General features: G+C 45.8%; 7 protein-coding genes across 10 annotated transcripts in view; 4 read left to right on the top strand and 3 right to left on the bottom strand.

Annotated features, from left to right (window-relative positions):
- Window positions 1-1,049, bottom strand: part of tnrc6ba (trinucleotide repeat containing adaptor 6Ba) — a 21,364-nt gene extending 20,315 nt beyond the window's left edge. The window contains exon 1 of the mRNA XM_084456653.1: window positions 788-1,049. The gene's annotated coding sequence lies outside the window, so the exon portion shown is untranslated. The remainder of the gene's footprint in view (window positions 1-787) is intronic.
- On the top strand, window positions 810-3,732 carry LOC311323749 (putative endonuclease 4; the record flags this gene model as incomplete). Its single annotated transcript, XM_084456047.1, is given in 10 exon segments — window positions 810-920; window positions 1,295-1,371; window positions 1,444-1,513; window positions 1,653-1,862; window positions 1,975-2,093; window positions 2,098-2,155; window positions 2,345-2,476; window positions 2,693-2,797; window positions 2,968-3,097; window positions 3,672-3,732. Coding segments are annotated over 9 exon segments (930 nt in total). The 5' UTR covers window positions 810-920; window positions 1,295-1,326.
- Window positions 3,733-7,881: 4,149 nt separating this feature from the next.
- On the bottom strand, window positions 7,882-20,781 carry LOC311323748 (phosphatidylcholine:ceramide cholinephosphotransferase 1-like; the record flags this gene model as incomplete). The annotated part of the gene is made up of 5 exons (XM_084456046.1): window positions 7,882-8,058; window positions 8,301-8,467; window positions 8,742-8,895; window positions 19,396-19,513; window positions 20,123-20,781. 5 exons carry the CDS (start codon window positions 20,779-20,781, stop codon window positions 7,882-7,884), a joined length of 1,275 nt encoding a protein of 424 aa, XP_084312172.1.
- Window positions 20,782-29,759: 8,978 nt separating this feature from the next.
- minpp1b (multiple inositol-polyphosphate phosphatase 1b) lies at window positions 29,760-36,993 on the top strand. 2 transcript variants are annotated; one of them, XM_084455958.1, is made up of 5 exons: window positions 29,760-30,438; window positions 31,212-31,406; window positions 31,598-31,695; window positions 34,803-34,933; window positions 35,386-36,993. In XM_084455958.1, exons 1-5 carry the CDS (start codon window positions 29,847-29,849, stop codon window positions 35,789-35,791), a joined length of 1,422 nt encoding a protein of 473 aa, XP_084312084.1. In that variant the 5' UTR covers window positions 29,760-29,846; the 3' UTR covers window positions 35,792-36,993. The 2 variants fall into 2 exon arrangements, with proteins under 2 accessions (XP_084312084.1, XP_084312083.1); XM_084455957.1 differs by having other exon boundaries at window positions 34,803-35,008.
- A 269-nt stretch (window positions 36,994-37,262) lies between these two features.
- On the top strand, window positions 37,263-47,423 carry papss2b (3'-phosphoadenosine 5'-phosphosulfate synthase 2b). Its single transcript, XM_084455815.1, has 12 exons — window positions 37,263-37,398; window positions 38,605-38,719; window positions 39,755-39,990; window positions 40,266-40,404; window positions 40,592-40,710; window positions 42,869-42,982; window positions 44,242-44,353; window positions 44,540-44,745; window positions 44,874-45,009; window positions 45,331-45,599; window positions 45,944-46,173; window positions 46,301-47,423. Exons 1-12 carry the CDS (start codon window positions 37,372-37,374, stop codon window positions 46,440-46,442), a joined length of 1,845 nt encoding a protein of 614 aa, XP_084311941.1. The 5' UTR covers window positions 37,263-37,371; the 3' UTR covers window positions 46,443-47,423.
- A 62-nt stretch (window positions 47,424-47,485) lies between these two features.
- On the bottom strand, window positions 47,486-53,914 carry atad1b (ATPase family AAA domain containing 1b). Of its 2 annotated transcripts, none has more exons than XM_084455837.1 (10): window positions 53,894-53,914; window positions 52,983-53,168; window positions 52,768-52,866; window positions 52,282-52,402; window positions 51,860-52,060; window positions 51,328-51,434; window positions 51,116-51,205; window positions 50,713-50,763; window positions 50,041-50,177; window positions 47,486-49,475 (listed from the first exon to the last, which is right to left on the bottom strand). In XM_084455837.1, the coding sequence occupies exons 2-10, from the start codon at window positions 53,154-53,156 to the stop codon at window positions 49,355-49,357; spliced, it is 1,101 nt and encodes a 366-aa protein (XP_084311963.1). In that variant the 5' UTR covers window positions 53,157-53,168; window positions 53,894-53,914; the 3' UTR covers window positions 47,486-49,354. The 2 variants fall into 2 exon arrangements, with proteins under 2 accessions (XP_084311963.1, XP_084311962.1); XM_084455836.1 differs by lacking the exon at window positions 53,894-53,914 and adding an exon at window positions 53,860-53,888.
- A 1,295-nt stretch (window positions 53,915-55,209) lies between these two features.
- Window positions 55,210-61,566, top strand: ptenb (phosphatase and tensin homolog B). 2 transcript variants are annotated; one of them, XM_084455934.1, is made up of 10 exons: window positions 55,210-55,895; window positions 56,877-56,961; window positions 57,940-57,984; window positions 58,115-58,158; window positions 58,429-58,667; window positions 58,901-59,042; window positions 59,831-59,899; window positions 60,501-60,667; window positions 60,856-61,077; window positions 61,273-61,566. In XM_084455934.1, the coding sequence occupies exons 1-10, from the start codon at window positions 55,817-55,819 to the stop codon at window positions 61,456-61,458; spliced, it is 1,278 nt and encodes a 425-aa protein (XP_084312060.1). In that variant the 5' UTR covers window positions 55,210-55,816; the 3' UTR covers window positions 61,459-61,566. The 2 variants fall into 2 exon arrangements, with proteins under 2 accessions (XP_084312060.1, XP_084312061.1); XM_084455935.1 differs by lacking the exon at window positions 59,831-59,899.
- Window positions 61,567-69,898: the final 8,332 nt, after the last annotated feature.

The following is a 69,898-nucleotide window of genomic DNA, read 5'->3' as shown; positions in this document are numbered from 1 at the left end:
CTCGCAGTTAGCTAGAAAGTAAGCTAGTTAACATGACCGTTTAATTATCTGTGCCACTGAAATTATCCAACTAGTGGTCAGAATATCGTTCAAAGCTACACTTTATGACGTTAAACTGCTGAGAGCATGGGTGAGAGTCTAATCGATGGTCACACTAAGGTCCGAGAGCTGCTTCTGCAGCTGTGGTGGGCTAAAAATGGACATGACGCTGCCAGCATGCTCATTCAGCAAATACATATTCAGATAAACACGAAGCTAATTGGAATGAATACACGGGAATGACAGCTGCTACATAACTAATTAGTTCCAAACTAGTACTATCGTTATGATGCGATGAATAGCTAGTGCTAACGTAAGGTAGCTAGCTAGGTGGCTAACGTCAGCTAATGAAATGCTTGCTAACTTGCTCAGTTCATGTCATAGTTAGGTGGCTAGCTAGATCGCGTATTTTTCTATATGTAATATGTCCAGCTAGCTGCCAAACTGCTGGTACTTTTCTGGCTAGCAAACTGACGTTCGGCTATCCTAGCCAATGTAGTAAATCTGAGCTAGCTAGCTAGCATGCCAATCTTGGCAACATAGGCTGATGATAGCCAACGTTAACGCTAACGTTACATGCATGTGAAGGCATACCATTAGCACCCTGAATACTTGATAATGAAGTAGCTAGCCACTATCTTACAGTAAGCGTTAGTGTTCAGTGTAACGTTAGCGAGCTCTAGCTAGTTAGCCGCCTTGAAACCCGAAAGCTAGTAGGTACTGTGACAAGGTAACGTTAGCTACTCACCTCAGGAATCACATATGAATTAGAGCTAGCGTATAAGCTAGCTAGCCAGGCTAAAGTGCTTCAGTGTGGATTTTTTTGCTCCTTGAGGCATTCGAGGCTACATCAACACAGCAACGCATCAACGGATAATCGAGTATGTGCTAAGTAAATATACTCGAGTAAGCTACTGGTTCGTAAGTAAGAACTATGGTAATGTAAACCTAATGTGCAGAAGAATTTGAATTTTAAAGCGCTGTAAAGTCAGTTGGTTGACGATCGGCCATTTTGCTGCTCGGATTGAAGTGTCCTGCTGGCTGGCCAACTACTGGATGATAGCTAATGTTAGCTGGCTAGGTCTCTGAGGGTTTGGGGTGTTAGCTGGCTAGCTGCGAGGGACATTTTTCAAAGTTATGATAAACAAGGATGAACTATGGTAAAGTGATTGTGAGTGACCATGATTACACAGGCCTCGTTAGATGCGTTGAGTGTGTATGTTTTTTTTCTCATAAACTGCATTACATTTTTAAGATAGACTCCAGACTGTCATACTTTCAAGCATCATGGGTCCAAAGAGGAGAGGAACTGCCAGGAAAAGGAGAGCAGAGGAAGAGATTGAAGGAGAGAAGGACACAGAAGAGGCTGGGGCAGGTGAACCTGTAGCAGAAGACAAGCTGAAGGAAGAGAGAAGGGAGAGGAATAGCGGACATGGAAGTAAGAAGTACATTGGAGCTCATGTCTCCATAGCAGGTAGGAGATCCATGTCACTCATTCATCTCTAGATTTTAACCTTTTACTTATAAGTGTGTTGATTACCTCAGAATGTTCTGTTTCCCCTAGGAGAGGGGCTATAGCAATCAGTGTCAGTATTGGGCTACATCTCTCTCAGGTGGGGTATGGAAGGCGGTCGAAGCGAGCGTGGAGATGGGAGGTCGTAGTTTCGCCATGTTCCTGGGCTCACAGAGGTCCTGGAAGAGACCCTCTTTGGACCTGGCAGCAGCCGCCAAGTTCCAGGAGCGGTGTGTCCAACAGGGGTTCAAACCGGCCCACATACTGCCACATGGGTCCTACCTGATGAACTGTGGCTCTCCTAAAGATGGTTAATTCACACACACATACATCTTTTCAGAACCATCAGTTCTATCCATTATATTCTAATCTAGGCCTACCGGTGTGTTCCATTCCATTCCCTCCATGTGTTCCGTGTCCAGATGTGTTTGAGAAAAGCCAGGCCCTGCTGGTGGATGAGCTGGGGAGATGCAGTGCTCTGGGGCTGAGCCTGTACAACTTCCACCCTGGCTCCTCTCTGGGAACCATCACCACAGAGCAGTGTAGAGAGGATCGCCCAGGCCATCAACCATGCTCACCAGCAAACACCTGCGGTAGTCACAGGTACTGTAAACTGGGGCTCACCATGGGGCCGGGTTGAGTCGTTGTCACTAGAGCTGTCTTCTTCTTCCTCTCTCTCTCTCTCTCTCTCTCTCTCTCTCTCTCTCTCTCTCTCTCACTGTGTCCTCTCTCTCCATCTCAACTCCCCCCACTCTCCCTCTCTCCCCACTTTCTCTCCCCCTCTCGCCTCAGTGCTGGAGAATATGTGTGGTCAAGGCAGCACGTTGGGTGGGAGGTTCAGTGAGCTTCGCAGCATCATAGACAGGGTGCGTGACCAGACCAGAGTGGGCGTGTGTCTGGACACCTGCCATGCCTTCGCTGCTGGTGAGTGTCAAGAAGAGCAAACTACTTAGGTGCTACCTTTGTACCCCCCCTGTTGTGACTTAAAGGGGAATTCTGCCAAAATGATTGATTGTTTAACGCCTTGACCCATATCATCCAAGATGCTGTGTATTATTGAGGTGCATACTGAGACCCATCTCATGTTGGAGAATGTTCTCCCCCAAACAAGAAAACTAAAATGATCTCCCCCTTCCCCAGGTTATGATCTGTCTGCAGAGGGAGGGGTGAAGTCCATGCTGGACGAGTTTGACCAGACAGTAGGACTCTCCTACCTCAGGGCCGTCCACCTCAACGACTCCAAAGGTGAGAGTCCTGACTGAGGAACCCAGCGCTGCTCGCTCAGTGGTGGACTGAGGACTAACAAGCCAATCCAATCAATCAGACTTGCTTTTGAATGTGCGTATCACCTAAAAATGTGTCAACAACTCTGTTTATGATACAGACTATTTCAGCTGTGACTGATTGATTGACAGGCAAACTGGGCTGTCACCTTGACCGCCATGAGGACATTGGACGAGGCCAGATCGGAATCTCTGCATTCCGTGACATCATGAACGAGCCCCGACTGGACAACATCCCTATGATCTTAGAGACCCCGGGACGGTGAGATCAGGGGGGGCATGGTGGAGATGATTAAGGGGGGGCATGGTTGAGATGAGAAGGGGGGGGGGGCATGGTTGAGATGAGAAGGGGGGGGGCATGGTTGAGATGAGAAGGGGGGGGGGGGCATGGTTGAGAGGAAAAGGTGTGGGGGGCATGGTTGAGATGAGAAGGGGGGGCATGGTTGAGATGAGAAGGGTGGGGCATGGTTGAGAGGAAAAGGTGTGGGGGGCATGGTTGAGATGATAAGGGGGGGGGGCATGGTTGAGATGATAAGGGGGGGGGCATGGTTGAGATGAGAAGGGGGGGGGGCATGGTTGAGATGAGAAGGGGCATGGTTGAGATGAGAAGGGGGAGGGGCATGGTTGAGAGGAAAAGGGGGGGGCATAGTTATGAGGAGAAGGGGGGGGCATGGTTGAGATGAGAAGGGGCATGGTTCCTTTTTACGCTCTTGAATATTCCTGTGAATGTACTCTAAAGGCCAGTTCCAGGACACGTCAGATTATTTTCCTATTCAATTACATCTAGTCCTAATCTATTTCTAGGACACTGGCTCTTGATGTTTTCCTCGTTACAGCCCTGGGCTTGAGTATGCTGAGCAGATTGAGCTGCTGTACTCCCTCTGTGAGAAGAACTAAAGCACAATTACTAGTCACACTGTCCCTACAACCTCCTTCCAACATATAAACAACCTTCCACTACCAATGATCTGGAGATAGCTAGTCGGGGACCAATAAGGATGATGCAACTCTCATCTCAACGTCCTGTTTTTGCTTATGATTTTTGCTTGAATTGTTTTGATACAGTAGCCCTGTTAAATGTTTTCCAGGATATTGTTGTTTTTTGATAAAATTCAGTTGAAAGATAATGTGTCAATTAATTTACTCCACCAACCTCTCCCCATACTCACCTTATCATTGAAATGCATGTGTAGGGACGACTGTAATGCCCTTCATTCCATTACCAAGTCCCCCCACCCTCCATTCATTTGTCACCTCTGCTTTCCTCCCCTATCTCTCCCTCCATTCGTCTGTCACCTCTCCTATCCTTCCATTCCTCCTCATACTCGGAATCAGAGCGTTGTAGGCCAGGTCCAAGGCTGACCAGGTGAGTGCATGGGGCGCGCGGTTCACATAGAGGGTCAGGGACAACACGACGCGTATAGGAACAGGATGTTGGGGAGACAGGTAGACGTGCAGGTGAGCACGGGAGAGCCGTAACGCATAACTTGACAGAAGGCTTCAATGAGCTCTGTCCATTGCATTCTGTTATGTGAGCAACAGCCTATCTATTAAATATTAGAAACGTACTGACCTGTGACCTTTTTGGGGACTCAATCATATTTATCTTCCCTCTGGAGAATTATTGGCAGGATCAGTAGACTACTGTATTCAACCCCCCTCCTCCCTTTATTCCACTTGTCAATGTTCCAATCAAATTCCTTTGATTTCATTTGATTTGAAATAGGTCTCCAGAACTGCTGTGGTTTTTGAGATGTACCGTTACAGCATGAACACAGCAGATTTGTATCCTGTGAAAAAGGCGGTATGTATGGTGACTCACTACTGACTTACATTATGAGGTTGAAGACATTGATTTATATATTGATACATTTATACATTCATTTATATTCCAATATCCATAACTTAGATTGTCATGCATAAAATATATTGATCAAAGCAAACATATTTGTTTTAATACATTAATTCATTAAAGCAATAAGAGGTAGCCTAGTTGCAAACAAAATGATAATGGCACTCCAAAAATATATCAACAAGGAAACATATTTTTAAAAGCCTTTATTGTAGTGGCTAAATCATAAAAAAAAAAAGCCAATATGTTTCAACCGCTGTAGGTCTTCTTCAGGGCTTTTAAGGACACAGAGAACAAGGATTGGACTCGCCTGTAAACAACATCGTGATGTTGATGTTATCTTTGAGGTGGTGGGGGTGAAGAAAATCTGAGGATGGTGTTGCGTGACATACTCTTCCTAAAGAGAATGGTATACAACTGTCCCTCAGCCCCCTTCAAAATTAGTTAAATCCCCCCCAAATAATGCTGTGCTGAGAGTGGTCAATAGAGAGCCTAATATTCTGATTAATGGAGTTCAAATATTTATGAAAATCCAAAAGTTAAGTCTTACTGCCATCAAAAACTATAAACACATCATTATAGTGGACATATCAGGTGATACAACGACAGAAAGTGAACAGGGTTCCGTAGCAATGTAAGACATCGGTGTTGTCCTCAATAACGGATGGAAGTGTTCTCACCAAGGGTTTAATAAAGGAATTAACATATATTTAGAAGCCAGTTCTATAAGAGTGCCATTACTGTACCTGATATAATAGGGCGACCAGGAGGGTTATCCTGCGACCAGGAGGGTTATCCTTGGCCTCTTGTGCACCTTAGGGAGTAGATAGAAAGCTGCCATAACAGGGTGTACAATCATTAAGAAACCAGATTCATTAACATTGATAAAACCCTCATCCAGCGCCTCTTACATAGAGCATACAATTGTTTTCTTCATGTCCTGCTAGGATTGCTGTAAGGCTTTCATAATGCTTGGTGTCAAGTTGGCCTGCCTCCTGGTCTGGTATGCCTCTTGTATAGTACGGCAAATACTTGCTACTAGTTACTACTACTCAGTTGCACTCCTGAGTCATATGATGGCTCTAGCCGGTGTGATGGATGCTTAGGTTTAATTCTCCCATGCAGTAAATCAATCCGGGAAAAAAATCACATGTTTATTCTATGTGCTTAATATTATTTATTTTCAACAGGAATCATTTCTGTCATGGTAACGAACAGTTCTCTGATTGGGTGGTTAACAGGACAGTTCTGAGGTATACATGAGAGGTGGTGATTGGATCACAGCCTTCTAACCAGGAAGCTGATTCATCTTCAAAATCTCTTATATACATTTAGGTCCTGTCCAGAATCAACCCCTAATTCTATTTACGAGCAAACTTTATAGATATGAAAGGATATGGTTAAGTATAAGCAAGATGGTAAAAACTCACACCAGCCTATCAGGGAACAAACTGGAGGTGCTCTTTTCTTGTTTATGCCTATCCTATTCTCTCAGATCTACTCTAGTGTCAAGGGAAGGTACAGTACTGGGGCTTGTTTCTGGACAAGGACTAGCTGTTTATTACTGATGCAGCAGACTTCCGTCTACCTACCACTGGCCTATTAGGCTGCTACCTCAGGGACAACCCAGAATATGCAGTTATTTGGCCTAGGAAAGAGAACACAAAAGGTTTGGCTTTACTGGGGAAAAGTGTCAGAGAGAATAACATAATAAATAAAACAGAGATAACGGATGAAAATGATTCAGGACAATATTATTGTAGCATAACATGATTGCCTTGGAAAGACAGTTTGAAACATGAAATTATCCTTTCATTCAAACTCAGAGGCACAGGCATGAAGTGAGGCTACTGTAGTTGAAATGTATTATGTGCAGCCCTGGGTCAAATACTACTTGCAAATACTGCCAAATATAAGGGGTGCACTTGATTTGTCTTACCTAGTGCAATGAAACAAACAGAACAGTCCCATAAGTACCAACTATGAAGGAAATGCAACACACCTCAGTTATTTTCAAATACTTTAAAGTAATTGATCAATGTAATTGACCCAGGTCTGGTTATGTGCTGTAGGCATATCAGCATTGGATCATTCTGTCACCCTGTGGTGTGAATACTAATGCACCTCTCTGACATTGTCATACACATCCATATATAAATACAGGACTCAAAACTATCAGAAACATTCCAGAACATCACCAGCATAATTGTGAACATACCACAAGATTGTACAGACAGGAGAGTAAAAAGGCACTGAGAAACTTCACCTCCTCCAGCTCTCGATTTTATCCCAACCGTAAAAATCATGTAGCATTATAGTTTGAAAAATAAACCTGTTATATGCTTTAGAAAATGTTCTGCGCTGCGACCTAGTTCTGTGAAAATGATTACAAAAATGTACGTCCTTACAAAAACCTCATTGTTCCTAGATCTACACAATCCTTGTTGGACATTGCTTTTTTCCGCAGTACATTTCAGAGCCGAACATTTGAATTATTGGACCAGACCAGACTATAAGCAGTGTGACCACTGGACCAGACTGGCCTTTTGAACAGTGTTATCATCGAGTAAAACATGATTAATTTAATTCAAACCTCACCAGGGACAGCTGCTATAAAACGTGGTAACAGTAACACATCATTGTTAACTTGGCAAACACACATTGACCTATAGAGGTACATTTCCTGAAGCGAGCACACTCGTGTCAGATGCTATTTGAAATCCTCTCAAATACTTGGAAGCTTTGGCTTGGGTGTGTCAAATGGCCAGTGTTGAAATGCTCCAACAACTCCATTGCTGCTGCTGTAGAAGACAAGCTCAGACAAGCACAGTTAAGGTATCTGAAAATGTGGACAATGAAAGTCTCCTCCGTCCTGTAGAGGGAGTGTTGTGTTGTGTCAGTAACTTCTGCAGGGTGAACTCTGCTACTGTTCTGAAATGCTTTAGACGAGACCAGGGTCACAGTGCTAACCAGGCATCCGCTGGTGGGGGGACGGACCAGCATAGCGGTTCCAGAGAGAAGTGGATAGCCGATAGAGAGGGTTTTGAGAGAAGGTTTGGTTTGTTGTGGCTCTTCTAGGTAGTTTTGACAGGAGACCCAACCCCTCCCTGCGTCATCACTGCTTCGCTGTCTGTCTGACAACTATTCTGGAAATGTGTATCGTAGCCATCTGCCAATGCATCTGCATCTATCCTTCAGGGGCACTCGTCCAGCTTGCTGTACTTGACCTGACTCCTCTGGGAAGATCGCCATGACACCGGCAGTTGGTAGCTGCGTGGTACGATGCTGTGGACGTTCAGTTCCAGGTACAGAAAGAAGCGGTACCACCAGACCCTGGACAGGAAGTTACCCTGGGACGGTTCCTTCAGAACCTGGAGACACGCAAGCCGAATGAGGATGAGAACGCTCTGCTCAAGATGATGCTTGTAAAACATTCAAAATTCTCAACTGACAAAACACAAAATAGACACAGAGACGCCTCACATTACTATATTTTAAGAAAACACGAGAGCAAAAAACACAAGGTAAATTTCTCTAATGCTTTGATGACACCGTTACTAGATGTTAACACAGGTATTCCTCTAGGGACTCAAGAGTGAGCTCATAGTCCTACCTGCTGGTTGGCCATGGTGTGATACCACCAGAAGAGACGAGTGGTGATGTAGTAGGCCACCACCACGTCTATGGAGTAGTGGTCATGGGCCAACAAGATACAGAACAGACCCGTGGCACACAGGAACCAGCAGGTCCAGTGGTACCACCAGAACCTCTTGGGAGAATCTATGGGAAGGGACAAATAACAGCATGCATCTAACGTGAAGTACCCAAATCTACCACCAGATGTCGCTACCACTGCAATACTAGACTGAGGCACCCTCTACTGTATGTTCTACATGAAGCAGGTTGGTAGAAATACGCAATGTACATAAAGTTTGCACGACATGTTGCTACACAAGGACGCATCAAACACGCCTTGCGTAGCTGGCGCTAGCATAGCTTGTGTGGAGTATGAGTACCCTTACATTCTCTAGTAGGGTATGGTGGCGCCACTTACACTCTTTGATGAACAGGTATGTGAGTGTGAGCATGACAGTATGGCCGCTGTACAGGTAGTCTCCACACATGTGATGGGAGCCTGTGATGGTCAGGCCTCCTCCTGCTATCATCTTCATCACCCTCCTCATCTGGGACAACCTGTCTCCAAACAGCTACACACACACACACACACAAAACATGAAATTAAAATGTTAATTTTATTACTCAAACTCAATGACGTACTGCAATTACACTTCAGACCTAGAGCAGAGGCAAACAGTGTTGAGGTCATACCCCCAATTGGATGAAACCTTAACAGGGATCAGTGTCGTGTCAGGGTCTGTCCACCACCGCACCAAAACATAGCAACTTGACTCTTCTTGCTTTGTTTGGTTTTCCACTGTGCTAAAGACAAGTACAACCGAGTCGAGTTGCTACTTTTTTTGAAGTTCCAAGTGAGCTGAAGGGATAGAAGGTGACGTGAAAACACTGCTACTGATTGTTCAGGGAAAGTTAAAGGGAAAACCCAGCTAGACAGCCACTTGTAGACGGGATCTCAAATGAGCACAAACTCATAATAGCTGTGACCATGTTATAGGCGTCAAGCATTTTCTTTTTTCTTTTAAAAAACAGTCTGTTTATTGTTTTTTTAAGAGCATATTACTTAACAATGGCAATGATATATTAAAACGACAGTAAGGAAATGCCCAGTAACAACAAACAATAAAAGAACAACAAACAAGGGAGACGAAAACAAACAAACAAACAAAAACAACAATAAACATTGGCAGCAACAGTGATCAGTGAAATATGGGTGTAACACCATGGATAACATAGATACATAATCAGTTCACATCTGCTGGGATGTTGACCATTTGTTGAGAATCGGTTTCCAGATTTTCAGGAAGTCCTTTTCTTTATTAGCAAGTAGGTATCGAAGACCCTCCATGTGAATAACATTACCTCGTTCCCTGAGCCATTGGTGGAATGTAGGGCTCAACTCACATTTCCACTGTTGCAGGATGAGGCGCTTTGCTAGCAGAATATAGAGTGAAATGGCCTGAACAGTGTGCTTATCTAGAACAGAATTCACAGATAAACCAATAATGGCAAGAAATTTAATATTAATAATATTTTTTTTAACCATACGCTGTTGATATGTAATCAAATATAAGCGAGCAGAGGGAGTGGAGCTTGGGGCATAATAACCACAGCTGATGGACAAGTGTACCAGTATCATGTTTGCTCTTATCGCACAGAGACATCAGGATAGAAAACATGCAGTCTTGATTTTGTGTAGTGGAGTTTATGTACAACTTTAAATTGTATCAGTCGTATGTACAACTTTAAATTGTATCAGTCGATGTCTAACATTTATGGAAATATTGTACAGAATATCTTAAGAATAACTCTCCATGTATAATCAGTGATTTAAGTATTCAGGTCTACCTCCCAAGTGTTCCTTAATTTGTCATCAGACACCTCAACATGGTCTAAAGGAAACAAACTGACCCTATGCTGTTAGGGTCGTGGCGAGGAGCGTTGTCTGGGTTCACTCTAATTTGACTAGCAAGCACTTTGGTGCATAAATTGAACAGATATGGCGGGTAAGAACAGCCTTGGCAGACACCTCTGTGTAGAGAGAACGGTTGGGATATTTCTTCGTTGGCGATGATGGAGGCTTGGGGTTAAGCGTAAACTATTTTAATCCAGTTTATAAATGTATTGCCAAAGCCAAAGCCCTTCAAGGTGGATAGCATGAACTTCCATTCTATATAATCAAATGCCTTTTCGGCGTCTAAGGCGATGACCACACACTCCTCTGTGATTGTGGTACATTAAAGAGACGGCGAAGATTATAGTAAATGTAGCAGCCTGGTATGAACCCTGATTGATCGGGGTGAATCAATTTGGCAATGTGTATAGCCTGTTGGACAGCACTTTGCTCAGGACCTTCATTTCCATTTGGAACAATGATATGGGACGGTAGGTAGACATCTTTAAAGGGTCCCTGTCTTTTTTTTTTAGTAGAACGGCTATATTTGCCTGGTAGAGTGAATTGGGTAGTGTGGAGGTTTCTTTTGAGCGTTTTAGCATCCACAGGAGTAACGGGGAAATATTGGACCGACATGATTTATAAAATTCAATGCTAAACCCATCTGGGCCTGGGGCTGCATTATTTGGGAACTGCTTAATGGCAGTTTTGATCTCTTCTAAAGTTATTTTAGCATCTAGTGCCTCTACTGCCTCAGCATCCAGCATAAGGAGCCTACAATCCTCTAGGAATGTGTTGATAGTTTCAGGGTCAACAGTACATTTTGATTGGTATAATTCTTGGTTAAATTTTGCAAAACATATATTAATCTCACTTGGGTAACTTGTTAACCTCTCAAAGTTGTTTTGCCTCAGATTTTTCAAATAGCATGAGAGGCTTGTGTATGTCTTCGCTGTCTCGCTGGAAGACTGTGGCTCATCTCCATACTCAAATAACTTTTATTGTGTTCTGTGAAGCATAGAACCAACCTGTTTTGTTAAGATTGTGTTATACATTCAAATTTCAATTTGATAACTGCCTTCAGGGTGGCATTGGAAGGGCTTTCTACATATTAATTTTCAAGATCTGCCAACTCCCGATGTATTTCTTTGAGACGATTATTCTCCTTTTTCTTTTGATTAGATGCGAATGATTATGATATGCCCCCCTGGTGACTGCTTTCAGTGATTCCCATAACATTGAGTCATTAACATCTCCAGTGTCATTTTCAGAGATAATGTGGGAGATATGTTTGAGATTTTAAAAATTCCATATCTCGTAATAGCATTGCGTCAAACTGCCCGTGACTATTCCTTTGAGCTCACCCAGCTTTAGTGACATGCACAGTGGTGAGTGGTCAGATATTAAAATGAGGTGAAACACAATGTTATCAAATAATGATATTAATCTGGAATCTAGCAGGAAGTTGTCTATATGGGAAAATGATTTGTGGACTGGAGATAAGAATGAATAGTCTGTCAGCAGGGTGGGAGGGCCCACATATGTCTACAAGGTTTCAATTTTCTATCATTTTCAGACGAATGCTAGAGCTGGATTGTTGAAGCGTTTTTGAAAACTGTCCGAGAGAGGAAGGATCCATTGTACAGTTAAAATCTCAACCGACCACAAAATTGACAAAATAAGGGCCGTATAGATTTCTAGGGTAATTGATATAGAGTTTAAAGTGCCAGATACAATTAAGAAACCTTCCTTCAGGGTCTGAAATTGTGGATGAATGAATAAAGGGGATATTTTTCCCAGTCAATATTACCACTTTCCTTGCCTTAGCACTAAAGTTGGCCTGATAAATCTGGTCTATCCAGACGACCTAATCTATCCTTAAGTTTATGTTTCACATGTGTCTCTTGTAGGAAAAGTATGTCAACTGACATTGATTTGAAATGTGAAAAAACCTTGGCGCGCTTCATTGCATGACCTAGACCAGGGGTAATCAAGTAAAGTTCTAAGAGGTCCATTTTGACAACGTGGCCTCAAGCCAGGGTCCAGTGGTGATGCGTGCGTTTTTTATGCCCTCAACACAGATTTGTTTCCTTGCATATTCCTATCAAATTATTGTATAGCAGCAAGTATGTTACTGTGAAATATGCATGGAAGTTAAAATATTGTTCACTTCAGTCGTATGGTCCCCAACTTACTTTAAAATCAAATGAAGTAGGCTACATTTCAACAATATTTCAACCTGTTTATTGACACTTCACATTTAGGAGGGATTTCACATTTAGGAGGGATTATAAAAAGTAGGCTACTATAAACTTGAGTAAAATGAGGTCTACATTTGAAAACAAGGTAGCTACCCACGGTGAGAAAGAACTCGGTCCATTCTTGATGTAACGCCCTATTTTCAACATCTATTTTTGTGCGAGGTGTAAGCCGTCGCACCAAGAAAAGCGAATGGCGATTTGTGCCTCCGTCGGGTTGTTGACCTGCAGTTCTATGTTGCTACCACAAGAGGCAGTGGTCCCAGAACATCAAAACAAAAAGACTCCACAGATTTCCAAGGTCAGCCATGGCCAAGTGGATAGTGCATCTGACTAACACCCTGAAGGTTGCAAGTTCAAGCCTTGGTGTGGACGAGGTCGGAGTCAAATCAAGCTAGCTACCTTTTTTTTTTTTTAGAAACCTAAAGATGCCAACGTGGGGATGTGGGATCAGCAGGTTTCTGTCATGATCACCGCATCGATGCCTTTTGGCTGGAGGTAGAGACCTTTAAAGATGCCGGAGGAAATCTGTGCTTTCAGGATGTGGCACTTGGCGCAATCAGATTGCTCACTCTGCCCATATCAAATGCTCATGTGGAGAGAGAATTTTCCGAAGTGACGCTAAAGATGATGCCAGAAATCGCATGGGATTACCGCTGCTTTCTGCTCTCATGGACGTGCGCTCTGGTCTAACACGGAGCGGTTTGACGTCTGCAACGTTCCACCCTCCCCGACAGTTGTTGGGGAGCTTTGACTCAACCATCTATTAATACTTGCTAATTAGCAAGTTCACATGTACATAGTTTTACATTGACGAGTTACGTAAGAAGTTGGAATGGACTCCTGGCCTGTTCGGCGTGAAGGTAAGACATTTTTTATTTAATACTATACAGCAGGTGTTTCTGGATGTCGCATCATTGAGTGATGCATTACTTGTGTCTCTGCCTGCTTGCCTGCCTGAGTGTCACACTCCTGACTCGGTTATTGTAGGCGAGCAGGCAGGCTATTCATGGGTGGTTATACAGGTGGTTATATATGCCTACCACTGGAAGTTGTGTAGCCTAGTCCACTTGTCACATTCTCTAGTGGTTTCTTGTCACCACTAAAGCTTGTTATCTAGCTTGTCATCTTATCCTCTTGAGTTGCTCTTTTGTCTATGACCGCAGCACCGCTATTCCTCTATTCATGATATAGCCATGCTTCTCATGTGTTATTATCATTTGTTGTCTGCATTATCATTTCTTTGACTATTTGATGGGATTACGCATCTTTCTCTCTCTCGTAGGCTATGTGTACAGGCCTGTGTTGCAGTTTACCACATGAGTTATTATTATTTTTGGCATTTCAACTGAAAGGCATTTGTCTTAACATGCACTGCTATATATTATATACTAAATATATAATATTTGGGCGTTTTTTTTTATCACATTGGGCGGATTTTGAGCACTCATTGGGCTGGAAAACATCACACCAATCTGGCAACCCTGTGTGCCGCTCCATGCTGCTCCTTGCTGAGGTGATCGGAAGACTCAACGCATGAAGGGATTTTTTCTTCAGTGAGCGGCATGAGGTTACAACGAAAGATAGGTAGGCTATTGACGCTCAAATATTACCAGTGTTAACCAGTGTTTGAATTGGGCCAAACACTGGTGCTGGCTCCTAGGCCTACTTCTCAAAATGCCTAGCCTACTATCTAAAATATATTTATGTTAGTAATCCAAGTGCCGTTATAGCTACAGTTAAACCTTTGGTTTTATAATTAGTTGATGACAACTAGCGGATCTTATAACCATATATATCAATACAATTTTCCAGATAGACATATGACGATTTTTGAAGAGGAAGAGAGAGGAGAATGATGAGACCAGTCAGGTAGGCTAGGTTATTGAAGAGGAAGAGAGAGGAGAATGATGAGACCAGTCAGGTAGGCTAGGTTATTGAAGAGGAAGAGAGAGGAGAATGATGAGACCAGTCAGGTAGGCTAGGTTATTGAAGAGGAAGAGAGAGGAGAATGATGAGACCAGTCAGGTAGGCTAGGTTATTGAAGAGGAAGAGAGAGGAGAATGATGAGACCAGTCAGGTAGGCTAGGTTATTGCCGGCTAGCCATGATTCACATCGGGGGGAACAAGGAACAAGGCACGCTACCTGTAGGCTAACAGTTTTGCCCGCTTCCCAGGGACCAGTAAACTGTGTTTGGACAAGAGGAATGCCTCATGCAGTCGTCTGATCGGACAAGTAAAAAATGAATATGATAAATTGGCCTTGTGTTGCTAACGTTACGTAACGTTATCTGAAAATACAGTTTGAGCCGAAGCGGAGCTGCTCCCTTTGAGCTACGCGCTGCTGTCCGTCAGTCAGTCAGTCAGCCCTTCAAGCGAGCGTTGTCAAGGAGACATACACCACAAGCGCGAGTAGGTTCTGCAACGTTCGTGCGAGTCACGCGCAGCACCGCCTGATTGGGCGACGGTCTTTTTGGCTGGCTGAACTAATGGTGCGTTCGTTTATAACTGGGAGGTGGCAAATTGGGACTTGCTACTAGGAATGATTAAATAAAACACCTCATGAACTCGCACTTCCTCGTCGCAAATTCGGATATGTTTCTCAGCCCCCGGTTGCTCGAATGCACTAGATATAACTAGGTAACTGTGATATAATGGTATATAGCTCGAATGCACACAGGTCGGAAGTAGGTATTTTGCCACTTGCGACTTGCCACATCCGACCACAAACGAACGCACCATAACACTAGCTTGCATTAATGTTCCTCCAGCCACCTAAAAAGTGCCAATCAAAATAACAGAAAAAGCAACAAATTATTTAGGCATGTTTAAAGACTAGCTTACCTTTAAAAAAAATCTACAGCTGCTGTTATAATGGTAACCTACAATACATCTGATTAAATATGTCTATATACCATATGATTTATTAAGTGTCTGTGTGGGTTTACTGTTTTATCCCGTCCAGTTACATGTAATTAATTACATTTTAAGCTCTAGGGCTTTACCAGCCTTACGACATAAGTTAGGCCATCTTTATAGACCTACTCTTCAGTTAATTGTTTTTTTTAGGCAGAGGCAGGGAGTGTGGTAGGAGAGGACAGGACTGTAGCACAGGCACAGAGTGGAGGCACAGGTTAGAGAGAAGAGGAGATAGAGGTTGTTGAGAGGAGCGCAAGAGAGGAGAGAGGAGAAGGAAGGGGACAGGAGAGAGGAACAAGGGAGGAAGAAGGGCGGTGTCCGATCCCCCGCTTTGGTTTTGAAATGACTCTTTTTTTCACACACCACCACACCAAGAGATCAGTTCCACAGGAAACACTGCATACACACACACAAAACCACACACACACTCACACGCACATGCATACATACACACATACTGTACAGGTACACACAGCCATCTTACAGTAAGTGTCACCAGTTAAGCTGTGCACACACAAACACAACCACACACATACACGTCACTGGGATATCATCGCAATTTGTAACAGAATGAATATTTCTCCCACCTGCAGGGCTCTTGGTGTAGACGAGGCAATAATTGCTGTATTTTGCTCCTACATCGTGTTTGACATTAGCTATCCACCCCATCTGAAGAAGCTAATTTTTTACACGAAATTGAATTTGATCCTGTAAATGTGTTTACAATATGGAATTAAAACAAAAAAAGAAATTATACAAAATATGAGCTTTTCTTTCACAGGAGTAGTATTGGGTGTCTTAAAGGAACATTTTTGCCACTGGGGTGGTACCCCAAAAGGGGCAAAATTTAACAATTTTCAGGAGGTACATTGTTGTACCATTACACAAGGTACAACGTTGTTCCTTCAAGGTACAATTACATAAGGTACAAATTTGTTTTCTCTGCATAAGGTACAAAAAAGTTCCCTTTGAGGGTCATCTTCTATATCCTCAAAATCTGATCAATATTAAGCCATATTGCACACAATATTCCAGGCACCAACAAGCCGATCGTAGCGTAGAGAATGTGAGCCGTGAGTGTAGCCTACAGACGGAGAATAGCCAGTCTGCGCGCTGTGCGCATGCGTGCTGGAGCAGGTGGGGAAGCTGTATTTCGTTTCTAAAGACGTTTCTAAAGATCATATTACAGAGGCTAAAGACCACATATTTGAAAACCACAACAAGCCCTCGCTTTAGGGAAGCACAACTAGCGATTCATAAAAACAGATTGATGAAAACAACCATTTCACGGCAGAAAATACATTTTTTAGAAGCTGCATTCTCAGTGCCCCGTCCGCCGCCATTACATGGATATACTTGGCTCGCGCTGGATTTTAAATTTCTTCTACAGACCTCCGAATTACATCAAAGTTATCTCGGTGAGTCAAAAGTCTTATAATATGCCGTAAGTAAGTTGTCGGAAAAGAACATTCTCCTTTAAATCAGTCTTTTTCTCTTGCTGGTAAAATCAAGCATGTTTAATATTATCTGAAGTTTTTAAGTCTTAATGCAAATGAACTGCATGATCCCAGTCTTTGCAAAATCGTATAGTCTGTGACTAAAAACTCAACGTCTAGATGGGAGAGGGTGTCATTTTTCGAGGTCTAGTGTTTGGAGATTGCACTTTGTTTTAATTATAGAATGCTGCTGCTGTGTCTTTGGAGATTGCGTTTGGACTATTATAATGCATACAAGAAATAACAGATAGAACAGATTAGAATAGCAGAACATAATAAAATAGAATAGAATATTCCAACTAAATATATATAATAAATAAAGATGGGCCTTCTTTTTACAATGCGCACCATGCATTTTAGAGATTGGGCTGGACTTTAGACTTTTGTCAGCAGTACCCTGCTCAAAATACACTCCCGCGGCTATGTAAGGTGGCAAATCAGTCATAAGTCTTAATACAAGTCATATAATTAGGAAACTCAAAGTTGATTTTATTAATGTTATATAGCCTATAACCTATTTTTTGTCTGTTTTTTGTCCAGATTTTGTAATCCCTTTTTTTGCTATCCCAGATCAAATTGATTTTGTTAGTTTTGTCCTGGTTTTTCAAAGAATTTCCAGATAGGATCATGCTGATCCAGATACCACACGATCAGGATTACAGAATCTAGATTTGCAGTCTTTGGATAAGCCTCCGTTGGTCCAAGTAATAAAAAATGTCATTGACACAGACATGTGAAAATGTTGGGAAGTGTAAATCAGCATATTCATATTCATTTAGCTGCATTATATTCATTTAGCAGCATCAATGCTGATGTTGGTTTAAGGCCGAAACGCATCCGTTTGCCCATTAAAACAAGACTATACTGTCTATCTTGTGAGTGTCGGTTCTCTTCTTTATTCACTGTATCACCCTACGTGACTGTTCATTGAAACCAGGAGTTGTGCGCACTCTCACGCTTCACTGAATTCTGGAGCTCCCATTGACGTTGGTGCGGGGGGGCGTGGCGCCTGGACTACCTACTATGTGCGGTGGAAAACAAAGTGAAAAAAACAACAAAAGTGAATAGAGTTTAGTCGAGTTGTGGTGGTCAAATTAAATGCGGTGGAAAACAGCCGTAATAGCCACTCAGTTCCCTTCAGGAAGCAGTGTGTGTGTGTGGGACTGGGGGGTTTCAGGAGTGTGCTTGTGTCTCGCCAGGGGTGAGGGTCTGTCCATGACAGTACCAGTATAACCAAGGCCAGGATATCCTCCTCTTTGCTTATATACACAGGAAGCCTCAAGTTATCAGTTTGACCTGAAGCTGTCATCCAGATAGATGATCCCTCACACACACACACACACACACACACACACACACACACACACACACCTCCTCAAACCCCCCAGGCAGTCTCTCTCTCTCTCTCTCACACACACACCTGAAATCCCCTAGTAGCTGTCAGACCGACACACACGCGCCCCCCACCCCCTCAGTAACTTCCAGTATAACTCACACTACAGGAAGAAGGAACATGTCACGGCCAATGCATGCATCATAAACACACATGGCTGCGCGACACAAAATGCCATAAAAAGCTGAGCTATCTACTGTTGCCTTTCCCTCTCAATCACCAGCTATTAACATTCTCAGTGTTTGGAAACATAATAACCTTAAGTGCCAAACAACTCCTGGCACATGTAGCTAGTAGCTGAAGTCATAGCTGGGTGCAGCATACTTTCCATTCAATCCGCCAATGTAACTGCATAAAAATACATGAGGCCAACTCTCCACAGAGGTCTAAATCATCCTGCTGAACTGTGAGAACATGGCCTGGATGATCCTAGTGGACGGATGAGTCTGACCATGGTCTGGATGATCCTAGTGGACGGATGAGTCTGACCATGGTCTGGCCGGCAGAAATCCCATCAGCTCACAGTTCATTCATAATGGTAGCAGCGTTCCTCTGGGCTTTCAGCCTCTATTGTACAGGACAGAGGAGCAGTGCCCAGACACACACTAGGGGTTGCACCACTACGGATTTTTAATAGTTGCCAAGTTTCTCATAATAGTAGCCGACTAGTCGTTATTTAGGAAAGAGGAAAGAGGAGAGAAGTTCTAACAATGAAAATTTTATTTTGTAATGCAGAAAGTAAGTATTTGACTATGACAAGTCACACTATGTAGGTTCATCAGTTTATAAGTATAAAAAGAAAAGAAATAGTCATTTAATTACTATAGGAATTTAGTTATTCTAAAAAGAAGAACAAAATAACCAGCTGGTACTGTAAAAAAAAAAAAAACACAACTACATAGCCAAATTAAGATATGTAAATACATATTTAAATTATTTTACTAATACAAAAAAGCACAAAATAGTGGTTCAAGTAGTTGACTAGTTGGTGAAACACACACACACACAAGACAACTTACACAGCAGTCATGTCCGGTTTGTACTTAAGGTGGTATATGTAGCATGTTAAGAGGTATTGTGAGTGTGTGTGTGTGTGTGTGTGTGTTACCTACCTTTGGGGAGCAGTGGAAGTGCATGCCAGGTACAGGTAAGGTGGTGATGTACATGGTCACACACCTGTACAGGTAGAGGGTCCCCACGATGAAGAAGAACCGACGAACTATGATAGACCTGGGGAGCAGAGCACGACCAGGTCAGCACAGAAAGGCAGGGGGTCTTCAACTACATCCCCCAGCATGCCACAGTACACAGATTCTTTCTGTTTATCCATGTGTATTCACATTAGGGTGCCAGATCTGGATCAAAATACTATTTTAATAATTTAAATTACTAAATCTGTACTTGTTTCTTCTAGTCTGGCATAAAGGAACTAATGGACTGTTCCCAAAAATGCAAACCCCACCCTAACATTCCAGGCACTCAAGCAGTCCGCAAGAAGTACTACCCCAACCCTCCCTCTTAAGCAAATATTGTATTTGTATCATTTATCTGTTCTTGCACTTTTCCTTTAGCACTAGGTTATGCTCTTAGTCACTTGTTGAGAAAGGAGATGCACTATCATTTTGAGTTGCCAATTTGAAATAATATTGGATGGCTTACCTGCCTGTCAACCTACCTACCTGCCTAACTAGTGTCATTTGTTTTGCCCCAGTTTGGAGGAGTGGCTTTGGAGGGAGGCCTGAAGGGAGGGGCGGGGATTTTGTCGGTTTCTTTTTTCAAAATCGTTCCAAAATCTAACAGATCACAAACCACAGTGTGTTGTCATGTGTCCTGTCCTACCTGTATTTGAGCAGGGCCCACTGCACCAGCCACAGTCCCACCAGCACCATGCCGTTGACTTCGCAGATGGTGAACGCCCACTCCACTCGGCCAAACAGGTCGAAGAACTTGTCAGGCAGGGGCGGGGTGTCCTCTTTGGGGGGCACACGTTCGTGGACCACTGAAATCATCACTGTGGTGGAAACGAAGCAGATCATGGCGTAAATGAACGCCACGCCCGTTTTGCCCCACTCTTCTGGTAGTGGCGAACGCGATGCCTCGGCCAGGGAAGGGGAGGGGATATGGATCAGAACGCGGTCCTTCACGTGGAACCCATTGACCACACCGTTCCTCAGGGGCTTGCTGCTGTCATGGTCACCGCCGCTGCCACCAGAGGAGGAAGAGGCAAGGGTTGGATGTTGGTGGGCGTGTCCATTGGCATGCCCGTTGTTGTGTGATTGGATGAGGTGCTCAAGGCGGAGTGTCTCCACCCTCTCCAGAAGCTGCTTCCCCCCATCTGATGTCACTAGGGAGAGGGGCGGGGTCAGGAAGTCTGCCGGACACAGCTGCAGCAAACCCCGCCCATCCAGGAGGTGCAGCGAATCAGAGTACTCCTGCATGCCTTCATCGCTCAGCCATTGGACAACCTCCTCCCTCGACCAATGGGCAACTGCCTTCATGTCAGGGGTGAGAGGAGATGGGTCTTGGGATGTCAATGACGCGGTCTGACCAATCCACAGCCCTGCTCATCACGGAGAGGTGTCATTGGCTGCTGACACCTGGAGCATTCAGTCTGGCCAATCGCAGTGGAGAGTTTGACAGGTTAGTCCATCGGAACTGTGGTTGTACTCTCACCTGAGCGATACAGGGAAGCCTTTGTCCTGCGACATGGAAAATTTAAAATGAACAACATTAGGCTTCTTGTGGAGATAATTAATAGTTATATAATATTATATACATTATATATAATATTAATTAATAATATTGTTTGAATACTACACGCACCGTTATCTATGAATCAGATCATGTATCCTCAATAAAAGAGTTGGGTAGTTAGATAATGTAATATAAAATAGACACGTGGGGAGTATGAATAGGAACTAGTCAACATCTTAGATTTCCAATGTTTCACACCAGAGTTCCAATCACGGGTTTCATCTATTTCCCGAGTTCCAATGTCGAAGAACAAACAAGCAACTCAACCGGGCCGAGCACGCCACGCGCCTCTCTTCAGCAGGACATGCCACTTCTATTCCTGTAGACAAAGCCGCAACTATCATTTCAAATACCAACGAGAAAGCTTCCAGGTGGACGGCAGAGAAACATTTTACGCACTAGCATAGCCTACCAGGTCACCGATATACACGCTGGCTCAAAGCATAATCGGGCCGCGTGTAATACCCGCGTTTCACTGGTTTCACCTTATAAATTCAGAGAATCCCACTTAAATAAAGTTGAAGCACGCTGAGGTCTCGGAGCGCGGTAAAGCGTCGCAGGCAGAAAACCGGATCACCGGTGATAAGTTACCTACCTCGTTGCTTTCTTGTTTCCTAATGGGAAAGAGCTCCCGATCCAGCTACAAGACCTTATCCCCCGAATAGGCGACAAATGTGGTAAGGAGAAACTTCCCCGCAAGGCATCCCAAGAACTCGGGAGCGTTTGCTACAGGGTGGGGCAACAATGTTTACAAATGTTTCTTGGAGGGAGGACTGGTGGTCGTCTGGCTCCATATGGTTTACATTAGTATGGTCTTTACGCCTGGGGGGGTCTGCTCTGCGTCTCAACTTCATGAGGATACTATTCAAATGGTTACTTGTTTTTACATTCAGTCGCCCTAATGGGGATGTGTGTGTGTGTGTGTGTGTGTGGGGGGGGGGGGGTACTAATCAAGTTGCCTGTGTTTTTCTTTTTTTTCATGTGTATGTAGGCTGTGTTTGTATTACTCATATCTTAATCTCTTCTTCACTCTTATCACCGTATTTAAGAATGCATGTAAACACTGCTGATATTCAGAGGAGCTACTATCTACGCTACCATCTAATTGTTAGGTGTGGTTTCTATTCTAGTTATCTTGTAGGGAAAGCTATGGATAACATAGCAAACCACTAGCAGACAAACCGTCTCTGTTACATGTGTGGTTGTGAAAGAGGAGCTACAAACAAATATCCTCATTCCTCCTTTATTAAAGCAACCACAGTAGCTTATGTGGAAGAAGAGCTCATTCTTCTTCTTTTACTCTGTGATGATGCCCACACCAAAATAGTCGTGTGTGATTACAACATGCGGCACTATGCCTGGAGATGAAGAGGCCATTTGTTCCATACATCCCAAGCATTTTCAGGCCTCGTGAAAAAAAATCAAAATCCAACGAGAGAGGCTAAAAAGAAAAACGTTTTTGAACATGAAAATGAACCATGCGCACAAGATAAGCTTGAACAACCTCACCGGCTTACACTCTCCAACTATTTTTCTGTGTAAGAGAAACGGCACAGCCACAGTAGCAATAAATCTTCAACACGGGTACCATACATGACAGTTAGGCGATATCCTAGTCAAACTTTAAGAGAGAGGGGCTATGGACTTTGAACCCTCCTTGGATACACCTACATACTGCATATAGACAAACACTTAATGTACACACAGATAAAGCACATAGCCTACCTTGGGTACCCTGTCCTCAGTTCCCACAACCAGCAGCTTGATGAAGTGCGTCCTCTCACCTCTGTCCCTGAATAGATCACTCACTCCTCTGTACTGTTTCCTTCTCCTCTCTCTCTCTCCCTCCCTCCCTCTGGGGAGCTACACCTCATCCCTGGGCCCCTCCCATCCTCTGACTAACCGGCCAGTCACCGTCTCCGGGCCACGCCCCTGTATGACCCACGGCATCCCCCGCCAGCTCACAGCCGGTCAGCATCAGCAGCGACAACGCTGGAAAAATCTGCTATTTACAAAAGTAAACTTTAGCGGAATTTGAACTAAACGGAGCAACTTTCTCTTTAAGATATCCTACTATCATGTATGTATTTGTTTTTTTCAGGCAGTTTCAGAATGAACTGTGACTGAAAGTTTTGAAGATATTGGACTAGCTTACAGTATTAAGGACGGAAGAGAGAAGAGTGTTAAATTCATTAATGAATAGACCCGCTATATCCAGGAATTAGAGCAGTATGAACTGAGACACACGCCCCAGCATAAGAGTTGCCTGGTTACGCTGGTCTACACAATTACTAACCACAGAGGAAGGAAGTTGCACTATTAATGCTAGAGTGCCTCACTGCCTTGCTGGCTAGCGCTCTCATAGTCATGTGTTTCCTGGTTAGAGTTTCATTTACCGTTTGCAAATCTCCCGTTGGCCTGGAAACAGACTTCTGAGAATTAGACTACCAGGAGCTCCCTGCTCATGAAGTAGGCCTAATAACATTTGAAACATGATTTGAAAGCCTGGAAGAAAGCGATAGGAGAGGGATATTCTACACCAGAGGTTCTCAACCTTTAGGCCCACTTTTGATTGTAAATAAAAAATCTGAGGACCACCTTCCCAAATACAACATAACATGACAAAAAAGGAGAAAAAAGGTCGTAAATGTGTGTTTATGTACGCTTGTTAGCTGTAATGACCAAAATACTTATTCCGCTTACCCGGCCCACTGGTTGAGAATGGCTGTTCTACACAATGTAGCCCCCCTGGACTATAAGCAGTGTTTTCTTGTAATATTAAGGCTTGCCTATCATGTTACATATGGGTCACTTTGAACAGAGAATGACCCCAGACAAAAGTTGTTGAAGTGCTTAACTGCTGAGTGTGGCAATGAAAGCTCAATGTTTCCGAAGGCTTTGTTTGCGAAAGAGGTTTTCCGTTACGGAAGTGAGAGAGCAAGGATATTGAGATGACATGTTGAGGTGTATCGATGCACAGTAGAAATGCCCACTGCTCCCACCTGTATAGGATTTCACCTGTCTGCTCTCAATAGCCAACTCTCCTCCTCCTTGCATTTAACAAGCCCCAACAACAACCCTGAAGAACACACTTAAAGGGATAGTGCACTATTTTGGACATTAAGCCCTATTTATGATATGTCTTACATCAATCTGAAACATAGAGACCATAATTTCATTGATCGCTCAAATATTGAGCTAGATCGAGATTTTCATCCAACTCAATTTTCTTTACAATGGAGGTGACCAGGGCATGCAAATATGGGTTGAAAAACTCAACAAAAACAAGCATGAAGCTCAGTGTGTAACCTTACCGGTCTCAGTATGCTGCACAGTGAAATGTATCACAGTCCGTTGTGTTTACGTGCATGGCAAGGCTTGGATATGAGCGTTGCTCCAGACTAGTTTTCAGTGCTCCCGCGGAGGGGCTTGGGGGGGGAATATGATAGTAAGTAGTCCCGGCTAGTTAGGAATCCACCTACCTGGGTGAGCGCCTTCTACGTTTGAGCATTGAAGCATTCTACGTTCGCGGAGCGGAAGCAATGGCTATTTATGGACAATGGATCATTAGTATTATTATGATGATGAAGAACTTGATTTTGAATATGATGGTACTGCCGAGGCGTTTGGAGTTCATGTAAAAAGTGTAAACAGACACTCACAGAAGACGAGAGTTTGTGTTGTAGAATGGGACATGTTGCTCCCGAAAGCGCTTGGAAACTTGGATGCTCCATGGATGACACGCACTCAGCTCCAGTGTGCACAACTGAGGACACAGACTTTCCATCCCTAATAAACCGGGCAGTTTTAAATACCTTTTTTCCATGTCCCCAAAATAAATTGGAAACGGAGGCCCAGGCTGGAGGGACCAAACGGAGAGCTCTCAATACTGCAAGTGCTTTAGGCTATACAGTATGTGACTAAATGTCTATACGAATTGATTGCTCAGTTGTCCAAATTTGAGTAGCCTATGACTTTATACAGTAAAGTATAACCCCCTCTACCCCCTCCCTACCCCAACCCCTGCCTCTATCTGGGCCCAGGCACATTCACGCACAGACATACACCAGTGTTTGCCATGTCTCTCCTATGATGTTATTAGCCTCTCTTACTCTGAAAATGTAATTTAATGTTATTTATTGCTTTATAAATGTTAGACAAACATACTCCAGGAGCTTGCTCGATCGCCTTGTTGAGAGGGGTCAGGGAAGAATTTATTACAGCTCACTTATCTTATAGCCCCTGGGTGATACTGTTTTTTTTTGCTTACCTCTGGAATATGTAGGGGTGGGACATATGCCCACCTCCCTTGTTCTCCGTAGAGCGCATTGTGTTGCCTCTGGGTATGAAATGCGCTATACAAATAAAGCTTTGATTGATTGATTGATGACTTTAAACAGTAAGACACCCCATCTACCAAAACTATGGTAACTAGTGAACTATTTGGTTCCTTTCCCTAACGCTCATACAGTATATGTCTGGCCCAAATTGCAAGGTTACAACATACAGTAGCCTAAACATTGAGTAGGCTAGCCTACTGGAGGGGTACACACATAACCCATAACCATACATTGATTAGAACTAGAACACGGCAATGAATCACAGTACAGTGCTTCCAGAGTCCCTCCACATTGGTTTACTAATATTGATCTTTTTCACAGACAGGTAGCCTACCGTGTGGTATTGGCGTGGGCACAGAGAGGACAGGAACAGTTGTGTTCTTTAGGTTCTTTCTTTGGGGATTTGATTCTATCGCTATAAAAATCACTTAAATCAAAATGCGCTCCGCAAACACGAAAGTCTGACCTACGGACACTTGGATTGGAGTGTATGTCGATCCCCAGAACAACGAGCCAAAGTTTCAATCTGTCTAAGTCTGCGAACGGAAGCCTGTGAAAATGTTTTGATGTTGCGTTCATTTTATTCCTACAACAGGGGTTGCACAATCGCGCACCATTGCTGCTATAAATGATATATCCAGTTCTGCTGTAGGCTACAGTAGTAAAGTCCTTCTTCTTCGTTGTCTTCTTCAGCCTCATAGTTAGCTACATAGTAAACTCTGTTATAAACCCTTTTCTCCGGCCTGCCCCTCTCGTAGCGACAGAGCAGAAGTTTACGTAGTGACGTAGTGCGATCAGCGAAATAGTTCTGGTTCAAATATAGCTGTTGTTTCAACATTCGGTTAGCAAATAGCCTATACATTTTAGGATAACATACTGAGATCAAGTAATATTAAACCATGAGCTTCCCTTGTCGGAAAAAGCTACACATTCACATGCCCTGGCCACTTACATTGTATAGGAATTTGAGTCGGATGAAAATCTCCGACTAGCTCAATACTGGCGCGATCAATAAAATTATGGTTTCCATGTCTCAGATTGATGTTAGACATATCATAAATAGGGCTTAATGTCGAAAATAGCGCACTACCCCTTTAAGTGCTGAAATGTTGGTTCCTCAGTCAACGTATGGAAACAAGCACAGTTTGTTACATTCATTGATTTACCAACTAAGCTACCTAGTATGGATAGAGCCTAGACGGTCAATCAGATGTGGTCAAAATGCTTAACAATAAGTCAGAGTACACTCACCTTTCAGCTAACAGGTCTCTTGTCAGTTGAAGTGCTATGTTATGTTCTGCTCTCCCCGACTGGCTATGGCAAGGGAATTCACAATCACTCTGAAAAACTATCCTGCATCCTCGTATTCGCCTCCAGCTATTCAAAAGGCGTGTCATACAGGTTCAACCAATCTGGTCCTCTCATAATCCCCTAAGAACAATAAATGGAGGGAGGGAGGGAAGAGAGAGAGAGAGAGAGAGAGAGAGAGAGAGCCTAACTAGCCACTGTGGCGTCTGCTGGAGCAGCTCATTCCATTTCACGGCAGCTTCTGGTGGCTCGACACTTCAGCAGCTTGGACAGTGAGGCGGCGCACCGGCCCATTCTGACTCACTTCAGCGACTCCCTGTCCCACGAAAACCGCCCCGCTCAGCACCTCGGCACAGACGCCCTGGCTGGCAAGCGACCTCAACAGCATCTTTCAGCGGAGGAGGCTTAATCTGTGACCCTGCGGTTGGATTTACGACGTCACTTTTTACAATGTCCCTTTCAGAGAGGAGAAGATTAGCCTATTAAAGATTAAGACCAAAGTTATTACTTCTGAACAGAGTTCTAGGGTCTCTGCAAATAGGAAGTACCCCCACACCTGACCTGAAGCACAGTGCAGCGTCAACATTGGGCTTGGGAGAGAAGCATGCTGGGAGATAAAAGGTGGGATCTCCGCCAGGTTTTCCCTTGTATCTCTGCACTGACCTCCCCACCCAGGAGCACGGCATACTTCACAGACAGCTCATGGGTGGATGCCCAGGGACCATACTCTACACTCCACAATACACACAGCACAGGCATTTCTGCAGGACCAGCATCTGAACAATTCACCACTTCATATTCTGTTATCAACTTAGAGGCTCTCGGTCTCGCACTAAAAGCTGCTTTAGTTGGTGAGCTTACAGAGGTGAGGTGGTCAGGAGAGGTTGCCAACTTCGAACTCTTGCTACGTTCCCCTCAACACAATGTCGAGCTTTAGGGCATGTATTTTATTGAGACAGACAAGAGTTTCCTGGTGGGGAAATTACAGGAAGGCCTGCTAGCATTCAGCTGAAGATCCACTTGAAAACTACCGTCTAGGCCTGCGTGCTTGTGGGCCAACAGAGATAACCAGCTGGTATGATTTAGAAGCTGAAATGCAGAGATATGGAGTCTGTTGAGGAATGCTCTCTCTCCCTAACCCCCACCCCAAGTACAAACCAGTGTTTTGAAGAAATGGCAGTCATGTTAAAACCACACATTTGCGGATTGATTAGGTATAACAGATGATCGTCTTAGTCACATACAGACAGACATAATATCGCCATACTGAGCTCAGATGGCACAACACAGCACAATTGCATAATCTATTACATGAAACTGTGACCTTTGGTTGGCCTATCCAGAGTGGTTAAGGTGACATGGTCACCATTTGTCATGTGGTCTGTCTGTGGCAGAGAGTGTCGAGTTGACACCTTCACATTGACACGTCGACAGTCTGTGCCCTTTAGATTGTGATTAACTTACTGACTGGTTGGTCGACTTACTGAATGACTGGCTGGCTGGCTGGCTGATTGGACTGACTGACTAGCAGATTGACTGGTTGGCTGCCTGACCTGACTGACTCACTGACTGTTGAACACAACTTCACCACCAGCTTTGACACTCATCATATCAAGTAGAATGTAAGCAGAGTACTCATGATGAAGATGGCTTTTAAGTCTGAGAACATAGTCTACTTATCCAGCTAATCTAGGTCTGTGAATTAGACTCTCACAGACCGCCTATGCTCTCTGCCCATCTCTCTAAGGACAGCTTATTCCACATGGGGAAGGGCTGGCTCACATTTTCCACACGCTACAGCCAAAGCCTTCAGTCATGTTGGAAATAAACAGCTACAACAGAGCAGAGCAGGGAGAGATCAGGCCACACACAGTGCAGATGGCATCTTCTCTCTCCCACTGTGGGTGGCTGGTAGGAGACAATATCAAGACCATCAGCTAGCACAATACTTAGTTTGTTCTTAACTGACTCACCAGGTTAAATGAAAAAAAAAAAAAAGGGGTGCCTATTTAAAAGGCAAGTGGCTGCTAACATACATGCATTGACTCAGTCTTTAGCTAGTACAATGAAGGTTAGTACAATGAAGGTTAGTTAATTTAGCAGTGTGCCTGAAGAGTGCAAGTTCTCATTTCAGCGTCCTAAACACACACTGATCAGGTCAGAACACAAAAGAGATTAAGATAGGCAATTTCTAGCTATCGACCTGTCTAACGTTAGTTCGTGCCAGGGGAAAGAATGGGAGGCAGAGACTGTCTCTAGACTACTAGATAATGTTCACGGCAAATGTGGGGTCATTCACTAGATATACAGAGCTACGTTAGCTTGCAGAGACTCTGGATGCGCTGACTCGAACCACCCCCGTAGCAGCAAGCCAGCAATAGCCAGCTAATTAGAATGAATATGCTCCTTCGTACGTTGATTGCATGTCTAGCCTAGCTAGCGTTCTGTCGCTCACCTTGACCTGGGAATGCATCAGGTGCTGAAGACGTCCGCGATACCTGTCAATCAAGGTGTCTGGCGAAGCTACCGCCTCTACCGTCAACTCGATTTGCTGTAAAACATTAATCTGCAACTGTAGGTACCCGAGCTACCTGAAAAGCACGTTGCATTGTCTAATTAGCAAGTAAGCCGTCTACAAAAGAGTCATTGGTTCATGTGGGTTGGTAGCCATGGCTAAATCTGCTTTAATGGGTCGTAGAGAAATCCTATGTGCAGGGAAATCTGTGCCTCGTGCAAAAGGCACACACTTGCAAAGTGATGCGATTCGCTCGACCGCGGGGGCTCTAGATTTTAAATGGTGTTTAGTCGCCCTCTGCCGGTTGTTGGGGGTTGACTGTCCTGGAACCGTAAGAATAAAGATATTTCATTCGTTTTAACTATATTTTTTTGATAACAAAGACACGGGAGCATTTGATAACGTACTCTTTGTTTGTTCGTTATCATGATATTGTGCTTATTTGTCCCACAATTGAACGTGTTCCATTATCGGTATAACGCATGGTTACATAATGGTTGGCCAACTCAGCAAAGTTCAAAGGCCACACAACACGGAACAACAGAAAAGAAAGCGCACGGCGGCTGCCTAGCGTAAACAAACAGCGTGTTGGTAGCTAACTAGCGATGCCAAATGTACAGCTTTGCGGGGCTAGTTATCTGACAAAATGACACCCGCGCTTTCCAAACAAGGTTTAATTTTGACTACATTTAGCTTTGCATTGACTCGCCTGTCTTACTGCTCTATTGCAAACGGTAACAATGTCGATTCAAAAATACCGGCGATTGCGACCTACTTCGGTACGAAAGGCAGGTATGAGGAGGTTAACACGTATCTTAGAGACGACATCCTGACCGTTAATAAATCGATTTTAAAACCACCGTCCGATTGCACCGCGATTCATCTGACCGCCATCATTCGGCATGGGACGCGATACCCGACGACCAAAAACATCAAGAAGATGCAACGACTCTACGATTTGGTAGTAAATGAAGCCTTGAGCGCCGATAGGTGGCTGAATGAGATAAAACACGAATGGAAGATGTGGTACACGGAAGATATGGATGGTAAACTTGTAGAGAAGGGACGAGATGATCACAGACACCTAGCCATCAGACTGGCAACCATGTTCCCCTCGCTAGTGTCAGAGGAGAACCTCCGCGGCCACCGCATGAAGTTCATAACCAGTTCTAAACACAGATGTGTTGACAGCATTGAAGCGTTCCAAGATGGCCTGCTCAGCCTCTGGAATGTGAAAGGTGAGCTTTAATGACTGTCTAAATAAGATTATCTTCAATGGATGTTTGTCAAAGTCATGATTATTTGTCACATACTAGTCTCTCCGGACACAAATATTACGTTGAATCGCTGCGCTCCGCATACTACATAATACAGTCTGCCACAGATACTATTATACACCTAGTTCTTCGACCACTGCCTATATCAAGGACACAGTCACCCATGATTAGCTGGGACATGTAGGGTCAAACTGATAGAATTGGCAGACAGATAGACTATGGATGGTACCAAATAGCCAGTTTGGGAACATTAGCTAACTGGGAACTGATTAGTGCTGATAAGTACTGAATTATCATGGGTCTGGCATTGAGACTAGTCACATACATCATACAGCTACAACGAGTAGTGAAATGTTAGATTGTGCACACAGCAATATAAACACAATCTTAGCAGAGCTAACGTGACTGGAGTGGTCCGCGCCATCTTGGATCATTCAAGCAGAATGAGGTTGACACTGCTGGTGTGAGTGTGTCATTGTCTGGAATATGTAGGGGTGGGTCGTATACCCACCTCCCTTGTTCTCTGTAAAGCGCATTGCGTTGCCTCTGGGTATGAAATGCGCTATACAAATAAAGCTTTGATTGATTGATTGATTGATTGTCCACCATCTACGTACTAGTTGCTGGAAGGAACTCCGTGACCGTCAGAAAGCTGCAACTAAAAGTGGAAAAGCCTATATGGGACAGCTCAACTCTTATGACCATATAAGGCATGTCCCCTGTCGTATGTGCAGAGATCGGACACCTGCATGAGATAAATGATGACCTGATGCGGTTCTTCGACCAGTGTCAGCGCTTTGTGGAGGACGTGGAGAAGAACAAGACCGCCCTCAGGGAGGTGAAGCTGTTTAAGGCCTCCGCCGAGATGCAGAGGGTGCAGAGGAAGCTGGCCAATCGCCTGCAAGCGCCCTACAGCCTCATCACCCCAGGTTAGAACAAGGATCATAGTCCAGACTATCAACATTCCCAAACATCAGGATGTTAGTGCTCAGAAACTGGGAAGCAAAATGAGTAGGACCCTAATGTTTGACCCTGTCTCCAGCATTAGTGTGAAATCTCACTCATGACTGGGTTTCACTGACATAATTAGATGTGCTCTACTTTTGCTACTGTGCTGCAGATATGGTGGAGGCTGCCTTCTTCCTCTGCGCCTATGAATTCGCCATCAAGTCTCTCCACTCCCCCTGGTGTCAACTGTTTGATAAGGCCGATGCTCAGGTAGGAGGAGGAAGGTGCAGGTGTGCAGCAATGACAAAACATGCCACAAAGACTGACACACCTGCGTCACAAAGTGCAGTGTCCCACTTGTATTTGCCAATATTCTTCTGAATCTTCTTCTCTTTAGGAAGTCTGACTTCCCATGCATGAAAATTCACCAAACTTTGCACATAGGTTCTCAACTGGCATTGTGGGCTAATGCTGCGTTCTATTGTACTCGGAACTCGGAAAGATCCGACCTCCGACACGGAAAAAATTGCAATAGAACGGTTACTTAAGTCGGACTTTTAGGTTGGGAACTCGGGTGACATTCACCAGGTCCGATAAACAAACCTGATGTCAGTAGCACAATGGCGGTGCACACAACACGTTGTGAACGGCAAGCAGAATTGTCATTTTCATTAATTTTTACTTTATCTTATCCACACTTTGTGTCTTCGAACGACTTTGTAGCTTTTGTAACAACTTTGTAGCTTCCACGGCCATGTGATGACTCAAATAAGATCGTTGGTGATGTTTTAGCTGTTCAAATACTCGAACTCGAAATAGTACAACCTGCCACATTGACTCCAGCATTGTCGGATTGAGCACACCTGCACTCAATCTGCAATCAGAAAGACAAACCAAAAACATTTCTAACCCCAGCCAGTTTGTGGAGAAGATACAGTAGAAGGAAGATAGATATACACTATATGGACAAAAGTATTGGGACACTTACAGTGCACATTACACCTACAGGAGCTTTTATGACATCCCATTCTAAATTCATAGGCACTAATATGGAGTTGGTCCCCCCTTGCAGCTATAACAGCTTCCACTCTTCTGGGAAGGCTTTCTACAAGATTTTGGAGTGTGTCTGGGAATTTTTGCCCATTCATCCAGAAGAGCATTTGTGAGGTCAGACACTGATGTTGGACAAGCGGCCCTAGCTCGCAATCTCCGTTCTACAGTAGTTCATCTTTGGCTTTGTGCGGGTCAGTCAAGTTCTACACAAGCATTGTATTGTGTGGATTTTAATCACATGATTTTAAAGATATTTTTTAATTTAAGAAGTTTTAAATAATTTTGGTTCAGGCAGAGACCCTTGTGTATTTGTCATTTATCTCCTCCTCTTCCTCTTCTTCCTCCTTCCTCTTCCTCCGCAAAGTACCCGGCCCAACTCAGTGCTGCTCAGCAGCTATAATTAGGGCCCGAGCACTGGCGGTGCGAGGCCCTATTGAATTTCGAAGAATTATTATTCTCCTACCTTCTACCTTCTACCTTCTTCTTCTTCTTCTCCCCAAACAAATGCCTTTTTGGCGGCCTAAACATCGATGAAAACGGATGAAACTTTGCAGATACATCAGTCCCGGTGAAAAATTTGATAATTCATGGGTGACGGAAATGGGCGTGGCAAAACGGCTCAAGAGCGCCCCCTGGAAAGTTTAAAATGGCGAGCCCCACCTTTCAGTTTGATGTAGGCAAACGAAATTCAGTGGGCATATGTATTTCATCGAGCCACACTTAAATGTCTCTTGGAGCTATACCCAACATGCAACAGGAAGTCCGCCATTTTGCTCTTAATGTGCCATTTTGTCCTTGTTTTGACCATTTCCATGCCTCGTACTTCGACGAACTCCTCCTACAGATTTCATCCGATCAACTTCATATCGGGTCAGCTTCATCTTAAGACCTTTGTGATCAAAAGTTATCAAAAAAATTGAGTTTTCACCAAACACCCTTGCCGTGGCGCCCCGCCAAAGTTGGACATTTCGCCATAAAACACGAAGTCCTCATAACTCCTCCATACATTATCCAATTTGTCCGATATATCTCACGCTTCATGACGGTTCTGTCCTGAACACATCTATGTGTCAGTATTGCATCATACTTATAGCGCCACCTATTGGTGAAACAGGAAGTCCTCATAACTCCTCCATACATTATCCAATTCGTCCGATATATCTCACGCTTCATGAAGGTTCTGTCCTGAACACATCTATGTGTCAGTATTGCGTCATACTTATAGCGCCACCTATTGGTGAAACAGGAAGTCCTCATAACTCCTCCATACATTATCCGATTTGTCCGATTTATCTCACGCTTCATGACGGTTCTGTCCTGAACACATCTATGTGTCAGTATTGCGTCATACTTATAGCGCCACCTATTGGTGAAACAGGAAGTCCTCATAACTCCAGCATACATCATCCGATTTGCACCAAATTGCTGACGCTTCATGAAGGTCACCTTCTGAACACATCTATGCGTCGGTATTGAGTTACACTTACAGCGCCACCTACTGGTGAAACAGGAAGTACTCATAACTCCTACATACATTATCCGATTTACTCCAAATTGCTCATGCTTGATGAAGGTCGCATCTTGAACACATCTGTAGGTCAGTATTGCGTCATACCTACAGCGCCACCTACTGCTTACAGGAAGTCCTCATAACTCCTACATACTTTGTCCGATTTACACAACATTTCTCACGCTTCATCAAGGTACTGTCCTGAACACATCTATGCGTCGGTATTGAGTCACGCTTAGAGCGCCACCTACTGGTGACAGGAAGTTTCTGTCAGTACTGGACACCGAAATAGCACACCCTTTAACGGCGCCACACCCCGACCCACGTGGGGTGCGAGGGCCCGCTCACTGCTGCTCGCAGCACTAGTTAGCTTTGTGATTTCAACAAAGTCAGATTCCCTGGGAATAAATTGCAGTATAACTGCAGTAATCTGCAGTAAGTTATAGTTCCCACAAATAAAGAATGGCAAGCTTGACTCAACTTCAAACTGTGCATGTGTCCTACTGCGCAAAGGTGCAAAGATGTCAGTTCCTCCCAAAGGTCTGGTGATTGTGTTATCTATGAACAATGTAACAAACGAAAAGTCTTCAGACTGACTTAATCTTTTTTGTAGTAAGTTAAACGTGCAAGCGGCGTGTTTCCACGTCAGTCTGCAGCCCTTTCAGTGTGGTGTACAGTAGGATCAAATAACAGAACTTCTTTAGGTGCAGGGTCGAAACATGTGATAATGAAAAAACATTAGTTTTTTGACTATGCTCTATTGAACGACTACGTTAAGCCTATCTATCTGAGTGTGGGTTTTTGCCTCTTCCAGGTGCTAGAGTACAAGAATGACCTGAAGCAGTATTGGAAGAGAGGTTATGGTCATGATATCAACCGCAAATCCAGCTGCACGCTCTTCCACGATCTCTTCAGTCGCCTGGACCAGGCTACACATCAGATCAGGTGGGTGGGTCAGGTGATCCAGGCCAACACCGTCCTACCGCAGACCTTCTCTGGGGACTGGCTCACCGGAAGATGGTGTGATAATGGTATCCTTTGTCTATTGAAATGTTCATTGTTATGTAGGCAGGCTTACTCCCTGTTGGTGTTGTAGCCTGGGGTTATAACGGGGACATGTTACCCTGTGATTGGGTTACAACACCTATAGACAATGGGCTATGGAGGCCACCTACTACGTGGCAATGATGGAGCAATGTTGTTTTCCATTCTGCACACAGAACGTCTCCACAGGATGTCCTCTAATTGTCACCACTGTAATTAGAGTTATAGTACTACTAGTAATTGAGTAATAACACTGTAATTGTGTGGCTGCGGTTGTGGTATTTCAAGGGATATTTCACATATCCGTGACAAAGAGTGAACCCTGTCCTCCGTCGTGTTCTGCTGGCCCTCAGGCTGGGCCAGGTGTCGGAGGCGGTGACCGTCCAGGTGGGCCACGGCGAGACCCTCCTCCCGCTCCTCTCCCTCATGGGCTTCTTCCGGGACGAGACCGCGCTCAGGGCGGACAACTTCGCCTCCCAGCAGGGCCGCACCTTCCGGACCGGACGCATCGTGCCCTACGCCGCCAACCTGCTCTTCGTCCTGTACGAGTGCAGTGAGGGCCCGCGGCTGCAGATGCTCCTCAACGAGACGCCTCTGAGGTTCCCCGGGAGCAGCCACGACGCCCCCCTGTACCAGACGGTCAGGGAGACCTACAGAGACCTGCTGGAGGGATGCAACTTCCACGAGGAATGTGACAAGCCCCCGACTGCACACTACAGCAACCCTCCTCACCGACCCAGGCACAACTCTGAGCTGTGAGCTGGAAACGAGGGGCTTGAGAGGTCTGTCTAATGCCTGTAGCAGATTTCACCTGATTGGTGTGAAGTTCCTGTATTTCAAATGTGAATAGCTTCAGGCCAAATCAGGTGAAATTTGGTACAGACAGACCTTCCCTGGGGTCAGCTATGATGCCTCCCTGTACAGGGAGATCTACAGAGACCTGCTAGATAGATGATTCTTCTGATTCTGAATCTGATTTTGATTCTGAGATTGCTGTGTTACAGGCAGTAAGGACAACAAAAAGGCACATTCAGGGACTAAATTACAGTAGGTACACAGAATATACAAACATGCAAAATATACAAAGAATGCAATATCTAGTGTCAAATCAAATGAGGAGAATGCCATTCTGTCTGTCTCTCTCTCTCTCTCTCTCTCTCTCTCTTATTTATGCCATGCCATAAATAATAAGTGAACTGTCAACTGTCCTCTCTGAGAAACGTCTGAGCACCAAAGCAAGCTGTCTGGGCTCCCTCCGGTCCATAGTGTCAGTGACAGTGTAGTGACAGTCAGGGGATGCATTGAGAGGGTAACAGAATCAAACTCAAGGTAGGGAACACTTGATTTAGTACTCACAAAAGACACATGCTTCACCATCATAAGTCTTACTCATCTTTCAGGTGTCAATTCTGCACACGTTTTGATAATGCTGTTTGACGTTTGCTTTGTTCTGCTTTTGATAATCGATGGGAGTCAAAATCAAACCAACAGTTTATTTTTCATAAGAGGGAGAGCTTTATACAGGTTAAGATGTTTCACGGCTATTTAATCTTTTACAGATCCATGACCTCTGCCTTCTCTGTCATCCATTGACAAGAGATCATATTTGTATTCCAAAAGTAGACATGTCTTGATGTACTGTATCCGTCTTTGTAAACCCGAGTCATGGCCTTATTAAGTGACTGCTTTCAAGGTGATGGGACTCGCAATGAATTGTATCCTTTATAAAATCAGTGTGTGTGGACTGATATTTTTTGCACATATTCTCAGTATTTTAAGAGTTTAAAACAGCTTTTTTGTCAGTTAATTTGCCGTTAATTTGCCTGGGTGATATTTTGGGTCTATTGGATTGTTTTCTATAACATATAGGCCAAACCGTTTTATTTGAATTAGTTTAGCTCTTTAACTACAGCATGAAGCCAAATTATGTACGGGTTCGTACCTCGCCTTTTTAAGCTTTAATAAACCTTTCTTAAAGTTTGAAACATAACTGATCTTGTGGTCGTTTGTCTTTTGTATGCCTCATATTTTGTATATGGTGATGCATCTTACATTGCTCAAGATCTTTCTGCTTCTCGTATTTCAGCAGTGCTTTCCCAGCCAACCCCAGAAGAATGTCGTGCTTCTGACGTTTTAGAGCAGTGTTCTACTGAATTTTGATCCGAGGAGGAGGGGGCTCTAGGAAGGCAGGGCCACAGAAATGCTACGTGTCTTGAGCAGTGGTTAATAGAGACAGTCTACTGTAGCCTATCCCAGCCAGCCGGCAAACTAACTTAAATTGCGGAATAATTTAACAACTGGACAAAGGTCGATAAAAAAAAATCTACAGCGGCGGAGCGATGTATGGGATCAAAAAGCAAAGAACGGTAGGATGTCACTGCTTTTGGAAGATATAGCCTATCCTACGTTTTGAGGTGTAGCCTGTCCGTTCGGAGAAGTTTGGAGAGAGAGAGAGAGAGAGAGAGCAGTGATCGGCAGTGTAGTCTGCATTCGCATCGCGCAAAAATAACCGATAGATTGTGGCTGATTAGTAAATGCTGAATGTTCGGCTTCTGTAATAGGAAGTTCTCTAAAGATGCCCAAAGTTTAATGACTCAGACCCATGTAATTAGGAAATGTTCCACATGCTGTTTTTGTGAGCAAATGTTCGTCTTGTTTCACTACCTCACTGAACCGTTCACTCAACTGTAGAATATTTTACTTCCAGATTATCTTTACCTACTCAGACAGTAGGCTATCAAAACGTGGTATATTCTACATGTAGCATAGCAGTAGGTTATTCGTAATATTAGCCATTGTTAATGACATAATTTTCAGAAACGACATTTGAAATGAAATTAGTAATTATTATATAACAGTAGGGCATTAGTCTGTTCTTTGGCTGTCCTGCACCCTGTCATATGTCGTCTTCATCAGCGTATAACATTACCCATGTCAAATTCCTTGTATGTGTAAACCATGTATGTGATTAAACATATCTTGAATCTTGAATTGTGTTGCACTGTACACTACTGAGCCAGTTGTAGAATATCTATCCCTAAAACAAGGGTTCGTTGAAAAGTTCTGTTGACTCAGAACAGTGGGGCTGTGTGTGTGTGTGTGTGTGTGTGTGTGTGTGTATGTGTGTGTGTGTGAGTGAGAGAGAGAGAGAGAGAGAGAGAGAGAGAGAGAGAGAGACAGCGCTCCATATGACTTCCCCTTAGTATCACGTGGTTCTGGCTAGGCCAACCCAGCTGAGTTCAACCTGGCCTCAGTCCCACACAGAGAGCTATAGCTCCATCCCTGAGTGGGCTTCCACTGACCGAGCAGAGCATCAGCAGTAACTACAGTCAGGCTTGATGAATAGGCCTGTTTGTTTCCTTGTCTGACCAACCCTCCCTCCCTCCCTCCCTCCCTCTCTCTCTCTCTCTCTCTCTCTGCCTCGCTCACTCTCTTTTCCTCTCTCTCTGCATCTCCCACCCGCTCTCTCTCTCTGCCGCTCTCCTACCCACTCTCCCTCCCTCCCTCCCTCCCTCCCTCCCTCCCTCCCTCCCTCCCTCGCTCTTTCCTTCTGTGCCTGTGTGTGTGTGCAGGACCTCCAGAGGGCCACCAATGTGGTGTACCAGGCCCACCATGTGAGCAGGACCAAGCGAGGCCAGGTGGTGGGCACCAGAGGGGGCTTCAGGGGCTGCACCGTCTGGCTAACAGGTGGGCATCCAACCCCGGGCTCCAGCTCAATAACCCCAACAGTCTACCATTAGACCAAGAGGACGTTCTCGTGGTCTGGTCTGAGGTAGTCTGGAGCGCCATGAATCACGGGCAGAGGGGCGGAGCCAGCGCATTAGCCTACCTTTCAAACCCAGCTGCATTTGAACATTATTTCATTGTGAGCGAATAGTTGTGACTAAATGAAAAACGAATTTAGGTTATACACTTTGGAAGAAAGTCCAAGTAAATCGCACTTTGTGTGCCAGATATGCTCCCGACAGCTCGCTAGAGTGCAGGACTCGTTAGTAATACCTTGAAATCTGCGGTCAGTGACCAATCAGAGGCCAAGTCAGCCTCTCCGCACAGCCCACTGTCTGTGTGGGCCAATCAGCATCCGGTTGAAAATTCAATGTTTGTTTGCTTGTTCCCAGAGGTTTTTGCTGCAGCGAGAGCTTCTGGGTACTCAGAATATCTCTGAGCAGACAGACCGTACACAGTAGTTTGCAATTGGCTTTAGCTCAACATGCTTTAGCTCATGTAACACAGTCCTGTGCATCTGTCTGTGGGTTTGTCTTGGGCAGGTAGTAACTGGATTTAGCGTAGGAGGCTAATGTAACAGGATTAATATTGTTCCACTAGATTTTCTTATTGTATAACTTTAATAATTATTATTTTCCTTGGGTTTCTGCTCGCCTTTTATTTTAATTGGTTGATTTATTATACATAGGGCTGGGGATTGGTTTTGGGGTATCTGGGGGCGTGACCTTGTGGGGTTAACTGTCTGCGCATCTTTATTTCCTTCCCTTTTACTGAGTATATGGGTGCAACAAGGGTTAGCCAACGAGCAACAAACTATTGCCAGAGGCTAATGTGTTCTCGTGCCCTGTCTACATGTCCATGCAGATGTCCACGCAGGAACAGTCTACAATAAAAAGATATTTGAATGCACGTCGTCCTCCAGTGTGCTCCATAAACACAATGCAGATTAAGCCGGGCTACACTAACACAAATGTGTGTCTGTCTGTCTGTGTCCAGGTCTGTCAGGGGCAGGTAAGACTACGGTGGGCTTCGCCCTGGAGGAGTATCTGGTCTCCCACGCCATCCCCTGCTACTCGCTGGACGGGGACAACGTCCGCCAAGGCCTCAACAGGAACCTGGGCTTCAGCGCCACGGACCGCGAGGAGAATATCCGCCGTGTGGCCGAGGTGGCATTACTGTTCGCCGACGCCGGCCTGGTCTGCATCTCCAGCTTCATCTCCCCCTTCACCAAGGTGAGCTGATGAATAAGTGGAGAATGAATGAATGAATGAATGAATGAATGAATGAATGAATGAATGAATGAATGAATGAATGAATGAATGAATGAATGAATGAATGAAGCGATGGATGACATTACTTACTTTGCCCCTAGAGAATCCACTGTAGTCAGAGGAGGTCTTTTAGCACAGGTTTTCAGTCATATGTGGGTCTATTGTTCCTGTGTGTGTGTGTGTGTGTGTGTGTGTGCGTGCATGCGTGCGTGTGTGTGTGTACTGTATGTGTGCAGGACCGCGCAGAGGCCAGGAGCGTGCACGAGCGCGCGGGCCTGCCTTTCTTCGAGGTGTTTGTAGATGCTCCTCTGGAGGTGTGCGAGAGCCGAGATGTCAAAGGCCTGTACAAGAAGGCCCGCGCCGGGGAGATTAAAGGTACTGACTCCCGCTGACGCCCTCTAGTGGTGGGCTGAACCATCACTGGGACTCACGGGAACAGTATGTGTAATCGATAACTACTCAGGTTTGCATTGTACTGTATAAGCCTGTTGTCAGCCGAGGGTGGGGCGAGAACGGTGTGTTCCTGAAGAGTGCTACTCACATGGCCTCATCTCCACCCCAGGCTTCACCGGCATTGATTCAGACTACGAGAGACCAGAGGCTCCGGATATGGTTCTGAAGACCGGGGAGACCTCCGTGAACGAGTGCATACAGCAGCTGGTGGAGCTGCTCAAGGAGCAGGTGGGTCTGTGTGGTCACCCTAACTACCTCTGGTCACCATGACTACTCCCGGTCACCGTGACTACTCCCGGTCTCCGTGACTACTCATGGTTGCATGGGCGTCATGAAGGGGAGAAAAGGGTCATAAAAGTCTGGATGGGTGGAAGGATGGATGGATGGATGGATGGATAGATGGATAGGTGGATGATTACATGACGTCAATGAAATATAATTTTTTGTTTTAAGTTGCGTGGAAATAATGTAATGGAATATTTGGGAGGTCAACTAGCACCTACGTAGCTAGCCTAACTTAACACATAGCCTAACATAACAGAACAATGATTAACATTACATAGTAACTAGCAATGATTAGCTCTGTTTCCACTTTGAAGAGTTTATCAGAGCCAGCTTGTTATCCATCAAGCCATTCCATTCCATTCCATTCCATTAATACTCTGCTTCCACTGAGCTAATAATTATATTAAATACAACTTGAAAAATGTGTTTGAACATTTAATGGGAGTACCCCCAGACTCCGCACCTCACTTTTACCCTCTAATCCTCCTCAGTTTTCATATATATATATATATATATATATATATATATATATATATTTTAAAAGGTGCTCAGTTCGATTTCTCTTTTCTATTTTCGGCCACTAGATGGGGCAGTGGTGCAGCGTATCAGATATAAACAAGTGGGCGTTTTCACTCCATAAGGTGCCGTTCAGGGGGTGGGGCTCAGCGACGAGCCGGCTTCGCTTATAATAAAAATAAATTCTGCATTTGCTGACAGGCCATTGGCTATATTTTCTGTGCAGATAGTTATGACTCCCCTGGACCTAGTTAATGCATATATTGGATTTTTATTTATTTATTTATTACAAAAAATGCAATAAATTGAACAGAGCACCTTTAAGGGGCCCAGGAGAATATCTTTTCATGAGGCCCAACATTCCTGGTGACACCCCTGCCTGGTTGTTATGATGACTACTCCTCTCTTTGGTTACAATTGATTTACTGTGTGGAGAGACTTTCCCTCCCTGTGGCAAGGACTTGTTGACCTGTGTGTGTGCGCAGGGCTGGACTAAGACTTCATGGTGCCCCTGGGCACCAGTGACTCAGCTGCCCCAGCCACCCCCAATGCACACAAAGCTCATATCCACAGGAGTGTTGGCCCTTAGAAATACTTTCTTACTATAGCCTACTCAAGTAGCCTTTCTTACTGTAGCCTACTCAAGTCTGAGTATCTGTACTTTACAGTGTTTCATTTCTACACTTTTACATCTTTTTTAACCGTCTCTTTGCACTATTGCTAAGTTGCTGTTGCTTCATTTTTCTGTAGCAACAAGTTTAACGTCAGGGTTTCCCCTAGGATCTTTTTCAGGGGGGGTGGTAGTCCCCCAGAAACATCTGGTGTTGTCGTGGGGCAGGCATGTTGTCCAGTTTGACCGGTTTATTTTGGCCTCAATGAAACATGCTAACATTAGCATGTTCCATTGACGCCAAAAATAAACCAGTGAAATAGAGGATCTGTCCATGTATCTTTTATTGATGAGTGCTACCATGCATCTTTGATGTCCTTTTTGATAAGAACTTATATACTTTGATATAAGATTACAACAAAAGTAGAATTTTGTAATTTTTGGGGCATACATCATTGAATAGGTGAACACTATGACCAATTATGTGAACCAAAATGGGACAGAATGCTTTTTTCATTTCAGTGCGACTTGCATAGCTTAAATGTGAAAAATGTGAACTATAGCCTAACTTTAATGCAACGCTATTTAGTCCACTAACACATAGGTTAGCTATGTTAGCCTACATACAGTAGTTACTTACATCAGAAGACATACACTAAACTGTGGTTACATTACTTATGTAGCTACTGTAGGTACAGCAACCTAAAATATTTTAATTTCATCATCTCTCCTAGTCAGAAAATGTCTGCTAACCACGATGCCAATTTTCACTTTGTTAAACTCCATTGATTTATGCTAAAGATGTTAGTGATCCAAAAGTCCACTATTTTTGGCATTAAAATGTTTTTGGGTCAGGCTACTGCTAGGCTATTTCGTGCACCAGGTTTATATATATATATATTTGTTTGTCGAGTCTTGTGTCACGTGCCTAGTTGTCCATAGGGTTAATCCGTGTGTGTGTGTGTCTGTGTCCAGAGCATCGTGCCCATAGGGGTGACCGAGGAGGTGACGGAGCTGTTTGTACCAGAGAACAAGCTGGACCTGGCAATCAGCGATGCCAGCACACTGCCCACCCTCAGCATCAACAAGGTAACCTAGCCCCAACCCTAACCCCTAACCAGCAACACTGCCCACCCTCAGCATCAACAAGGTAACCTAGCCCCAACCCTAACCCCTAACCAGCAACACTGCCCACCCTCAGCATCAACAAGGTAACCTAGCCCCAACCCTAACCCCTAACCAGCAACACTGCCCACCCTCAGCATCAACAAGGTAACCTAGCCCCAACCCTAACCCCTAACCAGCAACACTGCCCACCCTCAGCATCAACAAGGTAACCTAGCCCCAACCCTAACCCCTAACCAGCAACACTGCCCACCCTCTGCATCAACAAGGTAACCATTGCTGCCCCCCCACACCATTTTAAGAAGATAATTCTGGACCTCAAGGTGTCACTCTAGGTCTGATAGGAGAGACTAGTCTGTGACAAAAACGTCCCGGAGACCAATGTAGTTTTGAGTGATTTTATTGCAAGCTTGCAGGTAATTGAATCCCCAGAGAGTTGGGAGATATAATACAAAGAACAGTCAGAACAGCATCCTTTTGTACTACTGGAAACAACTCGTATCACACTGCTGGGCCTTCCGCCAACCCTGCTGCCCTGCTCTTATCTGGGGTGCACTGCTGCCACCTCGGACACCACTGGTCCTGTGTGTCCTGCACTTTCTGTGACCTTTACACACACACATACGCACACAAATCAAATCAAACTTTATTTGTATAGCGCATTTCATACACAGAGGCAACACTATGCGCTTTACAGAGAGCAATGGGGGGGTGGGTCCCATCCCTACATATTCCAGAGGGAAGCAAAAAAACTGTTTCACACACACACATACACACACACGCACACACACACACACACACACACACACACACACACACACACACACACACACACATGCAACTCTTACAATTATTTTAACAGTTTCTTAGGCCCAAAGGCCTCTATCAATTCTATACTGCAAAAACACAATTGTAAGCCCCAATCGTTTTCAAATTCCACATCGTCATCGTGTCCCCCTGTCCTGCCCCCCCCCCCGCCCCCCCACACAAACAAGTTATGTCTCTGCTCTCCAATCTTCTCCACTACTCTACCCGTTTATCCCCCCAGTCCCCTGATAATGTCTGGCCCCTCTCTTCTTCCCCTCTGACCTGTCTCGGTGTCACCCTCCCCTGACCATCTCTCCTCCCACCCTCTCCCTCTGTCTGTCCCTCTCCGCCTCTCTCTCTGTCCCTCTCCTCTCTTCCTCTCTGTCCCTCTCCTCTGCTTCCCTCTCTCTCTCCAGCTGGACCTCCAGTGGGTGCAGGTTCTAGCCGAAGGCTGGGCCAGCCCCCTTAAAGGCTTCATGAGGGAGAGAGAGCTGCTGCAGGTGCTGCACTTCAACACTCTCCTGGACGGTAGGGGGCCTGTCAAGCATATGGCACATTAGTCAGTATAGTACGTCTATGGAGTATACAGTGCTTTATTCAGGCTGATGTCTTACGATCATTCAGTGTCAGGTCTGGTCAGTGACCTAGTGTGTGTGTGTGTGTGTGTGTGTGTGTGTGTGTGTGTGTGTGTGTGTGTGTGTGTGTGTGTGTCAGGTGGGACCATCAACCTCTCAGTGCCAATCGTCCTGCCCGTGTCCAGTGAGGACAAAGAGAGGCTGGACGGCTGCGCAGCCTTCGCCCTGGAGTTCAGAGGTCGCCGCGTGGCCATCATGCGCAGCCCGGAGTTCTATGTGCACCGCAAGGATGAACGCTGCGCCCGACAGTGGGGAACAACGTGCACTCAACACCCCTACATTAAGGTTAGGACTCGTCCCCTCTGTGTGTGTGTGTGTGTGTGTGTGAGAGGGAGAGAGAGAAACAGAGAGAGATAGAAAGATATCTGTGTCATAAATAATATTTTAATAATTAACACACACATTTCTCACAGATGGTAATGGAGAGTGGTGATTGGCTGGCGGGTGGGGATCTGGAGGTCCTAGAGCGAATCAGATGGGACGATGGTCTGGACCAGTACCGCCTCACGCCCAGAGAGCTGAAGCAGAGGTTCAAGGAGATAAAAGCAGGTGAGGAAGGAGCTATGATCTCAGTTAACCCTGTTTCAACCTAATAGAACCTCTTTATTAGTACAGTTTTAGTACAGTAATATACACCTGGGATATATACACACTATATACCAATAATACTGACAAATTAGCTGTGAGTGAATGAAGTCAAGGTGGGAGCTGTTTCTGGCGGCTACATTGCAGTCATGATAGTTCAACACATGGCTGGAACATGTTCATGGTAGCAAAACAAAGGTGTACAGCAAGAGAACATTCCGGATAACGACAACGGATGTTGTGGACGGATCCTCTGACGCGTTTGCCCCCCCCCCCCTCCCCCAGACGCCATCTTTGCCTTCCAGCTGCGGAACCCCGTCCACAACGGCCACGCCCTCCTGATGCAGGACACCCGGCGCCGCCTGCTGGAGCGGGGGTACCGGAACCCCGTGCTGCTGCTCCACCCCCTGGGGGGCTGGACCAAGGACGACGACGTGCCGCTGGCGTGGCGGATGAGGCAGCACGCCGCCGTGCTGGAGGAGGGGGTGCTGGACGCCAGCAGCACCATCGTGGCCATCTTCCCCTCGCCCATGATGTATGCAGGACCAACAGAGGTACTGCTGCGCCTGCAGGATTCTCCAGAAGAGACGGCCTTTTAGTTCCTTCGGGGGAACCACTGATCCATTACGACAGGGTAGTTGACAGCCGTGTAGAAGCGTTATGTTTTGACCTATCAGAGATGACCGTTTTAATCAGAGATGACCATTTTTTATCAGAGATGACCGTTTTGATCAGAGATGACCGTTTTGATCAGAGATGACCGTTTTCCAGCTGTCATCATTTCGCTCGCCACCTCTGTGTTCATCCAGTATCACACATACAGACCACAATGCAATTCTCCTGTTTCTCGATGTTATGTTTATTTGTTTGGCTGCTTGTTTGTTTGTTTATCCCTCAGGTCCAGTGGCACTGCCGGGCGCGGATGATCGCTGGCGCCAGCTTCTACATCGTGGGTCGCGACCCCGCAGGCATGCCCCACCCCTTGACCAATCAGGACCTGTACGAGCCCACCCACGGAGCCAAGGTGCTGACCATGGCGCCCGGGCTCACCTCCCTGGAGATCATCCCCTTCAGGGTGGCCGCCTACAACAAGACCAAGAGGGCCATGGACTTCTATGACAAGGACAGGTGAGCCTATTAAAACACTACATCTACAACTGCAACCAGCTATGGACTTATTTGATAGGAGACGTAGGTTGGGGGACAACACAACCCAATTTATCTCCTCCTCTCTCCTCTCCTGTCCCCTTTTCAGACATGAAGAGTTTGAATTCATCTCAGGTACGAAGATGAGAAGGCTGGCTCGCAGCGGGGAGAACCCCCCAGAGGGCTTCATGGCTATGAAGGCCTGGAAGGTCCTGACTGAATACTATAGCTCCCTGAACAAGGACGAGTGAACACACACACACACACACTTACATAAGCACACAAATGTGCTGTCCCTCACAAACATTACATTTAAATTACAGTCATTCAGCAAACGCTTTTATCCAAAGCGACTTACAATAATTGCGTTTAACGTAGGAAGTCAGTGTGCTACTACTCGCCAGAACTCACAAGTGCATCTCCCTTCTAAACAAGTGACTAAGAGCATAATCTGGTGCTTTAGCCAAAGTGCAAGAGTACTAAAATGAAAATACAATAGGTGCTTAAGAGGGAGGGTTCTGGTAGTACTTCTTGAAGAGCTGAGTTTTTTGAGCCTGTGGCAAAAGATGGGCAGTGACTCTGCTGTACTGATGTCAGTGGGCAGTTCATTCCACCAATGCGGGGCCAAGACAGAGAAGAGCCGTGACACACACACACACACACGCACACACAGTATACTGTACATGTAGTAAACTACCTGGAAAATAAACAGATTTTGATTCTGATTTAAGTATCATATTCTGGTTTATGTACTTGACATGGCATAGTTGAATATTGTAAACCTGTACTGATTCATGTACAGTAGGACAGAGGTCAGCCATCTAGACATATGGGTTTATTATGGCTGAGGGTTTAATCTAGGTACTGACTTTTCATCAATAAGGAACTGTAAATCATTTAGTTTGATGATTAGGACCAAAATCAATCTATTTACATGTAATAATGTATTTTTTTTAGTTGGAAATGGTTGAAAGTGAATGTTTGAAAGATCGTTTTTAACTGTGTAGCTCGCTTTACTCTTTGTGAAACGTCATACATCTCAGATGGTTAGTACAGTCTGTTTTACTGCTATGAGAAAATGTTGATATGAATGATATAATCATTGTACCTTTGTATGAAAGACGGGTGTGGAAATCGACTGAGGGTCAAAGTGTTTTTTTTAGCAACCCACGTCTTATAAGGAAGGAAAGCTTTATACAATGTTGTATTAAACGATGCCATGGTGCCTTAACTCAAACCTTCTCATGATCTTCCTGTTAAATAAATGCTAACACGGAGAACTATGGTTGACAGTCTTATTTTATTTTGCCGTACTTAAGAAACCAGGCTCAAACTAAAGCGCATCAGCTCAATATTTACACAAAATGGTCTGAAACAAAAAGATGCAAACTGAAGTCAATTTGAATACTGCAGTCACAATGATGAACAGATCAACTACAGTCACAAAAAAATCCACATCTCACTTCCACTTTATCACTCTCTCTCGCGCGCACACACGCGCACACACACACGCGCACACACACACACTTGACAGTGAGCAGATTAGAGGACAACAGATCTTTATCCAATGTACTAAAGCCTCAGAGTTCTGCTGAAAAGTACTGGACGTTTGTAATTGTTACAATAATCAAACCTCTACGACTGATGGACGACTTCGATGAGACACATCATCAGAGACAGGGCAGAGGGGAGGGGCATCAGAGACAGGGCAGAGGGGAGGGGCATCAGAGACAGGGCAGAGGGGCATCAGAGACAGGGCAGAGGGGAGGGGCATCAGAGACAGGGCAGAGAGGAGGGGCATCAGAGACAGGGCAGAGAGGAGGGGCATCAGAGACAGGGCAGAGAGGAGGGGCATCAGAGACAGGGCAGAGAGGAGGGGCATCAGAGACAAGGCAGAGGGGAGGGGCATCAGAGACAGGGCAGAGGGGAGGGGCATCAGAGACAGGACAGAGGGGAGGGGCATCAGAGACAGGGCAGAGGGGAGGGGCATCAGAGACAGGACAGAGGGGAGGGGCATCAGAGACAAGGCAGAGGGGAGGGGCATGCCGCTGTAAGCCGGGGGCAGAGAGATCATTGGCTTGCGAGACTACTGAACACATTCTGAGGTCCACTGTCTTCTCATTGTGTGTTCAGTGGCTAGCCAGCACCAAAAAAACAAACACTCAGAACCCGTGGTTATGATCACAACCTGACAGTCGGCAGGTCGCCTCACCTGACGGTTCTTTGAGATAACAAGTACACTTCATGAACAATGAATATTAAAAAAAAACATCTATTACCCTATTTAATTGGGTAGCAGCTTTGATAGCACGGTGCTGAAGTACTACCGAGTTACTATGATCCTATCGAAGGCCATGTAGCTGTAAACCTCTCTCTTCACAAACAGACAGCTGAGAGACATTATTTTGTTTTCTGATATAAAATGAGCTAATTTACACGTATGAATGTATGATAAAAGCAAATATTATTCATAACCTGACAAAATCCGACATGGTATAAAGTAGTTATGACAAACCAGAGAATAGTGCCGTTTGTCGTATCACACCAAACTATTAAATAAGAGGGACAAAAAAAAAAGGTGTCACGTCTCATTCACAATGTGAAATATAATGGTATATACAATATATATACTATATATATATATATATAAAATAAACACACTTTTGTTGATATATATATAGCACTCCTCCAAAACATTCCACTGAACATACTTAGCCCTGATGACACAGATGTGTTATTTACACACACAGAGGTTTCCCACTAGCCACCCTGCAGAGCCCGTGTGGAGCCGTGTCGGGGCGCAGCCAGGCTGGGACACGGCCATCACTGTTCTGGAAGTGTGCTTGAAGGGACGACGTGAACGTATACCATGGTCCAGTAGCACAGCTCAGTAGTCACAGAGGTTGTATGTCTACTACGTACGGAGCGTCACCGGTGCTGCTCAGCTGAGCAGGATGGGGGGGAGGGGTCTGGGTGGAGGTGGCGCGGGCTAAACCAGTATTGCTTTGTTTAGAGGAAGCAGAGTCCCTCAGGTTCCCCCCTCACCATAATATTATACAGACAAGCAGACTAAGAGAAAGCGATGGGACTACAATTCCCAGAATCCCAGACAGGCCAGCTCAGACAGACAAACAGAAGGTGATGGACTACACTTCCCAGAAGCTCAGTCCAGAGCAGCGTGCATGAGGACACACTGGCCCCCAGCTGACTTGGACTTCTTCATCTTCTGGATGGCTTTCTGGAGGTCCTGCTGCTGGATGGGGCGGATGTAGTCTTCCTCCACACTGGAGGGATCACGGGAGGGAGGAAGTGTGTGAGAGTGTGTATGTGTGAGAGAGTGTGTGTGTGTGAGTGTGTGTGTGTGTGAGAGTGTGTATGTGTGAGTGTGTGAGAGAATGAGAAGATGAAGGTTGTGGGGGGGCAAGGAGAATGACAGTTAGTGATCCTAACCTTTGACAGCATAATACAACACAGTTCAATATCTGCTGATGGCAGAGCTTAAGTTATAGTCCTTCATGACACACAGTTTTTCATTTCAAGCATTTTGTCTCTCCTCCGCTCCTGTGCTGTGGCTGCCACACAAGCGCACACACACACACACACGCACGCACACACACACGCACGCACGCACGCACGCACGCACGCCATTTAGCAAGCATATATTATTTTTCCTTTGTAAACGCAACACAAGACGTTGGTTGGGGCGAGAGTTGGAGCGAGCAAAGCTGGACTAGGATAACGTACTGTAGCCTACGTTTGGTAGCAAACAGCCCAACAAATGTTTTTTTTAAACGCCATTTCGCCATCACGCCATCACAGGAAGCAGGAAGAGGAAGTGGTGGTGTGTACCTGTCGTTGGCGCGGCTGTTGTGGACAAAGTCTCGTACGCAGAGCAGCGCCGCGTCCCGACACAGCTCTCGGAGGTCACTTCCTGAGAAGCCGTCCGTATCCCTGGCGACGTCGCACAGGTCCACCTTCGAATCCACCTGGGAGCGACAGACGGGGAGTTTCACTGAGAGAACCAACAACATACTGTTGACCAGGACAGTAGCCCGTCGGGGGAATGTTGCGTTCCATTTGGCTCGTGAAGTCATGATTCACGCGATACTACTCGCAGTTTTAACTGGAACGCTCCTCACGACTTTGTTTTCTCTGCTTGTGAACTCGTACCACTCGCCCCAACCCCCAGTTAGCTCTGGAAGTCGTGAACAATTAAGTAACTAGGTGAAACTTAGTAATACTGTTTTATTAGCACTTGTATCTCATTAAATCAGTCGTACACACAGTCATATTCCCCAACTGTTATCTGAGGACATGTTTGTGACCTGTTTTGTATGCGCAAAATACCGCATAGTGTGTTATCTACTGGTTTGGTAAACAAAGCTAGCTGACGTCCATCTTTGTTCTGAGCTGTTGTTGGTATCTACTGTACCGCGGTGACCTCGTGGGTGATGTCGTTCTCCGTCTCTCCCTCCTCCCATCTCACCACTTCCCAGACAAACGGAACGCAGCAAAACTTACACTTTCATTCTCCAATATGAGCTTCAGGATCTGCTCTCTCTGCTTGCCATTCTGCAGGGAGGGAGCAGACGTCAGTGATCAGGCATACGATCGCTTTGATTCGCTTTCAGTATATCTACTACCGTTTAGTGTAAGCAAAGCAAATAAGGTAATTATCCTGCTATAAATGATGGTTATCGCAGGGAAATAATGCACACACAACATTGCACTCTGACCAAGTTACGGATTTCGATTTAAGACGAGACAAAGACAAAAAATAAAAGAAAATGTGAATCTGATCATCTAGAACTCACACTAGTGCAACCAAAGAAAACCCAAAGAAATTGTCTTTTAAGGCCATTTCCTGGTTCTGTGCAAGGCTTAAGATCCCATGTGTCGGGTGTAGAGGTTGCCTCCCACTCACAGGCTGGTTGATGTGGAAGCGTGTCGGCATCCTCCTGAGGATTGCAGAGTCCAGGTCCTGAGGACGGTTGGTGGCCCCCATGATAATCACCTGGGAGACACACAAACCAAGAGAGACCCTTCAGATATGGTCCATCACACTCACAGCTACAAATCAGAAGCAGCTGCCATGGAGGGGGGGGGGGGGAGAGAGAGAGCGAGAGAGAGACGCACCTGACAGTGGAAGTCTGTGTCCAGCCCGTCCCACAGGCTCATGAACTGGGCTTTCATCATGGCGGTGGCCTCATGGTCTGAACTAGATCGGCTCCTCAGGAACGAGTCTGAAACACAACAACAATCGTAACTACCTATCGCTGCATTCACATGCTCCTCGGGTGGTCCAGTTTCCCCGAGTTGTGAAGTTGTTCTTCTGAATTGTGTTCAAGTCGTTGCAAGAATTTATTACCACCAAAGGTAAACGTTAAGCCTACTTTTGTCCGCTACTTCCTGCCTATGACATCACAAGACGGCAAGTTTCCGCCAACTTGCTGACTAGTTTTTCCGACTTGAGGGAGCATTCATGAGAATTGTCCCATTATTCCGCATTTTTCTAATTATTCTGACGCCACATGAATGCAGCATACACCACTGCTGTGGTTTGCGTTACAACCAATCACACCTCCGTGAATCGATCCACAGAAACAGACCAACAGTGCTTCTCAGGGTCAAGCAGCTATGAGGAGAACCAAGTGTCCAGTCTGCATACCAATCTCATCTATGAAGATGATGGAGGGCTGCAGTTTCATGGCCAGGGAGAAGACTGCGGCTGCCAGCTTCTGCGATTCGCCGTACCACTTGTCCGTCAATGTGGACGGCTGCAGGTTGATGAAGCGGAAACCCGCCTCCTTGGCGGTTGCCTTGGCGATCAGCGTCTTTCCACAGCCCGGCGGCCCGTAGAGCAGCACACCTGGCAGCAGAGGAGCATGGTTAGGAGACTTGAGTTGCTGGTTCAAATCTTAGGGCTGACATGGACTTGTAACAAGGGAACGCTTTTGGAAGCTAATTTTTAAGGTGTGATTTTTTTTCTTCTGGCCTTAAGTAAGACACTTGCACAGTTTCGGGTGCAACCACACACCGGAGTGCATGCGTGTCTGTGTGTGCGCACATGCGTGTGGACTTGACTCTCACCTTTAGGGGGCTGAAGCAGTCTAGATCCTTCAAACAGGTGCCTCTTCTGGATGGGAAGTATAACGGTGTCTTTCAGCTCAGTGATGATGTCATCCAGACCAGCGATGTCACTCCAGGTGATCTGAGAAGAGCAAAACTCATTCGCTGAGACAGACTTCCTCTTGGAAGACTCTAGAAGGTCATGTTCTTGTGCAGAAGGGCATCAGAGTAGTCATAGCATGACGGAAGCCTGTCCCAATAGTCCACATTGTGTTGAGCCTGCGGTATACTTTCTGATGCGTACGCGTAGACAAGCGCATATTTTGCAGCACGTTAATTTCTGTGGACCTGCGCAGCCTACTTTCCAAAGGAACGCCATCTTCTGTACAAATATGCATAGTTAAATGCAAATATACCGCAGACTTTAGACCTATAGAATGTAAATCATCAAACAAGTTCTGAAAGGGGCCTGAGTGTTTCAGGTGAGTGACTGAGCTCCTCTCCCACCTGCATAGTAAGAGGATCCACCAGGTGTGCGGCGATGCTCATCTCGTACTCCGACAGCTTGACGTTCTGCACTCCGATCTGCCTCATCAGCTTCTCAGCCTGCAGGAGAGGACGGTGACATAGTCACACTCTATGACAACGTGGTACACAATGTTACCCAGGGCACGTCCATCTCACTGGCTCTGGTCATAGGCTTTATCATATTCACATCTCACCTGCTTCTGGGCCTCAACCTTCTGTTTTCTTGTGGGGTCAATGGCGTCAACCATCCACTTGATAGTGAAATAGGTGACTGCTCCAAATATGGTCAGCCGGAATAGGAGACCGATCACTTCATTCCGACCCAGCGGCCGGGCAAGGTTCTCGGTAGGCATCTCTTTCAGCACCATCTTCTCGGAGATCTGGCAGATGAGTGAGAATGTTTTAACACACCGCCTCCCCCGAGTTCAATGTGCAAAGAAAGTCTGTTAGTCTGGAGAGTCAATCTAACTAGCTAGAGCCAGAAACCAGCGCTGCGGTGCCTTGCCTGCTCACGACCGAGACTTGCTAGACGCAAGCTGGAGATGCTGCCTTAGCGACTTCACTTAACGGGCATGTGTGTGTCCCTTCTGATTTAAAAATAATACTATTTCTGGACCTCGAGGGTCTTTATTGACCACACGAGATCACACAACACACTTGAGTGAAGGGCGACACACACAGCACACACGTCTTCGGTGGTCGCCGGTGGAAATTGTTCCCTGCATTTATCCCCTCCAAGCCGTCCTCCTCCAGGGGCAGCCGGCGTTCATGGCTGCCAGTTCACTAATGTAACATTATGGGTGACAAAATAGTGTAGCTAGTAACTGTGAAGAGCGACATTTAGTTTCGTTCTCATTTCCTGGGAAATTGCATGTTAGATACGTCGCCAAACCTAAAGCTCAGCTATGACCTTCCAGCTAACGTTAGCATGCTGCCGCGTGGCTCCATTACATTGAAGGCCAAATGTCCTTACTTTAGTAAACAACATCTTACAATTTGGGTAAATTATGCAGTAAATTCATCAATAAACATTAGACAGCGGTACTTAAATTATGTAGTAAAGTACTAAACCTTCATAATAGCTAGCTGTCGAGTCGTCACTCACCTAGGTAGGCACCACAGATTCTTCCGGTACGTCTCGTGTGTGACTCACTGGGAATCACCGCATTCTCTGCACATGACAGGTGTTGGTGCCCCCTACCGGTTTGGAGTAAATACGTGAAATGAAATTCTGATATTCGGCTTCATCTGACCTGATGATGGGTCAAAAACACAATGATCATCGTTGAATGGTCTTTTGGTAAGGTAACTGTGACCAGCACCAGGTATAAAGCCTCCACTCCTACCAACCTCTTCACTACAATATTTATGTACCGGTGTTTATGTCCAAACAAATCCGCCAGATGGCGCCCTAACACAATATGTCAACTCGTCCCCGTAGCACCAGTGTACAGAGTTCAGAAGTCATTGGACAGTGCACACTTATACCATGGTCAATAACTATGTAAAGTTCTACATTTGAGGATGCATCTTGGCTCACAGTCTTGCCTGGATAGAAAATAGAATGGTCACCATAGTCTAGACTGCAGTCAAATTCTCCCGTTGACTATAAATGTTTTATTTGTATTTTAACTTCTTGATAATATACATATAGGCTACAGTTAAAGATTTGCTCCCGGCATGATAACCATGTTCTCCAGGGAGTATGGAGCTATATCTGTCAGATATTGAGCTATAATCATTAGACGGTTCCCGTCATAGTATATTGCTGCTGGTTACATAATGAAAAGTCTCAGATATGTCATCATGGATTCAGAATGAAAAATTGGAAACTTCCCCAATTATGAAACACGTGACTGGGGTACAGTCCTCTGTACAATAAAGCCTACGCAGACACAAATATCTTTGGAATTTAAATTATATAAGCAATATAAGCATATATTTTATGGTGTTGCCAATGCATTATGTGTATTATTTTACTGATTGAATGAACTGAAGACGTATTTCAGGACCTATTCTACACTGCGGCATGATATCTCGTAGACTTTCTCAATTGGAACGGAAGCCATAATGGAAGTCACCGTTTGGTTTGCGAGTGTAGCTGTAGGAGTGGGTTGCCAGATTTGTTAATTTCCCGACCACTAGGGATTCTTTTCATGTCATTGTGCGATTAAAATGGCAACGGGCTGGTTAATATTCATAGCCAACTAAAATAAGATAACGTTATATGATGCGCGTACTAGACAAGCAGCTTCACAAGACAATCCAAATCAAGAAACCTAAAACCGTCCTGAACTCTTTAGTGGATTGTGCGGATTTTTGGCTATGACACTGATACAACTGGAAAGTTGATCAAGTCTGGCAACACATCTCTGGAGAAACGAGTCAGTTAGAGAGCTCGCTTGGAAAGGGACGTGTCAGGGAAGAACGGGAGCTAACGCTAGCTAGTATAGCTGTAATTGTTTTAATTTACAAGAAGCTATAATTTTCAGGTGGAGGCTGTCAATTTTTCTTAAAATATTTTACGTGGATCGTTTACACGAATGACTCGACAATAGCTCTTTTTTCTCTGTGGAAGAATCGACATGTTAGCTGGTAGCTAGTGCTAGCTAACGTTGGATAGCTATGTTGCCCGTTAGCATATGCGTTCGATAGCTGTGTCAGTCAGTATTTCTGGGTAAGGGACGTCGGAGAGGTTTCTCTCCACTATTCCGTCTTAATCACGGCGGCTTTGACACAATCAGAGACTTGGGACTCTATTGAAATACAACATTTCGGAAGTTGGATAATTCCTAACCTATTTATTGTGGAGTGTTTTGTGTCTAATCGTGGGATCCGGGAAGCCGGGCCTGCTGTGGAGGAACGAAGTAAGGCCCATGACCCAGTAGCAGCACCAGAAGCCATCTAGCCACCATTAGCTAGCTGTCAACCGACAGCGGGTTTGTGGAGAGATCTTTTGGCAGCGGTTCATTCAAAAGCAAAAATACTTTCTCTTAATTTAAAGACCCTAAAGACTCCAGCCACAGATATGGCTGCGATAATAAAAGAAATCGTCAGTCGAAATAAAAGAAGATATCAAGAAGATGGATTTGACTTGGACTTGACCTGTATCCTTTTTTTGCTCCGTGAATTGGCTGGCAAAGCTAGCATGCTAGCTGTCTGCGTGCGTCTCCGTCTGCCAGCGCTAACGCTCGCTGTGCGATAGTCTAGTTATTAGCTAGCTAGCTAACGTTTGTTGGTTATCGTTAATATGTCTTGCTAGACGGTCCACTCGTTTGTCTAACGACGTTGGATGGACTGACGTCAGCTAGTCAACACAGCTAATCTAATATTAATTGTACAATGTTTATTAGTCAGTCAGATAACGCTAGCTATCTTAGGTAAAATAATATATTGTAGCTGATCTATGTGTTGCAGTACAAAGCCTATCAGCCAGCCTGCTGTATCTAGCGCAGTATTGCCATTGCATCAGCAGCAATATTATGAAGAATGTTCGAGCTATAGCTAACGCAGCTCCAACTGATTGCCGATGAGAAACGTGAGATTGAAGTTAGAAGGAAGAATCTGTCCCCTGAAATGCAAAATGCATTGGCTAGCTGGACTATAGTATTGATGGGTGCTTTATTTTGATGGAGGCCATGTTATACTGGCGTGTTTGAAATGAGAAAACTAGTTGGCTAACAAGTTAGACCAATATCTCTGGTTAGACTAATTGTGTTGTAACAGCCTGCCCCGCTATGTCAGACTGCAGTGCATGGTAACCTGTCCTGGGAAGAGGTTTGCCAGGTGAATTCTGTGCATTGAGATGGTAGCTGTTCAGTATATAATTGGCATGTGCAGTGTTCATTAATGATATATATATTTTTTTTTTTTTTTTTACAGACTCCTTAGTCATATATGGCAGCACCTAACCATAGCATGCATACCATACTAACTGTACAGACTGTTATGAGGACTTATGATTTCATATTCAGAAGGGGGTTTTGTGTATATTTACTGCCTAATATGATTTGGTGCTTGTGTGTATGTAGTGTGCTTCCCTTGCTGTGGGTGTATGACCACCTTGGTTCCTTAATTGGTTCTATCAGATATTTATCCCAACATTATAGCCATGGGCTTTCCTGCCGAAAGACTAGAGGGTGTCTACAGAAACAACATTGATGACGTTGTTCGGTGAGTTCCTCTCCTGGGAGTTTGTGTGTGTGTGTGTTTGCATGCAATGCTTGCCAGCCGGTGGTCAGCTCACACATGGGCAAGCCTCTAAAGTTTGCATGGCGATAGAATACTGTGGAGATCGCGCTGGAAGGGTCCTGTCAAGGAACAACTCCTGGCCCGTATGGCTTACACTCAAGTAGAACTAAACACATTTGATAGATGTTAAATATTCAACTTACCCAGGGCTGAAGGAAATGTGGACACTGCCGTCTTAGCTCCCCTGCAAGATCCTTTTCCACTGGGTTTCTGGATCAAAGGGGCTGACATGTTGTTTCTGGAGAGGGCTTCTTGTGTTTTAACTGAAACCCAGTGAGGTGACCTGCAAGCCACCCATGAACTGGGCCTGACCTCTGTCAGCACTCTGCATAGAGCGCCGTAGGCTCCATTTGTGTTGGCAAAAGGATCACTGTTCATATACTGTACCTGGATATTGCTAATATATTTTCTATTTGCTTTGTGATTCTAATTGCAAATCTTGACTTTTGTGTTGAGATTGTGATGATAAGTTCTAGACTCCGACTATCATTATGGCTCACATGCTCACACACTCACATACACATCGCACTTTTACACACTGTATATACTGACCGCACTACAGTTTGTATATTGTTTTTTTATCTTGTATTATTTTATACAAGTATTTTGTACTTGCTCTTAGCACTGTCCTGTCTTTGCACTGTCCTGTCTCATCCCTGCACCCTGTCCAATGTTGTCTCCATGTTATGCACTATGGCCGAAAGCAAATTCCTAGTATGTTGAAAAACTACAATGGCAATAAAATGAATTCTGATTCTGATCATTACAAAGCAACATCCAGGGTTTGTCATAGGAAGCAATTAAGTGTGACATAAGCTAAAGTTTGCATTGAAAAGGATCAGAATCAGATGTGTTTGTTCTGTACTGGACAATAAATTATCCCCTTCTCTCTTCCTGTAGGTTCCTGGACTCCAAACACAAAAATCACTACAAGATCTATAATCTGTAAGTAGTACTGTTCTTCATTATGCCATTATTTAGCGTGTGTGTACTGTAGCTGTGCTGATGGACAGATCATCAGTCAATGAAAGAATGCAGGTGTCCATGTGTAAAATGGGTTCTCTCTTTCCCTTAGATGTGCGGAACGCCATTATGATACTGCGAAGTTCAACTGCCGTGGTGAGACACACACACACACACACACACACACTGCTCTCATGCAGACTGCACGGACATGCATGGCACTGTTACACCAATGACAATGTCTAATTGAACAATGTCTCTCCCGTCTTCTGTTCATCTGTTACGTCTCCCCTCTCCACCTCCATCCTCTTCCCCTCCTTTCTCACACTCCCCCCCCCCACACACACACACACACACACACACACTCCATCTCCCCCTCCCCTCTCCATCTCTCCCTCTCCCCCCACCCCTGTTTCTCTCCTCCAGTTGCACAGTATCCGTTCGAGGATCACAACCCCCCCCAGCTGGAGCTGATCAAGCCCTTCTGCGAGGACCTGGACAAGTGGTTGAGTGAGGACGACAACCACGTGGCGGCCATCCACTGCAAGGCCGGGAAGGGGCGCACGGGCGTGATGATCTGCGCCTACCTGCTGCACCGCGGCAAGTTCCTCAAAGCTCAGGAGGCCCTCGACTTCTACGGGGAGGTCAGGACCAGAGACAAGAAGGTAGGGGGAGGGCGGACACACACGCACTCAATCACTCACACTCGTACACACACACACTCTCTCCCACTCGCTCACATACACATAAAAACATGACATAAGTTGTGCCGGTGATTCAAGCCTCATCCTTTGAAATGTGGATAACCCAAACTAGATCAATACATCCAGTGCGTGTGTGCGTGTGTGTTGTGTGCGTGTGCTTGTGTGCGTGCGTTTGTGTGTCTCCATCCGTCCAGGGCGTGACAATCCCCAGCCAGAGGCGGTATGTGTACTACTACAGCTACCTGCTCAAACACCAGCTGGAGTACAAGCCCGTGGCCCTGCTCTTCCACAAGATGGTGTTCGAGACCGTGCCCATGTTCAGCGGAGGGACCTGCAGTAAGTCCTCTCCTCCCCATCTCCTCCGGCCGGTCAGAGCTCTCTGTTCCTTCGCCTTTTATCCTCCATGTGTGCCGAGTAGTTTGAGGAGCGTGCTCTTTCCATCCCTTAACCCCGACTCCGCCCCTTAACCCCGACTCCGCCCCCCTCACCGTTGTGCGCAGCCTGGGTTGCCGTGGTCGCATGCCGTCTCCACTCCCTTCCTTCCTTCCTCCCCGAAACGAACCGCTGTGGAAACACACCTGACCACTCCGCCTGGCTCTGCTCTACACCCACGCCCTCTCTCTCTCCTACTACTGTGCCTTTAAAGGGCCCTATTCTGAACACACACGTACACGCACACACACACCGCCTCCAGGACATGGCCAGTTTACACACACGCACACACACACCGCCTCCAGGACATGGCCAGTTTACACGCGCACACACACCGCCTCCAGGACATGGCCAGTTTACACGCACACACACACACCGCCTCCAGGACATGGCCAGTTTACACGCGCACACACACACCGCCTCCAGGACATGGCCAGTTTACACACACACACACCCGCCCCGACCCAGCGCCCCTGCCTCCCCATCAGATATGGCCCTGGAAGAAGGCTGACTGTGTGTAATATAGACTAGCTAGCAGGCTGCGTGTGGGCGTGTGTGTGCGCGCGTGCGTGCGTCCGTGAGTGTGTCCGTGCGAGTGTGTGCGCGCAAGTATTCTTTAGCCCTGTTGATCCTCCCTCAGTAGACCCAGGTGTGTGTGTGTGTGTGTATGTTAACTTCTCTCTCTCTCCAAGGGGACTCTTCTGTTAAAAACAAGAGTGAGCAGATGCCACTTGGCTTCAGAAAAGGGAATTGGCACTGGGGTAAAAGCAGCTTTTCATCACATATACATGTTCAACCTAGACGTAGAATTGTTGTCAAGTGTTCGGCCGAACCCTGTAGGACTGTTGCCACCCCCCATCAGACTAGGGCCCTGAGCATCACCCTGTACCTCTGTTCCCTCTGTATAACCTCACACTCTCTGGCAGTGGTGTATCTGATCTATGCACCTTCCCTCTCTCTGCTGTCCTCCCTTCTCACCCGACCATCTGGTCAACACATCACAGTCTAGTTGTTGTTTCCATCAGACTTGGGTCCCAATACCACTATACAACCGGGTCCTGAAATACAACTATTTTTCTTTCCCACTCACTCACACGTAAAAACATGACATGAGTATTATTTCATAATACTCGAGGGTACGTTTGATTTAGTTTGGGCTTTCCAGTAAAGCCATCTTTACTAACTGACTTGGTAGGCAAAGCAAGCTAAATCAAACTTGCCGCAATTGTAAACTAGCGTCCGATAAAGCATGTCAACCCACGTCTGGTGTCCGCCTCACGGGGCACCGATGTGTTGTTGCTTGCGTGTGTTTAACCGTTGTTGTTGTTCTTGTGGTGCTGCGCGCCCCCACCCCCACCCCAGACCCCCAGTTCGTGGTGTACCAGTTAAAGGTGAAGATCCACACATCCAACCCGGCCCACACGCGCCGGGAGGAGAAGTATGTGTTCTTTGAGTTCCCCCAGCCACTCCCTGTCTGTGGAGACATCAAGGTGGAGTTCTTCCACAAGCAGAACAAGATGATGAAGAAGGTAGGCGGAGAAGCCGGCCACCAAATCAGTCCCCGCAGTTTAGACTCGTGTTGATGTTCAGTGAGGTTCTGCTTGGGAGTTGGGCTAAGAAATATGTTGAAGCTGGTGAGAGTTAAGCTCGTATGTCTCACCTCTCCTTCATCTCACCTCCCTCTGTGTCATCTCCCCCTCCATCTCTCCCCCTCCAGGACAAGATGTTCCACTTCTGGGTGAACACCTTCTTCATCCCCCCGGAGGAGACCTCCGAGAAGGTGGAGAACGGCAGTCTGGCGAGGGAGACGGAGGCCAACCAGACGTCAGGAGGAGGACAGGAGAACGACAGGGACTACCTGGTCCTCGCCTTGACCAAGAATGACCTAGACAAGGCCAACAAGGACAAGGCCAACAGATACTTCTCCCCGAACTTCAAGGTCAGTACGAGGGAGGCGAAGCTCTATCTGACTGTTGTTTACCTCAGGCGAAGCTGTGCTTCTCGTTGTCGTTTACCTCAGGCGAAGCTGTGCTTGTCGTTGTCGTTTACCTCAGGCGAAGCTGTGCTTGTCGTTGTCATCGTTGTTGTTTACTTCAGGCGAAGCTGTGATTAAGCGTTGTTGTTTACGCCTCAGGTGAAGCTGTATTTCACCAAGACGGTGGAGGAGGGGGCCCACTCCGAGGCCAGCAGCACCTCAGCTTCCGTCACGCCGGACGCCAGCGACAACGAGCCCGACCATTACCGCTACTCCGACACCACGGACTCGGACCCGGAGAACGAACCCTTCGAGGAGGAGCAGCAGCAGATCACCAAGGTCTGAGACCGGTGGGGGGGGGGCACCACGGACAGACGCACGGACGGACAGAGGAGATACAAAGGAGAAAACTTGAATATAAACTGAAATAAACAAGTAACTTCTCTCCCCCCTTTCCCAGGACATCTGTGTCATGGATATATGCCACCCGGTTTTAGAAAACGATAATGCTGACCAATTTTACCTTTTTTTCCCCTTTTTTTTTTTGCCCCCCCCCCCCCCTTCCCTCCTTTCTTCATGCGGAGTTTTGCCAGAGAATCACGTTGGCTGGATTAATGTTGAAGAGAGGTTGTTTTAACGTCAACCCCTCTCTCTTTGTATCTGAGCCTGGAGAGGAGCCCCAGGGGCAGGATGGGAAGGAGAAGGAGGGAGGGAGTGAGAGAGAGAGAGAGAGAGAGCGCTGGTGGTTTGGATCACCTGGTCGTTCCAGCTTCCACCTCTACTGTGGAATACAAACCCCCACGGCCAGTGCTTCTGTCACCTTTGACCCCCACACACACACACACACACTTACATACACACACACACACACCCTCACACACACACACACTCACACACACACAGCCCCCGCCCCAACCCCCCCCCCCCCCCCCCCCCCCATGTCATCCATACCTACTGTGAATGCGTCGTAGTGCTTTCTGCAGGCTGTCTCTCTCACACATCCGTTGGTGCGGTGGACACAGCATGGTGGAATCCTCCGGTTGAGTGGATTATTGTTATTATGGTCATGATGATTATTATGATTATTATTAAGCTATATGACATCTAACCAGTGTCCATTCCTCCTCAGCATTGGTTTCTGTTGAAGGGTAAAACAGAGAAACAGTCTCCCATGTGTTGTTGGTGTTCTTACATTGAGATAAATAATGATATAAACTGGCTATACACAGCAGGGAATTCACTTGTGTTGCAATAATGTTAACACTATTAGGGTTCAACAGACAACACATCGTGCATGACGACGTTATTGGAATCAGTGTCCATCTTGTTTGAATAAATTGTATACAATGTTTTTTTTTTTCTAAACAAGAAAAAGGAAAAAAGATTTCTAATGTCATTTCGCAAGCTGATTGTAATTTAGCAAAAATGGCATCTTATCTCATTCTCATGGTTTCTCGTCTGCTTTGGTTTGAATCATGTGGTCGTTATAGATGGCTCTGAACCCCCACAATGCAATGGTTCACTGGCACAGTCTTGGAGACAGTCACAGAGAATCATGTTGTAATCGCGACTGCCTCCTTCAATCAATCATGTGTCTATGAGGGATGGGGGCAGTGGAGGTCTGTCCAAAAATGTCTTACCTTTCCATTTCATTGTTAGAGAACACCCCCTAAACCTGGCATCACGGTCGCCCCCTCAGTTTCTGGACTGGATTCATTTTAGACGGACTGCACCTTTAATGATGTCACAGTGCTACCACCAGCCACTCACAGCAGACCTAGTGGTGGTGTTCCATTCTAGATCTTCCCCTAGCTATCAGCGGAGCCCAGACCAGGGACCAGGGAGGCAGACATAGGTATTGAATGTAACCCTTCACCTCTGAGCTGACCCAGGACCAGTGATGCAGGGTTTAGTGGAGGTGGACCCAGGGCGGAGGTGGGTGTATGTGGGGACTCGCTCTATGTTTCTGTACATCTTGGGGTGGGGGGGAGGGGGGCGTCACTCCGTCTGTCTGCACTGGGAGTGGCGCCCTGTGTGGTCAGGTGCTGTACGCCATCGGCTCTTTGGCTCTGCAGCTTGTCAGCAGCCTTACCCCTGCAGGGGTCCGTTGATGCCCAGAGATGGGGTCCGCAGGGAGGATGTCCCTTTCCCTGATCCCACACTGTCCCTCTAGTCAGTTGTGATTGGAATTTGAACCATCCCTGAAAACAGAACACCCGTGTTTCCATGACGTGGTCCCGGCCCAGGTGACATCCGGACCACTGCAGGGGCCTGTGTCCAACAAAGGTGCTCACTAACTGCCAAACTACATCTGTAGAAAGCTACCGCAAGAACAACACACAGGAGCAAAGAGTCTGTGCCTATCCTATGGTGCGAGTAGCTGATATACTAAATGCTATCTCCGTATATAAGCTACTGATACAGTACATACACACACTGTATGTAGGACTGTTGTATCCCGCTGTATGTAATCTTCTACAGGTGCTGTCCATGTTTGACTGGGTCTCTTATCTTTCTTTGTCTCTGAACACACACACACACTCTCATTCTCGCCTCATCTTTCTTGCCCTTCGATTGGAAAACAAAACGGGCGTCATTCCGTTAAGGGAATGCGGATAGTGCAGCTACAGATTTTGCAGTCTCATGCTTGCTTCGGAAATATAAGAATCCCTCTATATAATATGAGAATATTTAGATATGTATCCTTTTCTTTTTAAGCATGCCAATTTTTTTTGTGCACGCTGGCCTGTCGGGGAGTGCTGGGCCAGTCAGAAAAAACAAAACAAACCCCAACGACCTCTCTTCTCCGTCTCCTGTAAGAGGATCAGTAAAGACGCACTCCCTAACTTTCCTCTCAGATATGCTAGCCCTGCTGTCTGCCTGGGTCTGTAACACTAACCGCTAGTGGGCTGTTTGAGTTTCCCAGTCCTCTGCCTGAAAGGGCAGTTGGAGGAGAATTGAGATGTCTCAGTGGCAGTTATTGTACCCTAGACCCGCCACTGCAGTTTACACCCCGGTGACAGCACTTGAAGCTGGATACGAAAGTTGTGTCTTTTAAGAACTATCTCTTCTCTCTAAACCCACCACACGTGCCCTCTCATCTGGCATAGGGTAGGAGGAATACGTTCCCTAGATAATGCTAGGAGACCCTCTTTGTTTATTTATTTGTTTTTTTTCATTTGTACACTAGCCAACCCAGGAACACTTAATCTAGGATGCTCTTATTTTTTTTCTGTTTACATTTAATTACATCACTGAACCTGCCAAAAGTAAGCTTGATTTTTAATTTTTTTTTTTTTTTTTTTTTTTTTTTCCTGTATTTGTTTTTTTCCTCTGTGTGGCGGGGCCTGTGGGAGGTATTCTTTGCCTTACTTGAAGTTGACAATGCTTGCTCTGCTACTGCTTCTATCCACATCTCTCTGTCCATCCATCCCCCTTCAGCCCAGGCACTGACTTCACTCTTCAAGTACTTATTTAAAGCTTCTAGACTTTTGCACTGTTACAGGTTTTTGCAGGGTTTCAGTCAGTGGTCCACAGTATTTTGTTGTTTATTTCTCTGTTGACTCCCCCCCCCCCCCCCCCCCTCCAGTAAACACGGGCCTGGCTGGCCGCCAGTGAGAGTTGGAGGTGGAAAGGTCCAGCTCACTGGTGTGTAGCCTAACTGTACCCACACACCCCATATAGAAACAACCATGTTCTTTTGACTGAAAATGTCCTGACCCCCCCTCCCTTATTCTTTTATCCTTTTTGTTTTTTAATAAAAGAAAAAACGGTTAAAATGAGTAAACTATTTATGACAGTATTTCTATGTACCATGTTGAGGAAGGACAGTCTGCAGGTAGTCTGCTGTAGGCCCATCCATTAGTCTGGATCCTCTGCCCCGCTTCTCTGAATGGCCAATCGGCAGCCTCCGTCAAGGAGCTAGGAGACTCTGGATTGGTCAAAAGCCTAGACAAGGCCTCAGTGTTATCCTTAGATGTCCCACCTCTGACTTCATGTTGCTACAGAGATCACCACACGTGATGGTCCTGTCAGCCAGCATAGTCTCTGTATGGTGACGGGGGGGTTTCCCAGGGCGAAACCATAGATGAGGACCTTGATGTGGCACAGCCCGGCTCAGACTCCAGCGTGGAGTTCACAGGCAGCATCAGCTATGGTGTTTTCAGCTTTAAAGAAGAAGACTTCTCATCTTCATGGTGCCAGTCAGTGTGTATTTCATGTCACTAGTTTATAGCTGATTTGTGCAATATGTTCTTCTGACGCCTGTGGTTGCCACAAAGTGCCTCTTGTTTTACTGTCCAGATGAAAACAGAAGCACTGGTGGGGCAGCATGGCCTGCATGCAGAGGGAAAGGGCCGAACTGTGCACTAAATCAAACAGACTTTACCTGCAGACATGGATGGGGCCAACATTGGCTCCTGCAAGGGGGGATACCTTTGATTTAACTTGCTACATCCACCGGGTAGGCGGGGCTTGCACTTTAGGACGCAAAGACACGGTCACAACGGTGCCAGGCCCTCCCAACTTGTGTGCATGGCTAGATAAATCAAACACACCCAATCCAATGTGTTCTATTTTATTGACTTTCGTTATGTTCCCTAGTCCCCTGGGTTTGGGGTTCAGCTAGGCCCGTCGACTCCTCTCTCTCCCAGCTTTGACAAAAAAAAAAACGGCCTTATTCCGCTGAGCCTGGTCAGACGCCGCGTCCGCGCTGCGCGACACGCCAATCCCCCCTTCGTGTGTGTGCTATGTATGCACTGAGAAATACACAAGCCCAACCATGTATGGAGACAAACGTGTACAGGTTCTAATTATGCTCATACAAGTCAGATGTCTGTTTGTTACTGTATGTGTAAACTGCCCTTTATCTTAGTGTTATAAACTTCACATAAATCCAAACGTCTCATCCTGGTCTCTTGTGTCTTACAGTTATTAATGCTGTTTCTCATGACGATGGCAAATACAGTCAACCTATGTGTCAGATTGAGAGTGTGCCAGATAGACTGGGCCTGTATTCTATTAATCTCTCTTTCACATACACACATGCATGCACGCACGCACACTCACTCTGGCTCTCTAAGTCACTATCTGTTTCTTGTCTTACCCAGAGTAGGGTGCTGAACAAGGATCAGTTGTGCCTTTTGATTGGAATTCTGGGGACCTGACCCTAGATCAGCCCTCCTGCTGTGAGGCGACGGCAGAGATGCATAACGATGGGGCAGTCCTGATCTACTCCTGTGGTTTTTGTGGTACGGGTAGAGCAGCCAGACAACGTCAATTCAACGCCATACCACCTTCATAGACTCAGTGGCCACTTTATTAGGTATTAGGAACACCTATCTAGTACCGGGTAGAGTGAGGATTGGCCGAACGACTCGGAGGAAGAGCCTTTGTGCTTGAAATGTAGGCCTACTCGCAATTTAAAAAAATATATAATTTTTTTAACGGGAGCTATCTGGTGTGTGGAATTCTATTTTTCCTTATCTACAAGGCGGTTGTGTTTCCATCACCCAGCCTAACTGTGTCTTTTGTATAGGCCTATTTTTTACTGGCCGAACGACCACCTCTTCACCATGTCCACGTGCTTTATATATTGAGAGTTGCAGCTGCATGATCTGCTGTTTGGAGGAGCAGGCTATTATTTAGCGTTGAGCGGGAATGTGTGCCTAATAAAGTGGCAGCTGAGCGCACGTGTACCTCTGTCGCTGATGCGTATGGGCCCTGGTCAGACTGGTTGGCCCTGGTCAGACTGGTTGGCCCTGGTCAGACTGGTTGGCTGGTTGGCCCTGGTCAGACTGGTTGGCTGGTTGGCCCTGGTCAGGCTGGTTGGCCCTGGTCAGGCTGGTTGGCCCTGGTCAGACTGGTTGGCTGGTTGGCCCTGGTCAGGCTGGTTGGCCCTGGTCAGATTGGTTGGCTGGTTGGCCCTGGTCAGGCTGGTTGGCCCTAGTCAGACTGGTTGGCCCTGGTCAGGCTGGTTGGCCCTGGTCAGACTGGTTGGCTGGTTGGCCCTGGTCAGGCTGGTTGGCCCTGGTCAGGCTGGTTGGCCCTAGTCAGACTGGTTGGCCCTGGTCAGGCTGGTTGGCCCTGGTCAGACTGGTTGGCTGGTTGGCCCTGGTCAGGCTGGTTGGCCTGTGTGGGATGTAGGCTTACAGACAGAAAGCTGAGGAACAAGCATCGCTGTCCTGGAGGGACATCCAGACTCTGAAGGGGGATCATGCAGAGACGACCCGGACACAGACCAGACCAGGCGGGTGTCCTGGCGTCTCCTTCTCTCAACAACTCCAGAGATATTTACTTGTGTGTGTACATAGCCTGCTTTTAAGATGCCAGAAGGTTGCAAAGAAATCATTGGGAACGTCCTAGCTGAGCAGTGAAGGAAGTGGGGGGCAGCTAAGAGGCTGTATACATTCTGCATGTCCTGTAAATTCAAATGAGGTCTGTTTTGAAAACACCGGCCAATTAAATAATATTGGTATGATTACCCCAGCATCTACCAGACATTGTGGCTGGACTAATGGCAAACAGCATTACGTAATAGCAGTCCCTTTAGAGATAAGATACGGACAAGACCCATGAGGGCCTGTGGAGTGACCATTAATCTTAACAATGTTTCAACAACATTGACAGAGCAACTAACGATGGTCAGTCATTCCTAGTTGACTGCGTTCCTCTTCTATAGGGTTATTGGACTAACTAGGACAGTTCTGGGTAGATATTTCTGGGTGGGTAGGAATATTTAGGCTGTTTTAAAGCTTTTTCATGACTCCTACATAATGGCCTGGAAAGTGTGGGTGGTAGGCTAAGCCATGTATAGGCCTAGAGCCAGACGGGCTGATTCGTGACCAGTCTGCTGGTTGTTATGAGAGAGGGCATCGACCCCCTGACTGTTGCTCTGACTGCTGCCCAAAAGCAGAAGCGAGATATGAGCGTTGCGGTGGCGGTTGGTCTCTCCTTTAACGTACAGCAGGCGTTGGGCGGTTTGGTTTATAATCTGATAAACCATGCTAGCTGCTTAAGACACTTCCCCTTTTCCATGTAGTCCGCTTTCTCGTGTCGTTAATGGACTGATATGCGTATGCCGTTGCAGAATCACATGGATTCACAAAGTATCACACCGCCAGCCGGTGCATGGGTAAATGTACAGCAGGCAGACTCAGGCCGATGACTTACATGCACAGGTAGACTGAGCCAGCAGCTGTGGTAGCTAACCAGCTCGCAGCATTCCTCCAACCAGCTACTAACTGCCAACCAACCTCCAACCAACTATATTAACAAGCAGCCAACCAACCTCCAACCAGCTATAGGCCTACTAACAAGCTGCCAACCAACCTCCAACCAGATATACTAACAAGCTGCCAACCAACCTCCAACCAGATATAGGCCTACTAACAAGCTGCCAACCAACCTCCAACCAGATATACTAACAAGCTGCCAACCAACCTCCAACCAGATATAGGCCTACTAACAAGCTGCCAACCAACCTCCAACCAGATATACTAACAAGCTGCCAACCAACCTCCAACCAGATATACTAACAAGCTGCTAACCAACCTCCAACCAGATATACTAACAAGCTGCCAACCAACCTCCAACCAGATATACTAACAAGCTGAGGGGGGGAAGGGGAGGGGGGCAGGGAAATTGACAGAGAGAGGGGGGAGGGGAGATAGTGGGCAGATGGGGGGGGGGGGGGTAAGGGCAGGAGAGTTACATATTGGGAGACATAGGAGGAGAGGGATAGAGCGAGAGAAAGAAAGAAAGAAAGAAAGAAAGAAAGAAAGAAAGAAAGAAAGAAAGAAAGAAAGAAAGAAAGAAAGAAAGAAAGAAAGAAATTAAGAAAGAAAGAAGACCGGACAGGGTATGGGGAAACACCGACCTCCAGCTTACTGTGTCGTACAGTATGGACCTGATTCACAAATTGCACTGGAGCTCACTGTAACAAGGAAATGAGACTGGTTCTGTCTGTCTGTAAGGACTCCCTTTGTAAATAAAGAAAAGTTATCTTGCTGCTCAACCCCCACAGCCTTCTACTGCTCACAACGAGGACTGTCCTCCCACTGTGGCTTAAAGGCTACATTACTGGACAAATAAACAAACATGAGGATTTTTGACAGGAAAGAGGATTATCAGAATGTGTGAGTGTGTGTGTGCGTGCGTGCGTGTGTGTAGACAGATAGTGTCCTAATTCCTCACTCTGTGTTGACAGTAAACCAATTTACCTGCACCTCTGTGTTTTTGTCAACAGTTGAGCCTCTGCTAGCCTGACTGTCCAGCTACGCTGTATCAGGGTCAGGGTGTGTTTGATGGCACGGAGGGCTAATAGTGTGTGTGTGTGTGTGTGTGTGTGTGTCTGTGTGTTTTGAGCCTGGTAAAGGGTGCCAGGCCTCACACAGGTACAGTAGGTCACCACTGCTCTTCTGTGGCTGGAGCTGCCGTTACCGGGACAACATTGCATAATCAGCGACTCCACTGCCAGCATGGAGGAGGAAGTCTGGGACACACACACACACGCACGCACGCACGCACGCACGCACACACACACACACACACAAACTTCTCAGACAAGCCCATGCAACACATATAAGCTTGTTCTCTCTCTCTCCCTCTTTCTCTCCCTCTCAATAACTATCACTCCCACTCTCTCTCACTACATGTCACACTCTGCTTCGGGCCTAGACACACAACACAGATGACACACAGGTCACTCAACGTGTACTTCACACTCATAAGAGGTCATTTACTGAATTAGTCACCCTACATTAGTTCATTTGTGGCATGTCCATTT

Source organism: Borostomias antarcticus (assembly GCF_949987555.1).
Source record: "Borostomias antarcticus genome assembly, chromosome: 22".
Taxonomy (NCBI): domain Eukaryota; kingdom Metazoa; phylum Chordata; class Actinopteri; order Stomiiformes; family Stomiidae; genus Borostomias; species Borostomias antarcticus.
This window is presented reverse-complemented; position numbering and strand designations above follow the sequence as displayed.

What these genes read in the sequence shown, in the direction of transcription:
- minpp1b (XM_084455957.1), top strand. Translation starts at nt 29,847, where the DNA reads ATGACACCCGCGCTTTCCAAACAAGGTTTAATTTTGACTACATTTAGC. An exon ending in CAGCCTCTGGAATGTGAAAG is followed by an intron (nt 30,439 to 31,211) that starts GTGAGCTTTAAT and finishes TCGTATGTGCAG; the next exon opens with AGATCGGACACCTGCATGAG. An exon ending in TTGATAAGGCCGATGCTCAG is followed by an intron (nt 31,696 to 34,802) that starts GTAGGAGGAGGA and finishes TGCCTCTTCCAG; the next exon opens with GTGCTAGAGTACAAGAATGA.
- papss2b (XM_084455815.1), top strand. Translation starts at nt 37,372, where the DNA reads ATGTATGGGATCAAAAAGCAAAGAACG. An exon ending in TCATCTCCCCCTTCACCAAG is followed by an intron (nt 39,991 to 40,265) that starts GTGAGCTGATGA and finishes GTATGTGTGCAG; the next exon opens with GACCGCGCAGAGGCCAGGAG. An exon ending in TGTATGCAGGACCAACAGAG is followed by an intron (nt 45,600 to 45,943) that starts GTACTGCTGCGC and finishes TTTATCCCTCAG; the next exon opens with GTCCAGTGGCACTGCCGGGC.
- atad1b (XM_084455836.1), bottom strand. An exon ending in AGGTTGAGGCCCAGAAGCAG is followed by an intron (nt 52,867 to 52,982) that starts GTGAGATGTGAA and finishes CCTCTCCTGCAG; the next exon opens with GCTGAGAAGCTGATGAGGCA. An exon ending in AACAGCCGCGCCAACGACAG is followed by an intron (nt 49,476 to 50,040) that starts GTACACACCACC and finishes TGATCCCTCCAG; the next exon opens with TGTGGAGGAAGACTACATCC.
- ptenb (XM_084455934.1), top strand. Translation starts at nt 55,817, where the DNA reads ATGGCTGCGATAATAAAAGAAATCGTCAGTCGAAATAAAAGAAGATAT. An exon ending in ATTTGACTTGGACTTGACCT is followed by an intron (nt 55,896 to 56,876) that starts GTATCCTTTTTT and finishes TGGTTCTATCAG; the next exon opens with ATATTTATCCCAACATTATA. An exon ending in TGCGAAGTTCAACTGCCGTG is followed by an intron (nt 58,159 to 58,428) that starts GTGAGACACACA and finishes TCTCTCCTCCAG; the next exon opens with TTGCACAGTATCCGTTCGAG.